Source organism: Chenopodium quinoa, unplaced genomic scaffold (genome assembly GCF_001683475.1).
Source record: "Chenopodium quinoa cultivar QQ74 unplaced genomic scaffold, ASM168347v1, whole genome shotgun sequence".
Taxonomy (NCBI): Eukaryota; Viridiplantae; Streptophyta; class Magnoliopsida; order Caryophyllales; family Amaranthaceae; genus Chenopodium; species Chenopodium quinoa.
In genome coordinates this window covers 635,297-707,385 of record NW_018744072.1, presented here as the reverse complement: position 1 = coordinate 707,385, position 72,089 = coordinate 635,297, and the positions used below count along the sequence as shown (strand labels likewise).

The window sequence follows — 72,089 nt, the reverse complement described above, 5'->3', positions numbered from 1 at the left end:
TTAATTTTGACTACACCAAATAAAAAAAAAACACACGCACACTAATTTTACTAGAAAAACATCAAATGCATCAATTATTCCTTGTTAACATATATGTATGGATAAACTATTTTTGAAACTCTTTCAAGTCAACAAGTCAACGCACACCACAACTCATCAATAGTATGATATTGTCCACTTTGAGCCTAGCCTGCAAGAATTTATTTTTGGGCACCTTCCCAAAAGGTCTCATGCTAATAAGATTGTGCTCTCCACTTATAAGGAAGTCTTCTTTTCCTTATTCTTTCCCTATGGGACTTGGATGGTCTATCCCAACAATCCTCCCATCAAACCAAGGACCACACAACTCATGGCCTCCCCTCCGGTGAAAGAATAAGGACTTGCTGTCTGAACCACAACACTAAGAGGACTTTTAACATAAGGCTATAACACTGTAGCACAAATCTCCCGTTTGGTACCACCGCTACCACCATGGAACACGCCACCTTACCACCACATCAATTGGACTTTCGATACAAGGCACCAACCACAGATCTTCAACTGCGATGTCACACATTTTGAGGGTCTCCCACTCACATAACAAAGACTTGTACCCATGCTATCGAGCCACACTACTCTACACCTATGTGTTATGGACTTACTACACTAAGTCACATTATCCCAGTTGAACCATCGACTCTGATACCACTTTTTGGGTGTTTTAAGGAAAGGAAAAGCCAATGTCTGGTTCCTACACCCAAGGTTCACCAATTTTAAATCTGTAAAAAAAAAAGGTTGCAAGAACATGTTACGGTAATGTTGAAATTCTCTCTCTAAAATCTCAATTTCTCTCTCCAAAAATTTAATTCTAAAAAGTTCCAAAAATCGAAATTTATAGAATTATACTGAAAATGCAAAAATTGAAAGATAGAAATATGGCAACTAATCTTCTTAAATTTAGGAGGGAATATATATATATATTTTTTGAATAAATGATTTTTGTGTTTGATTTTTTTCCCCCCTGTTTTAGACATTAAAACTAAAAAAAAAAACGCTTTACGATGTTCAGCAATACTAAGCAACATACACGTGTATCTTTAAATTTTCAAGAAAAGTAAGAATTTAATAGTAGGTTTTTTTTTGACAAAGGACTACAAAAAAAGAAAAGAAAAAAAGAAACTAAAAGCGAAAGCAAAGAGGCTGACGACGGCGAGCCGAAGTAGCTAGATCATGATCAGCAAATGCCACTGAATGACAACTAACTTTCTGAATTTGGCAAACAGGTTAGGTTGAAAGAATGTCTCAAATCTCCCAACGAATCCATACTGTAGAAATGTTCGTGGCACCACCATCCTGTAAAGTAAAAAGAATAGGCATATAGTTGGTGCGAATACGGAGAATAACAAAACCACGATGGCGCCCAATTCATAACGCAAATAAATAGGGGTAATTCTCTGTTTCTCATTGTGAGAAACAAGTTTTGTTTCTCATGGGGTATGTGTCAAGATTTGGGGCTCCCACTCATGACACATACGCGGTCCCCACCAGTAAAAACATCATATTATTTTCCAAAATGCCATTATGAGAAACAAAAGTGTTTCTCATAATGAGAAACTGGGGCTCCCTCAATAAATAGGCTAACAATTCAGCTCGAAAAGGAGATTGGGCAAAACAAGCCTGGGCACCTCCACCTAAGATATCGTTGGTACCAACGGACGAGAAAATCCAACCTGTACCTTCCCTACAGCTGAATTTCGGGCACCATCAATGGTAAGATCTATAGAAAGGTATGCGAATGAAATCCCCACCTGGAACAAAATACGAATACAGATGAAACCCAAAACTAGGAGGGGTGGAGCTATGATTAGGAATAGGGAATTCCCTAGGTGAATGGCTCCTCGAAATCCAAGCATTTGCAAGTTGGAAAACCGAACTAGGAGAGTAAGTTGAAGCATGAAAACATATGTTATTCCCGAAAATCCAAATTGCCCATGCCATAATCAGAAAAGAGTCTAACCTATAACAATCTTTCAGGGATGCCAAGGAACTGATTAAACTAGTGAGCCAAAACTCGAAGGGGAATGAAGATTCATTAGGAATTCGTAGACCTAAGGGATCACACACCCACAGACGGCGGACAAAGGGGCAGTCCAAGAAAAGATGTTCAACCGTTTCAGGAGCCTGGTTGCAAAAATCACAGTTTGGATATATATATTGGCATACCTTTAGTACATAAAGTGGCAGCCACCCAACTTTTCCACGTAAAAAGCTTCCACTTAGGAAGAATAATAGGCATACCCCACAGTTGTTTCCACCAGTGAGAAGAAGTGTCGATAACTAAAGAAGAGTCCCATGCATTCGTGCATGGATCAAGTAAAGAAGACACCAGATTTGGAAGATCCGATCCAACAAGCGGATCCTTGAACTGCACTGAAACACCAAGCACCCAAGAATCCTGTAAATTATGGACCCGTGAACCATTTCCCATCTTCCAACAAAGACCATGACCAAGAGATCTGAAGCCTTCTACTAAACTCCTTTTGTAAAATCCTCAATTTAATAATAGGTTGGGAAAAACTTCTTTACTTCAATGAATTTATTGGATTACATATGGGACCTTTAAATAGGTTTAAGCAAATGACAAACTCAACTAAAAATAGAAACACTAATAGGAAGTAGACTACCCCACGATTCTTTTACTAAGTGCCTAGACAAGAATATATTTAATTGTTCCTTACACTAAGTAAACAACCTAGTTACTGCTATTAGAAAATAGGAAACAAGCCTAATAACTTTGAATTACTAGTAACAATTCATGCTGAAAGTTACTTTGAAGTACTAACTTCAACACTAACTGCCCTAGCTAGTATTGTAAAGTACGATGATAGACATAATTATGTATTTTTTGTAAACATGCAAGTACAAAATTGAATAAATTAAATCAAAAACACTTCTTGCCAGGTGTATTTTCAACAAATTAATTTTTTTTTGTTTATGCTTGAGTATTATTACCTCTGTTGGTTTATGATCGTATTGGTGTTTTGTGATGTAAAATAATTTTTTTGGACTAATATATATTTTTATTATATCTTTATATACTTCTTACTAATATATAATTACAAATATTGATGGTCAAAGTAGTGCATTGATACATGTACTAGTCAAACTATTACCAGTAATTTGAAATAGAGAAAATAGTAATTTTGGAAAGTTGAAATATTGGGTAAACATGAGGCTAATGTTTTTACTTTTCCTTATTTAATGATACTTTCACTAATTTAATGGGAATGATTTTGAATGATTATTCATGTTTTCCTCACGAGTTACCATTTGAAATTTTCATAAAAAAAAAAAGAAAGAGTTGCCATATGAAAGACATTGTTTGAGGAGTATTGTACAAATTATTACTCCGTATCTTGTTCAAGGCATATCATTCACTTTTCGAATTAGAGTACTTATATATCATGTTATATATTAACCTAAAGAGTTAGAGAGCTGCAATGGTGGAGTTAAGTGTATATTTGGTGATCAAGTTTTCCATTTTTTCACCTTTTGGTGATTGGATGTTTTTATTTCACCTTTAGTGATTGAATCCTATTTTCTGGCCATTTAATCCATCGGAAGTCCATTTAACCCACCTTTAACCACACCAAATTAAAACATTATCACTTGTTAGCATTAATATATACAATAACTTCTTAGATTTTTTTTTTTATTAAATCAAACTAAATAAGTCAAACCACCAGCCCAAAATCAATTTAATCTATTTCAAAAACACTTGTTTTAGCAAATCTTCCAAAACATCCATTAATGTTTATTTTCTGTAGTCACAATTAATTTTAATTGGACCCATTTGCTCCAAGAACATATATTAAACCAAAGAAATAAGTAGTCTGAAACTATTATTAACTAAAAAAGGGAGTCTCTCTCCTCCTTGAATGATGGCATAGGCTAATACTATGCCTTTGGTTGAATTCCAGGTTTTGAAAGTATTTGATGGGTGTTTGAAGTTGTTGTGGTGAGGTTGGCTCTGTTTTTTGCTTCATTGTGTTCTCCAATATGATTCTGATGATGAGGCTATTTCTGACGTTGGTGGCGGTGGTGCTCCATGAATGAGGGTGTAACTCTCTTTTTCACTACTGATAGTATAAGCATCTTAATTACTAAACAATTAGCTACTAATCTTCCATTATTATCATCCCATTTTCTTAATATCTCAAATGATACATAATCAGAAATACATGACACTTTTAATACCCTTAATTATATTTAAATTTCATTCTAATTCAATTGAACTCAAATTTATATTACCCAAAATTAAAAACCCCCACTAAACCGGTAAACCCCAATTCAATTAAATCAACCATTCAACTCAAAACACAGAAATTGACACAATTATCAAGTTTAAAACTAAAAATTGCCACTTGTTCAAAAAAAAAAAAAAAAAAAAAACTAAAAATTGCCAAATATATCCCAATTCAATTGAACAAGTTTAATCAATTAAACATCATATTTGTTCCGGGTGTGGGTAACTTGAGTCTTGGGATCTGTAAAGGTTTATCGGTCAATTAAGTACCTGCACAATCAACGCAATTAGCTAACCTGGCAGATTATCCGGGGATAACCACTCTGATGCTAAAGTCAGCAATTTGATGAGAAGAATGAGAGAAGAGATAAGAAAGTATTTAAGAGAGAGAGAGAGAGAGAAAAAAAGAGAGAGAGAGAGAGAGAGAGAGAGAGAGAGAGAGAGAGAGTTAGAGAGATAAAGATTGTACCTCAACAATGAATTGAGCTTAGGTATTTATAGGAAAATAACCAAGCTGGTGCCACCTATCGACATAGGTGGCAAGTTGACTTCGTAGGCAACAGGTGCCTACGTGGTCGAAAGCAGCTTTCCACGTGGCCATGATGATGGCCGTTATGAAGAGTAAGCCGATATGCGTAATAATGGATGACTAACAGCGTAACCTACTTTAGTGGATAAATCCTAACGATGTTGACACTATCCCGTAACAACTAGCCCCCAAAGCGGAGTGTGCCGATAGTAGATCGAGCAAATTAAGAACATTGATTTGCTCTAAAAAACAGTAAGATTGAAAAATCTCCGATTCCCCCCCCCCCCCAAAGTGAGCAAATTAAAAACATTGATTTGCTCAACTAAACATTAGGCCAAGATTGAAAATTTTCCGATTTGCCCCCAAAGTGAGCAAATTAAGAACATTGATTTGCTCAATTAAACGTTAGGCTAAGATTGAAAAATCTCCGATTTGCCCCCAAAATAAGCAAATTAAGAACATTGATTTACTCAATTAAACGTTAGGTCGAGATTGAAAAATCTTCGATTTGTTCCCAAAGTGAGCAAATTAAAAACATTGATTTGATTACATCTTCAGTTAGAACGACGAAGCCGAGAATAATAATTCGGCCGTAGTGGAGTAGATAGAAAATGAGCGGGAAATCCCTTAAAAATAATGGGGCACATGTCGCGAAGCTAATATGGTTTGCTGAAAAGGCGATTTTTCCCAGCCGTTAGATTTCATGCAAGAAGTGTCAAATCAAACGCCACTTTTCATTTTAGATATAAATACCCAAAAATGAACAGTTTCTTCTCATTGCAAACTCAGAATTTTCAAAAAAATTAACTACTACATTTTTAATTAAATGCAAAGGCTAAAAAAGAGCTAGTGCAACGGCTCATTTTATTGTCGTTGCATTAGATAAGCCTAATACAACGGCATAAACTTTGTACATCAAAAGGTGGAGCTAACGCAACGGCTTTAAGAAGTCGTTGCATTAGGTGTACTAATACAACGACCTGAAAGGCTATTGCCACGACAGTGATATTAAATACTCCGTATGAAAATGCGCTTTAAGTTCACTCTCCTCAGACCTCACCACCTCAGTTCTCTCTCCTCTCTCTTTCTCTCCTTCTCCCTCTTCTCTTCCTCAAAGACGAAGGAAACCATCGCCGCAGTCGCAACCACATCCACAACCACCGTCGCTCACAAATTAAATTCTCTCTCTTTCTTCTCCCTCCTCATTCACTGATGGTCACGGTGGTGATGGTGGTCGTGAGTGATAACAACGATGCGGTTCGTTTTTTAGGGTTTTGGTTGGTGTTCATGGTATAAGCTTCTTCAAACTTTCCACTTTAAATTTCACATTTAGGGTTCCTTTGCATAATTACTAGTTCAAATTTTTGATTTTTTTCGATTTCTAGGGTTTCGATTTGTAACTGTTGGCAGTGGTGGAGAGCAGCGGTGGTGAGTTTCAATTTGTAATTGATGGCGGTGGTGGAGAGTTACTGAACTAACGTCCCTCAAACTCCAGCTTCGTGCCCTGATCTTTGAGTAAGCCTTCTCTCTTTATCTCTCCTTTTTCTTCTTTCTTGCTCCTCTCTAATTCATCTCTTCTGCATTCATCAGGAAACAGAAAAATCTGCCAAAAAACTAGTCTATGTTTAGGATTTGATTTATATGATTTCAGATTTATGTCTAATTTTGAGGAATTTACGAGTCTTATTAAGTATTGTTGCTAGGTTGTCTGATTTTGATTGCTTCATCTTGTGTTCACTGGAAATGTTTTGATGTTTATTTTCTAAATTTTGAGTTATCAAATGTTTTTTATGTATTGTAACAATAAGAATTTGTCTGATTAGGTTAATTAGGGTTTAATTATAAGTATTGATTTATATGTATTGATCATTTGATTGTATAATTAGGGTTTAATTATTTAGGTTCTGAATTGATTACTTAATTAGTGTTATTTTGGGGATTATTTGCTATAAATTCTGTAATTGACTTTGAAATAAGCAGAATTCAGGCAACTTGACTTAGGATGACAGGTTGTTCAAGTCTTAAACATTGAAATGACCTTCTATAAACAAATAAATGCTTTTAATGACTGTTGGACTTGATGTGGTGTAAGCTATAAGCAAATTGACATTTTTGTTCGTTATTTTTCTCTGACTGGTATTTCATTTCAATAAATGAAGTATTCTACTTAACAATGTGATTCTTTGTGATAATGATCTATTTTATTTTGGAACAAGTAAGAAACAGCGTGGTAGGAAGAATAAGAAAAATTAATTTTGCTAGTCTTGCAAAGCTCTTATGGCGGTTGTGTTCGGGGTTATGCTCTTAAATTAGTTGTTGCTACACCTTTTGGTAACTCATCTATTTTCAATTTTCTTTTTATTGAGTATTTTTTTGAGTTTTGAATTTAGTAACAGTGATTATTGCTGTTTTGGGGTTAGCTAGAGTGAATAATTTCGAATTTAGAAATTTGATTAATTGATAATTGCTTACTGATGTGCATTTTTTATATTTGAAGGCGATAATGTGATTATTACATCTTTTATAGGAAAATTTGAGTGTAAAATCTTGATTAGAAAGTAATGATTAATTGGTAAGATAGTTTTGTTTTTCTTGTGTATGTCGTTAAGTTCGTTGTTACTGCACTTCTATTTCATTCTTACCTGTCTTTTAGCTGCAATTGAAATAAGGGCCTCAAGACTATTGAATTTGGGTCAATAATGTTAAATACTATGGATTAGTGGAAGATAGAAATTAAAGATGTATAGTAATTCCTTTTGTTATGTAATGTAAAGTATTTATGGCTGAAATTTCACTGTAACGAACAATGTGTACCTTTGGACTTATTGAATCCAAAATAACACAGTCTATTGATTTGAATGACAGCTTTGCATCGTCACATTCAAGTAATTTAATGGTGACAGGGGAGGGAGGTTTGCATTTTACGATAAATATGAAATTTTGAGAATTACAACATTAAAGAAGGAATTACCGGTAGAGCTTTGGCTTAAGATTTTCTATTTTTTGGGTTCAACTGAATAGTAATTATCACAAGACTTGCTACTCAAGACTTCATGATTATTTATCTCTAATATCTAACCCTTAAAAAGCCACAAGTCCTCATGCTATTCCTCTTTTACCTCTTAAAATCTGTATTTTCTATTTTGCATTCGTGATTTATATTGTAGCTAAAAGAATATTGTTTGATTTACCCATATATATTATTTATAAGAAGACAAAACATCCTTCAAAATTTGATTATGTATCTCATCCGGTGGAGCACATAGTAAGAGAAGAGAATATGATATTGGCAAAAGAGATCATTGAATTATTTTGTGAGCTAATTGCAGCCCATCATCCCATTATTGAGTCTCAAAGGTTTATTCTTTATCCCTTAAAATTGACTGTATAAGAAAGAAAAAGTTTTAGAAATTGTATCGGACTGTCTGGTTAAATTGGAATTGTGACTTGTTTTCATACTCGGTAATCCTTTTGAATTTTCACTTTTATAAATCAGTTTACAATTTACTATAAATCATTCAATTCATCAAAGAAATTCATATTGTGTGACATAATTAGTTTATATTTTTATACTCTATGTTAGTTTAGTCTGTACTAAGTACAGTATGTCAAGGCTTACCTTTGGTTAGATACACAACTTTTTTTTTATCATAAATAAGGAACCAAATGCTACGGTTGTTTTGTCTTTAATTTTATCAGGTTGTTTCTTAAGTCGTTATTTCATCAAGTAGATGGCAAGTGGAGTAGGAGTATAGTTCACAGCCGGTCTCCGGGGATATAATAATGTTCCTGGTCTTATTTGGTGTCGATTGTATAAGTATGTGTCTAATCTGTTGATATCGTTTATATATTGAGTTATTGAAGATGGACTTATTCCTTGTCTATGAGTTTTCTATTATGTCATTAGTATTGAGTGCAATATCTTGTAAATACTATGCATGTTTAACTGTGAACTTTCATTCTTTCCTTTTTATTTAAATTTTACATTCTCTTAGATTCTTTACTCATACTCTGTGATAGTGAAGGATTCTTGTACACGAATAAACTTTCGGAACTTCGAGTTTATTTTCATTAACCTTGATACAACTGCTTACTTGTATGTTATGAGCTTTTGAACACTGTCCCTATGTATTGCACACCTTTCATGCACAGACTGCAGTGTAGTTCTTAGAGAATAGTGAAAATGCTTAAAGTTGCTTGTTATTACATTTGCACATGTAATTTTAGGGTCTAAGGCACATGAAAGGTTTTTTTATCTAGACTTTATTGTTTGTGGTAGCCACTACATCCTCCGGGTACTTTTTACTTCTGCTTGAATTATATATGAGAAAAGAGGAATGATGGATGTTTATCCTCTTTTTTGATTCTGAATTCTTGAAATTGGATTGTGTTTTAATAAGGTTTTTAGGTTTTAATTGATATATGCAGGTTGTAAGGAATTGACTACATTGATTTTTGACTTTGTTTTTTTTACTGGTATAGCTTGCAATTATTATTCATGAGCTAATTAGTTTTCGACGATAAGAACGAACTGACCTATATTTAGGATGTTGTAGGTGTAAACAATTGCTTGAGCACATCAACGATTGCTATGACAGGATTTGGACTCGATTATGGAAACTTTGAACACTGAGTTGCAAAGAGCTCCAACAGCATCCAGCATCATCAAGTACTAGTAAAATAGGTGGATACTGAAGCTGAAGAAGGTGCTTCTCGAATTGCTTTACTTGAGAAATTGGAGAAGCAGGAGAAAGAAATGATAATGCGGTCCAAACAATTGCTGAAAATATGGTTTGGGGGACAAAATGATTTAATTTTAACTTTTTAATTGTTTTTTTCTTAGTTTAACTAGTGATAATTTAATTTTATAATTGTTCTTATAGATAACAATGTACAAACTTTTAATTTATATTAATAAATTCTGATTTTTTTTTTGTTAAATTTTTTTATTATAATTGTATTATTATTAGTATTAGTATTAAGGTATAGGGAACCGTGGCATTAGGTATTATAGCTAATGCCACGGCAATAATGTTGTCGTCGCATTAGGTGTTGATCTAATGCAACGGATCATTGATGTCGTGGCATTAGGTGTCATATGCCGTTGCATTAGACCTACTGCAACGCCATCAGATGCCCGGTACATGGCCGTTGCATTAGGCCTATGCCACGGATTTTGACGGCTAATGCAACAGATTTGAGGGTTGCAATAGGTAAAAAATGTAGTAGTGATATATATTTCTCTTAATCCATTTTTCGCTTAGTGAATCTAATTGCGCAACGAAGAACCAAATTTCACTCTAAAATCAAGAACACGATTGATACTTCCTGTGCGTAGTGTGTCAGTGGCTTTTTTCATTAGCAGAATCAGGAATCGGAACTCTAAGAGGTAAAAAACCCTATCCTTTGCTATTTTTTTTTAGTCGGTGTTTACCGTTTTTGGTGGATTTTGTGATTTATTCCTTTCATTAAGTATTATTATGCCTGAATCTGTAAAAAAAAACTCAACTACGGGCAAAGCCAATGAGGCTGACCCGTTTACACCCTTGTCCTCAGCACAAGAGAAGAAAGTTTCTTATCGGCATAATTTCCTTGCTAATGCTGAAAAGTCTTTATGCCCTGCTAACCTTGATATTTTAGAAGACGTTGAGATTGTTGATGTTGATCCCCTAAGTGCTCGTTATCATTTGCAAAGTTTTTCAGAAATTCATATCGACCAGTATGGTTCCAATTTCGGCAAAATAGGTGTTAAAAGGACAAGAATGCCGAGAACCAAGTGTACCAGCTACGCTTCTGAGCAAACCGAAAGTGTTAGTCGGCGTCCTGGCAAACAGCCAATGACAGAGCCAGATCCGCCGATTTTTGATGTTCATGAAGAAGACGTGGAATCCGTTGAACAAAGCATCGATAGTTCAAGGGAAGAAGAGCATAGTGTCAAGAAAGATCAGGAAGGTGATGTGGGGGTTGAGGAAGAGGGTGATGAGGAAGAGGGAGATAAAATAGAGGGTGAAGAGGTAGAAGGTGAAGAGGAAGAAACGGATGAGGAGATAAACGAAGATATTAATGCCGGTCAGCAGATTCTCCAAGAAGAGAGATTAGATGAGGGCTATAATTTAGAGGATGATGATGCCGAGCACCGACAACCGCTTCTACTGTCTGGGGATTTGAATGTAACGAAAACGGTGGTAGATAAAGCGTGGATCAAAGTAGCAACCAAGAAGAACTACTACAGTGTGGGTAAACAATTCTTCAAGCTTCCTGACGGTTATGAGTTGACATTACCCCAAGAGGGTAATACCGTTTTTGACTGTCCAGAAGGGCATATAGCGGTATATGCGAAACACTTTGAATTTGGGTTGCGTTTCCTCTGCATCATTTCATAGAAAAAATATTTAAGGCATGGAATGTGTGTATTACTTAGTTAACAACGACAACAATTCGACACATTGTGTCGATGGTGTGGGTTATGTTATTCATGGATTTTCCGCTATCCCTTAATTTGGTCCGTAAGCTACATTGGATCAATAAGGACAGTCAACCACCGGGCTGGTGGTCTTTGTATACAGCTTTTGGTATGATCACGGTGTGGCCGAAATCAACCAGTTGCAAAAAATGGCAAAATCAATTTATTTTTTTAAAGTTCCAAACGAATTCGGTCTACGAAGAACTTTCTACCCTCCCCATAGGAGATTTGATTCTATTATAAGTAGGAAGTTAGGATGGCTTGAATTTAAAGCATTTCGTTTTTTTCGATTGCATGTATGTAAATGAAGGTAAAAAAATAAAAGTTGTTCCAAGGGTGTGGCTGCCCAACTGTAATTATATCCTAGGCAATGCTACCCTTACTCATGTTGGTCTCTGCAAGACTGACGATTATAGTATGACTTACCATACATATTTTTATTTTTATTATTTTTATTATTTTTTGTTATTTCTCTTATACCTGTGATAATGTTCATAACTGTATATCTAGATTTACTATTGTGTCTGGCAATTTGAACTTGCCAAATCGCAACTTTGGCCGTTAACATCCTTATAACTTTTGTGTTCTGATTTTGGTTAGGTGTCGACAAGCTTGATTATCCACGCCTGGGTTTAAAATCTGACGGCTTGGTGAAATATCAGTGTCCACCTAACCCCAAATCCGCGTACGATACACTGTTAGTCTTTGCTACCAGAGCATCAAAAGGAAAACAGAGGACTAAGCGTGGTATGACATCAATTGAACAAATAAGAACAAGGCTGAATGTCCTTCCTCTCAGAAGGGGTGGTTGTACCAGCACCGGCTCCAAGAGGTCTAGTGATGCAACTGGTTTGGATTAGTCTAAAAAACAAAAAACCATCCCAGCTCAAGACCAACACACAGGCCAACCAAAGGACGTCCCAACTGAATTAAGGGACATCATGGATTTGGAGGATGATGACGCCAACAAACCAAAGAAAACAGTGAGCATAATTGCCCCAAAGCAGCCAGTCGGCAGCGCCGATAAGGCGACCTCTGTGAACAAGGATGTGCAACCATCTGTTACAGTGCGCTCTGGTTCTAGCAGCTGGAATGCCTTTATACCCATGCTGACGGATGATTTTATCGAGATTCCCCATGTCAAAATTCCCGAGCAGGTGATGGAAGAATTTCTGGTTCCTGCCGGTACTGCAGGTGAGCCATGGCATCCTCGAATTAATGTGAATAGGGGGGAGTCTGTCATTGCAGATGACCCATCAACTAGCGGCAGCATGGGATGGAGGGTGTTAAAATATTTGGCCACTCTTGCCGATAGGCCTGTCAGCCGGCTCGCTGCTCCTTGTGGTCAAATAATAAATGACTTGCTTAGAGTAAGTTACCTGCCTTAATTCTTTGTGTATTGTGATTTATATCTGACAAGCTTATGTTATACTTATGTCCTATTGTATCTCTTGCAATTTTGTGTCCGCGCACAGACTGTTAATTCGGCTGTAGAGGTTGTTCACATGTATAAATATTATCAGTGGTATGCGGACAAAGCCGAGAGAACTGTGAAGAAGGCCGAAGATGAGCGTAAAGCGGCCGCACTCGAGTTTGAGAACTGCAAGGTCAAGATAAAGCTTCTTGAGAACCAGCTAACTAATCAAGAAGAGTTGAAAAAGAAGTTGGTGGATCAAGACAAGCTGAAAACCCAGAAAGCCGATTTGGAAAAAAGCTTGAAGGCTGAGAGGGCAGAAAGAGAAAGCGAAGAAAGATCTAGAGCAAGCTCGTCTTGAGAAGCCTGCTATCAGGCGCTAAGCTGTCAACCGGTTCTTGAGGTCTGACTTATATCGGGACAAGCTTGTTGATCGCTATACCGGTGGATGGGTGGCGGCACATCGTTGCGTGTTGAGGATTAGGAGGAGACGAGATGGCAGTTAATCGAGGATGCTTATGGTAAGGACAAACATCATTCTCCTACCAGCTATGAAGAAGCATATTTTTCGATCCCCCCAGCATTGAAACAATGACGAACGTTGATCCATGTGATGTGGTGGATGAAGAGTTTGATGACGCCATTCTTTCCAGCTTTGTAGGTGAGAAAGGGCCAGAGAAAGAGTCTGAGAAGAAGAAAGATTAAAGGGTTGGGCAGTCATCACCAAACTCATCATGTGGATCCTCCTTTTCCTGCAACTGCTGCTAAGCTGAATGAGTTTTATTTGTGTTTTTGTTGTTCTAAGACTAAGTTTCTGTTTGTATGAACAAAGTATTGTCTGTTTTAGCCGGTCTGATCCTTGTACTTTTTTGGGTGATGTCTGTCGGTTTACTTTGTTTTAAAGTATGTTTGATAACCTTTTAAGTTTTAACTTTTGCTATGTATACATGATGCTTTCAGTTTTGTGATTTATTCCTTTTACTTATCAGTATGTTAGTTGCACAGCGTACTTTTAGACTGTCATTTAGTCTGATACCTATTTCCATTTTCATTCTTTTCACAATAATGTTATGTCGACATTTACCAGATATGATGTACTTTAAGCTAGGTTTTCGGTGTTGGTGGGCGCTTCGGTCCTTCGAATAGTCTTATTTAAAACTTATTTGAATACCTTTCGCAAAAACGGCTATCAGCCACTATAACATGACCAGATTATGGGCCTAGGTTATAGCATGATTTCACCTGTATGATACTTGCAACCTTTTCAGGTCGAGCAAAGATAGTGGATCAGACCATCATTTCAACTCGCCTATAGGTGTCTTTGTTATATAACCTCCCTCCTCACTTGAATGGGTGATACAGCTAGCTCGGCCGTTCGCACGTCCATATCGAAAGCGGGGGGAGGGGGGGTTCACACATTTGATATCGGGCCGCTAATTTCAACTTTATTAACGACGTCAATCAAGCACACAAAGTTTACAAAATGTGATGACCCTTAGTCAGTCCGATAATACATAATTATGAACCCAAAAAAAGATAGCTATTACACATAATATTTCTTAAGGACGCTTACATTCCAGACGTTATTAAGGGGTACACCCTCTAGGGTCATTAGCCGATATGACCCTTGCCTTAGAGTTTCATAAATCTGACAAGGACCTTCCTAATTCGCGGTTAGCTTACCATTTGCATTTTCCTTACTGGTAGCCATTGTTCTTCTTAAAACCAAATCACCGTCTTCAAGAGAACGGTAATTAACACGTTTGTTATAAGCATGACTCATTCTATTTTTATAAGCTTCAGATTTAATGGCCGCTTTCAACCTTACCTATGGCAAAAAATTTAACTGCTGTCTTAACAAATGATCATTTTGTTCTTCATAATAGTGTTAAATGCGAAATGTTGGAAGGCCGACTTCAGCAGGGATAACCGTCTCTGAACCGAAAGCGAGGTTAAACGGTGATTCTCCAGTTGCTCCTCTTATCGTTGACCTATTGGCCCACATTATATCTGGTACCAAATCGGCCCATAACCCTTTTGCGTCTTCTACTTTTTCAACGCATTGAGTATTTTCTTATTAGCGGCTTCAACCTGACCGTTCGACAGTGGATGGAAAATTTCCGCGTAGGTAAACTTTACTTTGTATACACTCAAGAAATTTTTGACAAGGCTGCAATCAAATTGGAAGCCATGATCAAACACCACTACCATCGGCAAACCAAACCGGGTAAATTTGTTTTTCTAGATGAACTTTTTCGCATATGCTAGCATATCTGCGTTCATTGTCGGCCAATAGTAACCTCTCTTCATAGCTTCTAAAGACATAGACCGACCGCCCGCATGATTTCCGCATTCACCTTCATGAATTTCTTCTATCAACCTTGCGGATTTGAAAGCCGTTTTGCACCTTCGCAGTGGTAATGAGAAACCTCTCTTATATAACCCCCCGCAAAACATATCAAACCAGATGCTATCTTTCTTCACGTTGTGGGCTTCAAGCTTATCGGTAGGGAGGGTATAGTATAACTTGTAAGCCAGAATATCGTTGTACCACTCTCGGCCCCCGTTAATGCAGTTAACCTCCACTTGAGTTGTATCAATGCTTTTGTGATCTAGGATTTCTACCACCACTGTTCACTCTAAATCGTTGAAACTTGAACTCGCCAGTTTTGCCAAGGCATCTGCCTGCGCTTTTTAAGCACGTGGGACCAATGTGATTTCAGAGTACTTTAACTTTGCCGCTATTCTTTCATTTTGGCAAGGTAAGCTGTCACTGTTTGCTCCCGGGCCTTATACTCACCGTTAAACTGACTTGCAACCAATTATGAGTCCGTTGACAATTCAATTCGTTTTGCCTCTGCCACTATACATAATTGGACTCCAGTTATTGCCACTTCATATTCAGCTTCGTTATTGGAAGCTTTAAATTTGAACTTTATAGCGTACAGCTCAAACACATCTCCCTGCGAGGAAGTCATTATAATACCGGCCCCTGAACCGGTTGAAGCTGCTAAACCGTCAACTGAGTCCTTCCACGTTCCGATATCTTCCTCTTCATCTGTGTAAGATGTTTCCACAATGAAGTCAGACAAAGCTTATGCCTTTATAGACACTTGCGGTTTGTAAACTAGATGATATTCTGACAGCTCTATGGCCCATTTGAGAAGACAGCCAAAAGTTTCCAATTTCTGAAGGGACTTTTCTAACGGCTAATTTGCTAGAATTTCAATTGTATGTACATCAAAATATGGCCTCAACTTTCGCGCCGCTATCACTACTACGTACGCAATCTTTTCTATCAACGGGTATCGTCGTTTCGCAGGATTCAAAACATGACTCACGAAGTAGATGGGCATTTGCACTTTCTTTCGCTCTACAAGTAACACCGCTGCTACCATTTTAGGAGATGCTGAGATATACAATTGAAGCTTCTCTCCTTTCTTTGACCTAGCTATTGTCGGTAATGATCGGAGGTGATTTTTGACTACCTCGAGTGCTTTTTCCTGCTCTTTACCCCATACAAATGTCTTGTTTTGCCGCAACACGACAAAGAATGGGAGTGCCTTGTTAGCCGATTTGCTTATAAATCTAGTTAATGTCGCCATGCGGCCTGTGAGTTTTTGTATGTCTTATATCGATTTCGGCTGTGGCAAACTGAGAATAGCATCAATCTTATCGGGATTTGCATCAATTCCTCTTTCACTAACCATAAAACCCAGAAATTTCCCCGATTTTACACCAAAAACACATTTTTCCGGATTTAACTTCATTCTGTGTTGTCTAAGAGTATTAAAAGTTTCTTGCAAGTCTGTAATGTGATCTGTAGCTAATCGGCTCTTCACAATGGAATCATCCACATACACTTCTACATTTCTACCCTTCTGATTTACAAACACCTTGTCGACCAATTTCTGATATGTCGCGCCCGTACTTCGTAGCCCAAAGGCATTGCTCTATAACAATAAACTCCAACGTCTATAATGAACGCGGCCTTGGTCCTGTTGGTCTCATATAAACTGACTTGATGGTATCCTGAGAGCGCATCCATAAAACTCAACAAAGCATGGCCTAAGGTTGAGTCTACCAGCATGTTTATCATGGGCAAGGGATAACAATCCTTTGTACAAGCCTTGTTTAGATCAGTAAAATCGACACATTCTCCACTTTCCTGACGGTTTCTTCACCATCACCACATTGGCTAACTACTCAGGGTAAGTACAAGGTTCTATAAATCCTGGCACTAGCAATTTATTCACCTCATCTTGTACAGCTTCGATTTTCTTAGTCAAGAAATTCCTTTTCTTTTGTCTTACCGGTGTTGCTTTTCTATCTACATTCAGTTTGTGTAACATGATGTTGGGATGTATCCTTAAGATCTCATCAGCCAAGAAGGAAAATACATTTGCATTCTCCAGCGGGAGATCAACTAAATGACATTGCAAATCAACATCCATGTCAGATCCAACTCTCACAACTCGACCTAGGACTCCCGGCTGTAACTTAACTTCAATGGTTTCCCCTCCCGGCAGGGGACAGGGTACCGACATTGGCCGTGTATCAAAATTCTCCATAGACAGGTCATGTGCGGATGGGGTTCTTTCCCTTTTCTAACTTACACTATCCATTGACGGCTGTCGGCATGGCTGTTTTAGCGCTGTCATATAACATTCTCTAGCCATTGTTTGGCTTCCCCTAACACGCTCAGGGAAACCGTTATTAGATATGTATATCATTGTTAGGTGGTATGTTGATACGACAGCCTGTACTTCATGTATCATCGTTCTACTGACGATGGCGTTGTACACTAACGGCACATCAACCATTAGAAATTTCGTCATCACATCTCTCACGGCAGCTCCTTCGTCGATACGAACCTGCAACACAAGGCTGCCCTCGGGCCTGATGGTAGATCCATTGAAACCGATGACTGGGTAGGGCACTTGCCTTAAGTACTGCCTTCCAATCATCATAGCATCAAAAGCCTTTGTGAACAATATATTTGCAGAGCTTCCTCCATCAATTAAGACTCGCTTGATCAACCTACCATTTATAGCTAGTATGAGTACTAACAGATCATCATGAGGAAAAACGATGCCCTTGATATCAGCCTCTAAGAAGGATACTGATGGAATGCTGGAGGGCCGAGGACGGTCTTTTACTCCCAAAGCATTCACCACGTGCCTGTGCTGCGACATGCTTTTCTTGGCTCCGCTGACAGATCCCCCAGGCACGGGCCCACTGATAATGACATCTACCACTATATACGCCCTGACGGCACTTGTCCTTGCCGAAAAATTAAGGAAAATATTTAATTAAGGTTTGGGCTAAGAAATGGATACTTGGACTAAAACTGGGTCAACTTATGAAAATGTGTTGGGTTATGAATGTGGTTTTAAGTACTCCAAAGATTCAATAAGCAATCCGACCAATAATGGCGATGAAATGTTGTTCATCATCCGGTTTAGATTTTCAGGTTTGAATTTGGGGAGACAATTTTAGATGTCTATAATTACATTATTGTTACAACATTGTGTTGTTCTTTAGTCTAGTGTGTTATATTTACATGTATCAGGTTTGTCCTTAGCCTCTCCCATTCATAAAGGATTTTTTTTTTATTATTATTTTTTTTTTCCGATATATTCATCATCATATATTTCTAAATTATTTTATGTACGTCGTAGTGCTATTATTCCACGTAGCTAACAGATTACTCTTAAATCACAATCAATCGTAACAATATCAACTAGCTAAGCTCCTCTTTCACCATATTAGTAATTCAACAACAAAGCCATTCTTAATCACCAACAAAACATCAACTATCATTTTCATCATTACCATAAGTCAATAATTAAACCTTAATTATAAAAACCCCTTATTATATTCAAACACCAATCTCTAGACAATTACAAACATCCTTTTCATTAACACATACTCAACTTACATAACTCTATGTGTTAAATTAATGTTAAACAACCATATCATAAAAAAAAAACAAATTAATAAATAAATAAATAAATAGATAAAAGATATGAAATAATAGAGGAAGTACTATATAACATAGAATTAGGCCATAGACCTAGACACACTAGGGTAAGGCCTTGTCACTCTCATTCCCTTCCTAATGGACCCTAACCCGAATGACACTTATTTAAAACACACCCTTTTACTTCTTCCCTTCACTTCCCCTTTTTAAAGTCACGAGACCCACCCTTTATGTCTCACTTGCCATCAATATTAAGTGAGTGATAAAATGAGTATTCAGCTGACTGCCAGAGTGAACTGAAAGAAATTTTACAAAATCTTTCAATTATGTTTTAATTTTTTCTTCTTTACTACCTTCAAACTACAACTAGAAGTTAGTTTCAAACTCGGAGTTTACTAGTCACTCAACTCGCTCTTAGCTTCTTTCTTCGTTTACTACTACTGTTTCCATCCATGTATGCGTACTCTCTTTTTCTCATCTTTATCGTACCTTTTGATTACTTGTATACAACAAGTGTATTGTATATAGTCAATCTCTCGTAGTCATCCTGTTCGAGTTAATTAAATTTTAATTTTGGTTGTCTAATTTGTGTGTGTTTTATGGTGGGGAGTGTAGGAGGCCAGAGGGGAGCCCATTGGACCTAAATTATTTGCCGGAGGATTTCACTAGAGATGGCAAACAATTGTATGAAGACACTTCTACTTCTGGTAATTTCAATTATTTCCCTCCTAACCCTTCCCCACTTTTATGCTATGTTCTTTTTTTTTTTTTTTTATAAAATTCCTTTTCATTTACATATGGATGGCATATTATCTGATTTCACACTAACTGAGTTATCCCAAAGAAAAAAAAAAAAAAAAACTTTAATTAATACACAGGACAATATCTTTAAAATGAAAGAGAAAAACTCATTAGACTATTTTAGTGAATCTATGAGCTTGGGTAAGTAAAAGATGAATTTACTATTCTTAATTAAAAATTTCCACATTTTTTTGTATATATTTTGTTTGCATAGTACAAGAATTAGGGTTTAGGTTTTGCTTTTGTTGTGTGTGTAAATCTTGTGTCATTACTCATTAGTGACGTTTTGTTGATGTAAAACTTTTAATATGTTTATAATGATTTTCCAAAAATGGATTAATTTAATTTGGGTGTTTTGTAATTTATTTCTAATTATTAAAAAAAAATCTTGCAGGACATAAGAAAAAGAAGAACAAAGATGAAAGTGGGAAGGTGTATGAGTGTAGGTTTTGCTCCCTCAAGTTCTGCAAATCTCAAGCCCTTGGTGGTCACATGAACCGCCACCGCCAAGGCATGTTTCTGCTCCCTCTAATATTTCAATTCTTCCACTAAATAATTTTCCTTACTAATTATGTGTTTTAATCCTATTAACTTTTAGTATCAAAGGTTAAAATCTTATCATTATTTTCTTTTTGAAATAATAACCCCTATGTTATTAGCTTTCATCCATTCTATTACAATAATTATTGGCAATTAAATCCTCACTTTGCAATATTAATGGAGAACCATAATTAATTAAAATAAATTTTTTTATTTTATTTTTAAGTTTACGGAGTAGTATTCATAATAACTAAACAGTGAATCGTTTGTTCTTATTTGGACGGTGAAATAGGTAGAGCTTTTAGAAACAGTATTAATAAGAATAAACTATTCGTAGTAGAGAGCGTTGATTAATTGATACACCACCAATCCCTAGAATAAGAGGCATTGATCTGATTGATAATTAATATAATGAATTAAAAAAAAACAATAAGATAGAAAGATACTCCTACATATTGGTAGATAGGGAAGCCGGCGATGAGCAGATTCTAGAGTAGTCCAGAATCAGAAGAAGGCACAGAGAGGCGTAGTCATATCAAAAACTTTCCCTTCTTGTAAACCTCTGAAATTCTAGCACACTTACTAGTAATAACAACTACTGTTTTTCTTACACTTTTTATGCTTGTCTCCTTTGATTTGATTGATGCATCTTTTTCTAACATTTCATTTCTTACTATTATTAATTATACTTGTATATACTAATATATTTAACATTTTTTTATTCAATTATTAGGCTTTTTATGCTAGCTAGTTACTCTACTAATCTAAAGTAGCTGCTAATGTTGTTGTTGGGTGCAGAGAGAGAGACAGAAACGCTAAACAAGGCTCGGCAACTGGTGTATAGCTCTGATAACCCTCCCCTTCCGGTTCCTCACCACCCTCTCACCCACTTAGGGTAATTTTTTCCTTTTTTCTATTTCCAACATCACTTAATATTACTATAATGGTTCATCAAAAAAGATATCCATAGTAAATGCAATGGAAAGTTTGATAAAAATGAGAGGAGTATTTATTTTTGGATACAATGTTATGAAGTACTATCCTTGATAATATATAAAGTCGAAACATTAGAAGATTAATACGAATTGATAATACTTAAAGTCGAAACATTAGAAGATTAATTAGATGATAAGTTTTGTAATAGTTGATGGCTATAATGATAACTAATATCCTTGATCGTCCAATGTAACAAAATTTATTCGTTCCAAGTATGGCGGATTATTTATGTTACATTTATGAAGTAACATATATACTACAAAGTACTTTGTGATAATGTATTTATATACTTGTATTTCTTTACACCACCTACTATACAATTAAGTTATCATATTTTATTTAACATGTTCAATCTTAGTAAAAATATTAATAAGCAATAATTTTCTTTTAGTTCTTTGAAAATAATATAACACTTAGAAGTATTTATTTACTCAATCAAGCTAACTTTAGGAGTTAATTTCAAATATAACATTTTATCTAATAAAATCAAGAGCGACAAAAAATATACACAAAATCTAAGCTAAGTAGTACAGAGTAATATTTTGCATGTCATCTAGTGACACAAATGTAACCTGGCATTTCTTAACAAAATTAAACTTACAATGATTAATTTTAGTTTGATGTTAATTTGTTTGACTAGGTCTTATGTGCCACCAAGTGCAATATATCACCAACCACCACCACCTCCACCACAACAAGTCTACCCAACAAGACCAATTATGTTCTCCGGTGGCGCATCATCAACAGTTCTACAACCACAACAACAATATCATCATCATCATCAACAACCATGCTTGTACACCACGACGCCACCGCCACGTATATTTCCATCAGGGGACTACTACATGGCACATGGCCATGCACTCACCGGATCATCCCCCACAAACTATACTTGCATCGGAGCACCAGTAAGCTTACCAGGGTTCACCGGACCAACAGGCGGGCGCGACGGTCTAGACCAAGAAGATGGACTAACAAGTCCATATTAATTTAATATTAACCATGCATTTTAATATAACCCTCTTAATTAAGATTAGTGAGGGCCATGCAAAAAAAAAAGATATATATATATATATATATATATATATATATATATATAAGGGTTTGATAAATGACAACTTTTTTAATGATAAAAAAAAGAAGAAATATAAGGGTAGGTTCTGGAAGTATTGGAAAAAAGTAGGGTTGAGCTCACAAAGAGTTGCAGTGTCTCTCTTTCAGAAGAGGAGCAGTAAACAGAAGGAGGGCAGAGGAGAGAGAATAAGGGATAGTTTGTTTGGTAGGGAATTGGAGGTTTATGGAAAGGAGGGAATTGAACTCAACTGGAACAAAACATAAAGAAACTAGAGTTTGTGTTATTGCAGGTAAACAACCAGTTGGATATGAACTGAATGGTTCCTATTCTAACTCCTCTTCTTCCTTTCTTGTTAGCTACTGTTTCTCTTATTATACTTTTTTTTTTTTTACTCTCTCTCATTTATTATTATTTTTTTTGTTTTGCATGGCTATTTTAGGAGATACTTATTGCTCTATTTTTTGCTTTATTCACCCAAGTATTGCCAAAGTGTAATTCAATCCCATTTACATCATTATGGATTATCAAATTGATTTCGGTGATTCACATTCGTTTTTAAACCCTAGGTAGGGAGCCAAAATGAATAACAAACAAAACCAAACTTTCACTCTTTTACGATTGTAGCATTTTTGAAACTATTCACACACTCTTATATAAATCACATAGTATATATGATATATATATGACTAAGAAATAATATACTGAAGTAATGTTGGATCTTGTTAAATTCATGTCTATATATATATACTGAAGTAATGTTAGATCTTGATAAAAGTATATTGAAGTTAATAGAATTTGGCCCTTAACATCAAACTTAAACGAATTGTTTTAACAACATAAATACTATGTTTTTTTTTTCTTTAAAAGCAAGAAAAAGGATCTTATTAAATAAAATAGTCAGACAACTCTTATTAATAAGATAGACAATTCTTACAAATAATTCCCAAAAATTTAAAAAATCAAAATCTCACTTATTTACAAGTACAAGATTTGACATCTAAGACTATACTTAAACATTTTTACTTATTAAGTTTGGTTCCCCAATTTGGATTTGTACATACATTAAGCTATTTCTCGAGATAAAACAATTAGAATTACGTGTCATTGACGCGATTATAAATTGTGTCATGCTATTTCTTTAATATAAAGAACGTGTCAAGGTAAGAATTTATTTATCTACTCCATAGCTTCTAAACAAAACTCTTCAAAATATGTAGTGCTACTTGGATCTTACTTTTTTTTTATAGCTTGTTTTTTAACAAAAAATTTAGTACCAAGAATCAAAGAGGTGCACACCAAACAGAAACCCTCATGGTATTGTAAGATCTTGCATTGATTTACAGACTAGACTCTTTAAAAATAGGGAGAACAAGGATATTATCATCTCTACTTCTAAATTAATTATATTAGAGTTTCATCTCTCAACTTAACGCAATGATGAGATACTAAGTATACCTTTATCATTAAAACAAGTACTCATACAAAATCAAACTGTACTATTGTGAGTATTTAAGCGGTCAAGATTTTTGTTGATTAGATTCGTTATCAAAATCAATTGAAACTAATCATCATTTATCAATAATACAAATGTCACATTTGCCATGAGGGTTTGGTATTTTAATTTCTATGTTTTGTAGGAATTAAAAATTTGTATGAATGAATAGAGAATATTCTACTCCTTAATTTTATTAATTTATGATAAATTGATAAAGGCTCATAAAGCTTTATTCTGTATATTAAGAGGACATAAAGTTACATCTTCTAATGGCTACTTGTTTTGCGACCATAACCTGATTTTATGTGAGTTGTAACAGCTGGAGATTTTTTGGAATAAACCAAACCATACCGTTATTGACCTAATTAATTTAAATTCCATTATATCAAAGGCCGTGTGTTTGATTTGGTTTAAAATGTTTCATGGGAAGTGATGTTCTCATTTCTATCATTTTTCTACAAAAGTTTGTAAAGGTGTGGAAAACAATTTTCTCAATTGTAGAAAATCACACTCTTAATAGTGGAAAACAAAGTACTGTAAAAAAGTTGCAAAGGAAAGCCGTATTTTACTCTCTCCTCTTTGTTAAATACATGTTTAGGCCGCACTCGTAACTAAGAGAGAGTCCACTTCACAAGACCAAAGAAGGTTCCATTCTAAAACCATATGGCAATTAGAGGAGTAGCCCCTTAGCCTTATAAAGTATTTAATTCTCTCTTCTTTTCTCATAAAGTGTTTAACTCTCTCTTCTTTTCCAATATGGGACACTTTCATGTGTTTTTTGAGAGTTTATAGTTCAGACTCCCCTCACATGTAATGTCCCTTAAATTTGTCTCATGTGAAATTTTTGGGGTTAAAGAGCATTTTTACCCCCCCCCACTTGAACCTACTCAACTTGGCCTAGTGTACTCATTATACTTAAGCCATTAAAGGTCTCAACCATGAGTCTGGCTCTGATACCATGTTAAATACGGGTTTGGACCGCAACTATAACCAAGAGAGAGAATCCACTTCACAAGACCAAAGAAGATTCCATTCTAAATCATATGGCAATGGGAGGAGTAGGCCCTTAGCCTTATAAAATGTTTAACTCTTTCTTCTTTTCTCGTAAAGTGTTTAACTCTCTCTTCTTTTTTCAATATGGGACACTTACATGTGTCCGCTTAGAGTTTATGCTTCAACACTCTTTACCTCCTTTTTAATTTCCTCTCATTACTCCTTTTTAATTTCCTCTCATCCATCATCACCAGTACACTATTCACTTTATTTTTTTTTTTTGTCAGGAAACTAGTAAAGGAAAACTGATTTGTAATTTATTTTCAATTTCTTTCTAACTTTTCTTATAAGGAAACAAACAAATAAAAACTTATTTGCAATTGTATGTAGTTTTCCTTGAAACTATATTCTCCATGAAAAATCAACTTTCATCGAAAATGTTTTATTCAAAACAAACAGAGCGAGGCTTATTGAAACACAAAATTAAGATCGACTTTCCTGCACGCTATTAGTATCTTCGGACTTTGCATGGTGTGAAGAATTAAGTATGTTTTATTTGTACGGTAAGAGTTGTATAAGGATGACTATGTTTGATTAGTAGAAGTGTAAGGTTTAATAATAATCACAGATAACAAATTCATATAGAAATAATTAAATAGGGCTTTTTAACTTCGTAGGTCAATTTGAACCCGAGAACGAAGTTCCAATTCGAGTACTAAACAAGCATTGTTCAAACCGAACCTGACTAGAACCCGAGTTGAACCGAGCAATGCATCAAACACATCCATTTGAAATAGAGACAATCATATCAATAATGTGTGTGGTTGCTAGGCAACAATAAATGCAGATATCAGGTTACAAATTGTGAACTAAAAGTGATAGAAGTGTTTAGGTAGGCACTGCTAAATATCTCTCAGGCAAATACATTTATAAATATGGACCACCCTATATAGAGGATCCAAATCCGAGAACGAGAAGTGATACCTGATGAGAAAATAAGAGATAATAATGATATCATGGCAATCATGTATCACTCTTTGTGGCATTATGTTGTTTGTATTATATTGTTTATGTACTATATCATTACATTTGAAAACAACAACTAATTTGGTGCAAAATCCTATGCAGATCCCAAATATTATGTCTCACTTATCATCATCATCACTCTTGTAAGTCTTGTTTAGGTCGGTCAAACCAATTATTTTTAGACAAACTTGTACTTAGTACATTTTAAATTTTAGCGACTTTTACTTTCTAATTAATGACAAAATTAGAATAATGAGTGGTTTTCATGATAAATGCTACAATTGAAAACAGCTGTGTTTATGTGGGTTGGTATGTATGTGATACAGTATATAAATCGATCTGAGTTCCAACCAAAAGCTTTTAATTTATATACTCTATTAAAGGTTTGTTTTCTACTTTCATAGATAGGCCCTGTTCTTTTGAGCTTCTGAGTAAAGGTGAGCAGAGCAAAGCAGGTGTCAGCAGAGTAGAGTAGATTATTAATACTCAGTAGAGCAGGGCACGCAAAATAGAATAGAGCAGAGCAGACTACGACAGCTCAAAAAAACAGGGCCTTATTCTTGACCATCAATACAACCACTACAAGTGTTAGTGGTTTTACATTAATTAACCTTTAAAATCAGTAGGAGTTTATTCAATAAATTTGCTACTGATGTTAGCGGTTTTACTTCAACTATAACATGACAAATAACACTAGTAGTGATTTTATTTATGCAAGAACAATTTTGATCAAAGCTGGAGCTCCAGGCCACTGCCTCCACTCCCATCATACGTACCGTAAAAGCTAGGCCACTTAGTGAAATCATCGACAAATTGATGCCGTGAAGGGACTTGAAGAACATGATCAAACTACATACTCCAAACTTTTTCGCGGTCAAAGTGAATATCCATTTCTATTTGTTTGTTGCATTAATAATGAATTGAATGATGCAACGTTAACGATGAAAAGATCAGATTATTTAAGTACTCTATCAAGTATGTATCTAATATAATATAAACCATTATTCAAGATGATTAAAATTTGAAGACGGGCAGCATAGCATAAGTTATAGCAAGTGGATGAGGAGGAGTAAACCCCTGTGAAAACATGCATAATTGAAGATGCATGAAAGCGACTGTTCATCTCAAAAAGACCAATATTGGTTCACAACTGCAGATCACGCGGTCTACTCTACTTGGATGATTGTACATTTGTACTCCTCATTATTATCAAGCTCCATTAAAACACCCGAATTCAATTAACTTCACCCCCCTCTTTAATGTGTTTTTTTCTCCCGACGTGGCTATTTTATATCCTTGACACACCAAAAATATATAATAACAAGCCGCAATTTTGTTATAATAGTTTTCACACTCTTTGTCATTACTAACTTAATACATTCAAAAGAGCTTTATATTAAATTAATTAGTGTATTGAACATTTAGTTTTTTTAGTTATTACATGCATTGAATAGCTAACAATTATTAGTAATTAATCACATATTTTTACACAACTAGCTAATACAACAAGCTAGTCAGATTACTTAATACATTCAGTTATATCAATCAGCTATCAACTAATTAGCAACAAGAGCGACCATAGCCTAATCATTGTATAAATAGTACTAGTGCAAGTTAGACATTGTTGTGTCCAAAAAATTAAAATAATTCCGCAACCCTTTTTTCGCCTCACAATTCTCTTTAATGTTCAATTCGTGTTTCCAAGCTAGCTATTCTAAATGTGTTACTTGACATGCGCTTTTGGTTAACATTCTGTATTAACTGTCAAATGACCAACTCAACCAAAACTTTAATTTAATAGTTAGAGCTCAAGATCAACTTTACATGTTATCATGCATTATCTTCACATTACACTATTTTTGATTACTCAACCAAAATATGAAGTTGAGGGTTATAGAAGTTTAAGACTGACTTCATATTATATCATTATTAACATACAAAATTCTTCTACTATCCGCGCATCTTCCATTATTTCACAGCATAAATTTCCTCCAATCCTTCCCACTCCATTGACACATCTTTTTCTTACATGGAACCCCACTCTCTCAAATGCACAAAAAGTACTTGTTTGAGTGGTATTCAGAGCTTTAAGCTGAAGTTTTTATGTTTTTCATTAACAAGTGTTACATTTCATGAATCAGAAGTGGGTTTGGATAGTTGCATGACAATGATGTTGAAAATAGCGATTTTTATGTAAAAATACTTTAATTTGATGTTAGTCGTAAGTATAGGACGATAGATGAAGGTGAGGGTACACGATCACACCTGCATGTGTGCGTAATAAATTCTGAAAGCATGCGCAACCAACCATATATTATCACAAAAATCACTTACATATAAAATTAAACGGATGAAATGTTTTTTATTTGTAGGGTTGAACAATTCATTGGTTTAAACAATAGTAGCCTGTTTAGGAAAGTAGGATACATGTTATGTTTCTTTGGCACTTTTCCTTTTAGACTTATACTTGTTTCTTCGACTTTTTTTCCCCCTGAAATTATTCATAATACATCATTTTTTGAATGCATGGTTAGTTGATGCTAGCTGCTCTATGTGTTTTTGCTCAATTTTCGAGGTTTATGTATGACTTATGTATTAGGTGGTCCATGAAATTTTATTTGGTAGTATTCCTTAACGATGTTGAAGATCAAATAAAGTTCAAATACAGTCATTGATGATTAGGGTGGTGTGGTTAACTGGTTACTCTTACACGTACATACGCCTTTGAACATCAGAATATTGAATTATGATAGTGAATTGAATATTGAATTATGATAGTGAATTCTAGTACTTCGTATTTCTCAAATATTCTACTCATAGATATAGAATACAATTTATTAATTTGATTAATATGTACCACTATTATCTTATTTTGATAGATGTTCTAACACATTTAAACCTATCCTATAGTGTAATTCGTATAAATAAAATTGATTAATAGAAACATTATAATAAAGGAGCTTTACAAAAAATACATTAAATATAATATCTATGTAGTTTTAAGAATCTATCAGCTAATACTAAAACAAAACGTTGCTGACATTATCAATCCCCGTCTTTATCCTATATGTTGCTTCCTCATTAAAAAATTTCCCACCAATTTAATGTATGATGTCATTATTGTTTATTTTTTTATTTTTCTTTAATCTACAATTTATGCATAATGTCAATCATTATTTAATTGATCTTATGGATAATGCCAATCTTTGATTTCTTCAAAATAGTTATTTGGTTATGGAAAATAAATAAATTAAGAGAAAGAAAAGAACAAGTATAAATTTGTAATCCCGCTAAATGAAAAACATATAGTCATGATTAAAGTTTATAAATTACTTATTTCACATAATATAAATTAGGAAAAATTACTTATCATCAACGTGCAACGCACGTGTACTAATCTAGTATGATAACAGAACAGAGGATCTAGTGACTAAGAAGCCTCGTTTGTGCTCTTTTGGATAAATATAAATACAAATGATGCATAATTAAGAAATTCATAAAATTTAGGGGGATTTTTCTGTGTGGCTGGCCACACAATGTGGCCAGGGTTACTCGAGTTACTCAGTTAAGGGTTACTCGAGCTGCCGGGGTTATTCGAGGTACTCGGTCAAGGGTTACTCGAGTTGCCGGGGTTACTCAAGTTACTCAGTCAGGGGTTACTCGAGTTATTCCTGACCGAGTAACCCCTGACTGAGTAACCCCTCGAGTAATCCCTAACCGAACCCCTGACCGAGTAACCCCTCAAGTAACCCCTAACCGAACCCTCAAGTAACCCATGACCGAGTAACCCATAACTGAACCCCTTAAGTAACCCCTGACCGAGTAACCCTTGAGCGAACCCCTTAACTAACCCCTGACCGAATCCCCTTAAGTAACCCCTTACTGAGTAACTCGAGTAACCCTTGATCGAGAAACTCAAGTAATCCCGACCACACGGTGTGGCCAGCCACATATAAAATATCTTAGTATATAATTCATTATAAATATGAGGGTTTGTAATAATCAATTATTCCTTCCGTGTTTAAATAAATGAAATATTTTCCTTGTGCACGTATGCCAATACAATTCTTTGTTTGATAATATTCTTTAAACAATAAGTAAAAACTATAATAACTGAATATTAATAAACTCTTAATTTGGGATAATTTCAACAAATACCCACAAAACTATATTTATTCATAGCTATAAATCACAAATATTAATCAAAGTGAATTAGATAAATAATACAAAAAGTTAAAACATTTCATTTATTTAAATACGGAGGGAGTACTAAAATTAAGCAAATATCGGATTACATAGAAGCAAAAAAACACAGTATATAAATCCTAAGGCCTAACTTATTGACTTATCGTTAATTGGTTTTGTAACAAAATGTACAATTGTATAGTTTAAGGTTTAGTCACTTTCACAATTATCTGGCCAAAATATATACATTTGTTGACTGATTTAAAAAAAGAACTATTCAAGTGAAGTTTAGTAGGTGTTTTCGTATTCATTTCTATTGATGAAAGATGTTGTGATTACTTTCCCAGGCCACCAAGTCATTGCTTTCGGACCATATCTTACTAATGTAGAGGTTATTTTACCTGAATTTTCCTTATTCTCTTATCCTAATGTAGAGGTTATACGTTTTTTTTTTTTTGAGACACTATTCTATGTTGTATGGACTTATCCTAAACTTATCATATTTGAATTTATCATAATTTCTTAAATCTAAATTAATGAAGATTATCGGGAGAGAATAGAGCCTTGAAATAATATGAATTTATTATTAGCAATAAATAACCTTCCTGAAGAAACTTATTTGAACTTATGCTCCCTAAAATTATCTTTATCAGCTCTACATTTATTTTAGCTAAACTTAGTAGATTTAAACTAACTGATATAGAGCATAAGCATGCTTGTAGGGTACAAAAAGTCCCCTCATAAATAATAAAGAAATTAGTTTAAGTCAATACAAACTCTCCCAGTTGCACTTTCATGGAATTTTGGGCTTTAAATCCAATTCCGCTCCCTAAATTGCTTAATGTCCATACACTTTACTAAGGCTCTATTTAATTCATTTAATTTTATCAAAATTATTTTGTTTAAACTTATTTTTATATTAGCTTAATTATATTTTGTCTAAACATATTTTATTTGAATTTTCCGAACTTATTTTGTTTGTATTAATTTTTTAACTTATTTGTAACTGAAAAATCTTAACGTAGATGGGGAAGGTAAGGGTATTCCCCTACTCCCAAGCAAATGCAGAAAGTGGACCTCATACTAACGACCTCAAAGTTAAAAAGTGAGTTCTCCACCATCTACACCAAGCTTGTTTGTTATGTAAAATTTAAAGATGCTTATCAAAGAATGAAATAAAAATGATCTTTTCTACATTGTCCTGCACTGAAGAAGCAAGCTCGCTGATATCAAACTAATGAGAAAGCTTTCAATTACAAGTACAATTAACTGCACAACAAACTTCTCCTGCAAATCCAAGGATTCAATATTCATGAATTAGAGATTTGCTATAAATACACAAGCCTTGAGCAACCATGCAAAAGAGAATAAATCAAGGGAGAAAGACAGCAACCTTCACACCAGAAAAGACAGATCATTCACATGTGCAGCTCCAGATCGTAAGTAGCTCGCTAGTTGCAACAAGACACAAAAATACAATAGAACTCAATATAATTATATACACACTCGTTCAAGATTTCCCTTCTACCTTCAATGATCCAAAATTAACATTCGCCAATTGTGCAGCTGCTCTGGCTGCAGCTGAAGCACGCTCTGCTGAGGTAATGGCTACTCTGGCTTTCTCTAAGATGTCAGAAGAATTTAATCCTGTATCCATATTACTGTCACTAACAGAACTTTCCCCTGTGCTATTTTGGTTTGATGCTCTTGTCCCATTGGAACTCAATACAACCCGGTTGCCATTATGACTAGACGTTTGGGGAGCTCGTATACTTGGTTTGTCAGTTGAAATTGGAGGCGTAACAGATTGTGCTACATTAGAAGGCGAAGAATTACGATGCAGCACCTGGATAAGAGGTGCAGAAAGTGAATGATCTACAGGTATTGTCCTCCGACCATCCTGTAAAAGTTGAAGAAAACTGTGTAGTTAGATAGAAATAAAAAAGCATAACAGAAGGATTACTTAAAAAGGTAATAAGTGCGTTCAACTTTGGACAACCCATAGAAAATAAGTGTGCAAGATAATACAGGGCAAAAAGATTGTTATATAGTACTTCTTATTAAAGTGTTCACAAAACTAGCAAATCATGTTGGTTGCTGGTTCAGTGATTACATGTGCATAGACAAAGGAGAGAACTTGACAATCCAAACTTGCTCCTTTTTTTTGTTCCCCCATTTTATTTGGGGAAGTGGGGAAGAGGGTGGCCGACAGAAGAAAAGGGTCAGAGGGCAAAGGATACTCCAATGCTGCTCTAATCACCAACTCACCTCCCTAAGCGTATCATTAACAAATGTTATTTGTAAGAAAGTATCAGATCATAAAAGTGACCATACTTTTTCTTTTACAGTAAGAGAAGCATACATTTGATGCATGGGTCTTTCATAGCACCATCAAGGCATCAATGCTTCTGTACCATCAATATCCACAACTTCAAAACAGTTGAGAAAAATAGTACAGGAGGCTGTTCTTTTTCTTGTTTGCATTGACAATGGCCAAAACGAGTTCATCGCCTAAAAAACTCAGAGAGTATAATCCAAAAGTGCTGAATGATATAAGGAGAAGATGAAATATTCAAGTCATTCCATAATAAATTGATTTCCTTGCATTTAAATGCTGAGTATTGTTGATTCATAGTTTCATACAACAAACTGAACAAAGTAACCGAAGCAATAAAGAGCTCATGGATTTGACTCTCTTTTCTTAAGGTCTCACTTTCATGCTCTGAAGCACCTTTAGGGGGGAATAAGGTTTCCTTGGGAGTTTGATGATAGCAAGAAGGGAGCAATTCTCCAGAAGATGAAGTAAGAATGCAAGTAAATGGAGCTTTCTTAAACCATGTTCGTGTTTGCATATTTTCAAGGAGATCCTACATGAAGAATAAGATGCAGGTCATAAGCACCCCGAATAGTGGTTATAGAGCTTGATTTTGTTTTATATTGAAACAGATACATTAATTGTGCGATGGCAGAAGACCAATCTTTAAACATGCAGCCGCACTTAAGAGAATAACAGACAACATTAGGCAGTTAGGAACCGCAGAACCTATACAAGAGGTTCCGGTTCCGGGTAGTAAAATGGAAAGCCTGTTGCAACAGGTTTCGATTCAGGTTCTCAATTTTTTAAAACCGAAACCTGTAGAATACCCTGTAACCTGATAAAAGTATCACTTAAACCTAAATCATTCATCAATTAAGCCTAATTTTTAATACAAAAAATACAGTTATAAACATATTTATTAAATTTGCTAAACAACTATTTTTGGTTTGTTAATTGCAAGTTGTATGAGTTGTAAATTTATGACCAACCAAAAATTTTTGAAATAATTTTGCAAAAAAGTACGAAATATATAAAAAGACAGTGTAACATAAATTGGAACCGAAACGTTCCCATTTTCTAGGTATCTGCTTAAAACGTCCGATTTTGGTTCTCATTTTGTGGAACCTGTTGCAACAGGTTTCAGTTCCCCAAGAAATTTTATCCTGTTATGCTCACCCCTAGTCAATAAGTCAATAAGAGAGCAGCATCTAATTATAGTGCTCTTGCAACTGATTCTAATAGGCATAATGATGGGGAAAACCGCAAAAGTTCATTGTGTCAGGTCATCAGAGGGAAGATAGAGGTTGAATTATTGATCATTGAGTTTAAAGGATGTGTCTCTTGTAGAACGAAAGAGTATGCGGTGTTGGTGGTCATAGGCAAAGAGCACTTCTGTAAAGGCAAAGAGAAATCACGTGAACTGGGGATCATCAAAGCACGAGAGGCGGTTATCAAAGGGTTTATGTAAAGCTGCACTTGGTATGTGAAGTGACACATGCGTGGCACATGCAAGCGATGCAGCAAAATTATGCAGGAGGTAGCATGTAAAAGTAAGATTTGGAGTGTGTAGACATAAGAGAGACCTTGTTAGGGTGGATTGTTTTGTGAAACATTGTACAAGGACAATCAAAAGAATTACAAAAGGTTTTACAAAATGTGAGAAAAGGAGGAAAATGTAAAAATGGTAATTGCCATCTTTCTATTTTGACGGCAGCAAATGTAGGAAACATCAATACTATATATTAAAAAGCGTTCCTAATCAAGGATACATGTCATGTGTCATCCCTCTCTTCCACCAAGAGGATGCCACGTCATCCAATTAGAAATATGAATGGTATACGTCAATTAAAAAATGATTATGTCAAGAATTGAACTCGGGTCCATTAGAAAATGAATGAGAAGTCATACCATCTTTGCTATCTAATAATTTTGCTTATTTATTCTTCTTAAATATAATTAATATAGACCATGAGAGTGCTTTTTTCCATTTCAGCCAATAGGAAGAGTGGTGTACAAGTGTACCCCTATCATCTCCCCCTTTTATATTTGCTATTTTGTTAAGTAGTACATACTTCAAGCTAAATTCTAGAAGACAAATTACTTTATAGACTAAATCTAAAATGAAAGCATTTAAGATTAATATGTACACAAAGAAAAAGGGTCAAATTCATCTACACAAAATATAATACATGAAAATTATAATACAAGAATATTTAACGTATTCGCCCGTGCTAAACACTAGTTTTTGATTGAAACAATGCACATAATTGGTTTTAGATTAGGGGCAAATATTTATTGTAACTTATTTAGCATGTAATTAATTATATAATTGTTGTCCGGTAAAATGTGTAATCAATTTATAAATTCGCATTAAATGGTTGGATATAATTTAAGAAAATTTTGTTTTCTTATAAAATATTTATTTCCTTCAAAGTGGTTGATCGTTTAATCCCAAAATATTATATTATTTGTGAGGTATTAATATAGTCCCTCCGTTTTTTTATTTTTTTACAAGCTATAGTTAGGATTTTCCACTATTCATATGTCATGATTGACTTAATTGTTTAACCAATATATAATATATAAATATGATAATATAATATGTTGTTGGATTTGTCATAAATTCTACTTTTATAAATTAATTTTTTTTATACTTTTTACTAATCTCTAATTAAAGATATTAATGAACAAAGTTGTGTCTTGGCAAATGTGAAAATCCAACTCTAGCTTATAAAAAAACCCAAAGAGAGTATTATCTAGCAGAAGACGCATTTTTGTTGCGCGCTCTAATAATTGGTAACTGTGCTTGTTAGAGCTCTCGCAGCAGAAATACGGCTTCTACTCTCTCCGTTTCGTGATAATCGCAACACTTTTTTTTTTCATCCATTTCATAATAATTACAACACTTCCTTTTTTGGTAAGGACTCACTACTATTATATTAGTTCTCTCTCCTACCAACCCCACTTACACAACTTTTTTTTTTATTTCTCTCCTACTAACAATTACATATATACCCACCAACTATATATATTACTCCCTCTTTCCCTTAATGATAGTCCCTTTTGGCCAAATTTTAGTCCCAAAACGTTCACCCCATTTGCTTTTTCCAACAACCATTAATATTAAATTATTTACCAAAACTCCCTCCAAATCTCAACAATATTTGTTCAAATTTAGCTTTCCCATATAAATTTTACATTTCCATATACTTTTAATACTTTTTCTCTCTACTTTTTTCCATAGCCATGTAAATTTACCTTTCCAATGTACATTTACTACTACTTATTTAAGTTTCTTAATTCCCATGAAATTTCACCAAAAGGGATTATCATTAAGGGACGGAGGGAGTATAAAATTTCTTTTTTGGTCCGCACCCCATAATTTTCCTAAAACTTTGTGCTCTCCCTACTATTGCGATTATTACGAAACAGAGGGAGTACTAAATAATATGAAAACTAAACCTCATAAATAAATAATATTTGGGATAAACAAACAACCATTATGAAGGAAATAATAAGTGTAAGAAAATAAACTTGATTAAGCTAAACCTTTTATGACGTGAATAATGTTTAAAAATTTATCAACATTACAACCTAAGAATTATATAATAACTTAATGCTAAAAAAAGAATGGCTGAAACTATTTAACTAAACAATGTAACATGTCATTTGCAAAATGTACTCCTTCCATTTTGCTATCATACCCACTTTCCTCTCCTAAAAAGTCTCTCTTTCTCTAAATTTTTAAAGAAACAAATTATATGGTTAATTAGAGCCATATACTCCCATAATTCTTCACCTCGTTCATAATTTGAAAAACGTTCAAATTATAGACGAACAAATTTTAGTTATCCGTATCCGGTTGCACCATTTTGACAATGGTTGCCTACGTACCCTTGACCGGGATCAAACAAATCGTAGATCCACTTATTTCTCTATGTTAATGCCTAACATGAGACAATGTTAAGCAATTCCAAACAATGTTGGAACTTGCTTCTAGACACATCTTTTGTTAACATGTATGCAGGGTTCTCATTTTTATGCACTTTCACAAGAGAAATACTTCCTTTCTCTATGACATCCTATACAAAATGATACCTTACATCTTTATGTTCGGTACGAGCATGATGAACCTAGTTCTTGATTAAGTGAATAGCACTTTAGCTGGCACAATTTAGATTCACACTATCCTAACCACAATGCTTCCTTAACTCCTTCAGCCTAGCTAGGCTTCCTTAACTAGAGCACCATTTATTTTAAACATATAACCGGTACTAGATCTTCTATCTATATCACTAGCATAATCTGACATGTATCTCCACCAAAGCACAAACCTGTGGCAATGGTACCTTTTAAATATCGTAAAATCCATTTCACTGCTTCCCAATGTGCATTACCTGGGTTCGCCATGAACGTACTAACAACACTGACTGCTTGTGAATGGCTAGATGTGTACACACCATGGCATAGATTAAACCGAAAAACTGCACTAGCATAAGGTACATTCTCCATGTATGCCTTATCTTCCGCTATAGTGGGAGACTGTTTACCAAGAGAGCCTAAAGTGTGGTGCCAATGGAGTCACCAATGACTTAGCACTTTTCATCCCAAACCTTTCAATAACCCGCTCAATGTAGCCTTTTTGGCTCAAGAACAATTTTCGGTTTGATCTCTCTTCTAATCTCCATACCTAGTATTTTCTTTGCAACACCCAAAGTCTTTAGTTACAAACTCTACACCAAGTTGACTTTTTAACCTGTTTATCTCCACCTTGTTCTTGCAAGCAATAACCATGTTATCCACATACAATAAGAGAAATATATAATCACCTCCACGAAGTTTGCGAATGTATACACAACAATCATAATTACTTCTAGAATATCCTTGTTTTAACATAAAAGAATCAAATTGCTTATACCACGGTTGCTTCAATTCATAAGGTGATTTCCTCGTACAACAAACCTGATTCTCTTTACCTTCAACCGTAAATCCCTCGGGGTGCGAATGTATAAATATAGATTTCCTCATCCAAATCACCGTGTAAGAAGGTTATCTTCACATCGAGGTGTTTCCAGAGACCTCCATGAGCTACACGACTCAACAACACCTGAATAGAAGTATGTTTTACCACTGGAAAAATATCTCGCTGTAATCAGCACCTTCTTTATATGCAAATCCCTTGGCCACTAACCTAGCCTTATACCTTATTTTATCTAACTTGGAAGGATCCTCTTTTCTTTTATACACCCACTTACAACCGATAACAGTCTTTCCCACGGGCAATGGGACTACCTCTTATGTCCTGTATTTATGAATAGATTGCATTTTTTCATCCATAGCAACCAACAATCTCTCGCTATCCTTATCTTTGATAGCTTGTTTGAAGGTGACCAACTTATCATCCTCCACCGAGAGTGCACCCGTAATGCCTCAGAGGTTTGTTTGCCCAAACTTTTGAACTAATTTATAATTCCACTTTAGCTTAGTGGATGCCAAAGAATCCTATTGCTAATGTTGTAGTAAATGTTTACTTTCCCACTAAATCTCCTCATGATCAAGATCATCCTCCTCCTCATCTTGAGTAACACTAGGATCCACCTAGACTAGACTCTTGGTCTCTAGATGAGTATTTGAAGTCATTCCAACATCACCATCATTTGGAACCACAACTTTCGATAAAGTTACCATAGATCTTTCATCAAAGGTCATATCCCTGCTGATTACAAATTTAGAATCCTCTACACTCCAAAGACAATAAATATGAAACCCTTTTGGATGCCCCAAAAAGATTGCTTTCTTTGCTCTTTCATCAAGCCTGTTATCCTTAACATGATAATAAGTCGTGCATCCAAAGACTCTAAGCCTTTCGTAATTTGCATGTTCCCCTACCCACACCCTATAAGGGGTGTCATCATCTAAATAAGAATGTGGGGATCGATTTACTACCTCCGCTTCATATTACTCGCAACATTTGCCAAAAATAGCCACTTGACATTACTCGAAACAAATATTTTTTGCCTTATTTAGTAAGTTTTTGGCTGCGAAATGACAATTTAACCCTTACTTTTTTTTTTAAACATCCTAATAAAACTATAAATCTGTTCTTATTACATTAAACCCTAAGGTTAATTAATTTCACCTTACTACCAAATTCATTCCCCTCCTCCACCTGCATTCAACATCTTCCTTCATAAGTTTTCTCTCTCTTCCTTCATAATTCAACATCTACATTCAACCACCAGCTTCAATGGCAACCACCACCACCATTACCACCGATCACCACCACCACCATCTTCAATGACAACCACCACCTTCATCGCCACCTCTGTTTTCTCTTTCTTCCTTTGTTTTTTGTTTCCTCATTGCCGATGAAACCCAAATTCGAAGGTTTTATAGTCAAATTTAACCGTCAAAACTTTAGAACTAGAGTTTCGATGGTTAAATTCGACTAATTATAGCTTGAATTGATGATAGAGAAGGGTTTGTGGGTTCGTGGTTGGTTTGTTCGTGGTTGTTGGGTTCGTGGGTGCGGTGGCATCATGGGTTCGTTGGTTTGATTGAGGGTTTGGTTTTGGTTTTGATTATGGGTTTGGTTTTGGTTTCTATTGTGGGTTTGATTGGGGTTCTGGGTTCGATTGCTAGTTTTGGGTTTTGATTGTGTAGGGTGGTACGGTGGGTTGCTGCAGCTGGGTTTGGGTTTTGCTGGGTTCGTGGGTGGTGCTATTGGGTTCGTGGGTGGTGGTGGTGGGTGGTGGTGGCGGTGTCGGTGGTGGTAGGTCATTTAATTTAATTAAGGTTGAATTTGTTTTTTTCTTTTTTTTTTTGGTTTGGATTGATAGTTAAGCATATACCCTTATTTTTCAATAATCATGCTTTCAATCTTTTGCCTAAGAGTCCACGCGAACCCCCTTTGTTGCGAGTAATCTGAAGCAGAGGTAGTATTATATAACAAGTTGTAGCAATCAACTCTGCCTACCATTTTTTGCCTAATCTAGAATTAGAGCTCATACACCTTGCTTTCTCAAGTAGTGTACGATTCGGTGTATTCGTGAATCCATTATGTAGTGGTGTGTCTCTGATTGTCCAACGTCTTACAATGTCGTCCTCATGACAAAACTCCTTGAAAGCTCCCTCTGTGTATTCGATATGATTATCAAACCGTACAGTTTTTAGCTTTCGACCTCTTCTGTTCTCAAACCATTGCTCTCCATCACTTGAAAATGAAAATGTCGAATACCTCATTTTTATGGTTAAGAAAATAAATCCAAGCATATCAAGAATGATCATCAACAAATGTAACGAAGTACCTAAAACCACCTTTGGAAGCAACTTTAGCCGAGCCCAAATATCTGTATGCCCAGTCTAATAAACATCTGCTTTTATGCTTGCTTTTATGCTTGCTTGTAGAGAACTTAATCCCAACGTTACACGAAACGTGGGACATTTTGGAACGTGGAACGGGAACGCGGAACATAGGCTAAAGAGTTCCCGAAACGTATGACTGTAGAGTTCCCGATTTTTTTTTTTAATTAGAGTTCTTTTTTTATTTTATTTTTTTATTAGACTTTTAAATTTATTATATGCTTTCTTTGGACTTTACAGCTATCCATGCGTATCCTTTTCTCAATACAGGGAACCAAACTTTTTAAAGTATTAGAAAAAAAATAAAAATATACACACTACTATTCGGTAAATACTAGGAAGCAGGCACTAAAGTATTAAATAAAATAATAATATAGTGAAAAGATAGAAAAGGAAGGGTCCACCATTTAAAAAAGAAAAAAAAGGTTAAGATGTATTATCAGCCGTCAATTTACTTCTTCCTTCTACACACTAGTTTCTTCATTTTCCCCATTAATGGAAACTTGAAGCTTTAAACCTTAAATTAAACCTAAAAAACCCAAGAAAATAGAAGATTCTTTCACTACAAATGGGTACTCCATCATCGCGAACCACCACGAACCGGGACAAGTAAGTTCCGCGTTTCGGGACACGTGTCCTGGTTCGCGAAACGTGTCATCGTCCTGCGTTCCGTGTATCAAGGCTTTATCCTGTGTGCTTTTCCATACACACAATGCTCACATAATTCCATTTGTGGCTTTTTCATGTTCTTCAACAAACCTTGTCCACTAAGTAATGATCGACCCTTTTAAGGCACATGTGCCATATACTCTCGCATACTGTATTACTGTTTGGTCTTTACTTCCACCGATTTCAACTGCTAAATCACAGCTGTCCCCAAGAGAGGATAAAGATTACCATGATGAATCCCCTTCACCACTACCAAGGAACAATGAACAACTTTTAAAACTCTATTCTCCAAGACTATTTTGCAACCATTTTTCTCTAATAACCCAAGAGAAATCAAGTTCTTCCGCAAATCTGGGATGTGTCTCACATCCTTTAAGGTTATGATTGTTCCGTCATGCATTTTAACTCGGATAGTACCTAATCCCACGGTCTTACAAGCATGATCATTTCCCATCAAAACAATACCACCATCTTAACTCTGATAAGTTGTAAACCACTTCCTGTTTGGGCACATATGGTGAGATGCACACGAATTAAGCATCCATTTACTAGATATCTCATTGCATTTGAGTATCAATAATCATCCTCATCATTTAAGACATAACTAGCTTCTTGTTTTTTAGGTTGTTTTCCTTTGGAATTGTCATTGTTCTTGAATATTACCCTCTTATTTGGGCAATTAGGTTTAAAATGACCAAGCTCACCACAATTGAAACATGACCACTCTACAAAAGGTCTAGATTTTGATCTAAACTTTCCTCCCTTGCCTCACCCTCTTTCATTAGTCCTTCCTCTATTTTTGTTTGTTGTATTCTCTTCCATTACGAGAAATCATTCCACCTGTAGCAACCTTTTGAAGGTCATCCGCTAAAAGGGACGTTCTAGTATCATCCATGGTTAGAGTATCACCCACAAGTATCAATGTTTGAACTAGGTTTTCATAGGACTTCGGCAATGAAAGTAATAGCTTCAGTGCTCGGTCTTCCTCATCTACCTTCACAAAGTTTGATAGGTGTCTTCTTCCATCTTGCATATATACAATTTGGATTTAAGTAGATCTTATTTGTTAGAGTTTTCGTCATGAAATTTGTTTCTAACTTTGACCACACGTTGGCGGATGTTGCTTCTTCATTTACCAAGAATGCAACATCCCTATAGCCGCTCGTGATTCAAGGTCTAACTCTTCCCAATCCCCATCCTTCATGTCCTCGGTATTTGTTCTTTTCCCGTTAATGCCTTATGCAACTTTTGTGATATAAGCAAATTTTTAATTTGCATCCTCTAAAAAAAAAAATCATTTTTCCTATTGAATTTTTCACTTTCATATTTTCCAACTTTTACAATTCCATTAATAGATGCCATTATAATTATTTTTAAAATAAAAAAATTTTAGCACTTAAGATTTTGATGTTGGCTCTTATACCAATCAATTATTAGAGCTATGGCAACGGAAATATGGTTTCTACTAGATAATATGAAAACAATAACTTACAAATAAATAATATTTTGAGATAAACAAACGACCACTATGATAGAAATAATAAATGTAAGAAAATAAACTTTCTTAAAATAAACCTTATATGACGTGAATAATGTTTGAATAATTTATCAATATTACAACCTAAGCATAATATAATAACTTTATGCTAAAAAAAAAAAAGAATGGCCGAAACTATTCAACTAAACAAACAACACAACATGTTGTTTGCAAAATGTACTCCTTCCATTTGCTATCATACCCATTTTCATCTCCTAAAAAGTCTCTCTTTCTCTCAATTTTTAGAGAAACAAATTATATGGTTAACTATAGCCATATAGCCATATACTCCCACAGAGCCAACACCAAAATCTCAAGTAGTAAAATCTTTTGATTAAGTAAATATAATGACTTTTACTAGTGGAACAATAACAGTTAAGAAATAAGAATTTGAAGATTTAATAGGAAAAATTATTTTTCAATGTAAATACTACCTCCGTTGCTTTTTATTTACACCAAAGAGGTGGATACGGTTTCCTAGGTAAAAAAATTGTAAGGGGTGCTTAGTAAAATAAAGGGTACATGATTAAGTAGAGAGACTAGAGAGAGAGCGGGGATGATTAATAATACACTATATCACCACCAACACCCATCTCGACACCACCAACACCTCCTGAAACCACACCATCCGACCACCACCAACTGTCCGACATCCCACCAGCCCACCTATACTAACTATCCGACACCCCACCAAAACGCACATCACTAATGCCCTAAACCCCACCAAAACCCACACCACTAACGCTCTAAACCCCACCAAACACCCGACATCTCACCAACTCACCACCATGGCACCACCAACTACCAAACCCCCCCTCTCATTCCACCAGCTCACCACTACGGCACCACCAATTAACCGACCACCCTCCTTATCCCACCAGCTCACCACCACCAAATATTCAAAACCCCACCAACACCAACACCCTCCCAACAACTCAAAATCAAATCAACCCTCCTCGAAATCACCTCACAACCACCTAGAAAAATCCACCATCATGAATTACACCCCCATCCATCAAAAAAACCAACCCTAAAAAATAAACAAAAATTAAAAATGCAAATTATTACCTTTTCTCATCATCAATTAGGGCTTTAGTTGGTCGAATTCAACCCTGAAAATTGTAGATCTACAATTTTCATGTTCCAAGTTGAGCTTTAATGGTAGTGATGAAACAAAAGAGAAGGAAGAGAAAGAAGGGAGCATTGCTCGGCAAGGAGAAGGTGGGCGGCGAAGGTCATCCATGGCAGAAGGAGGAGAGAGAGTGAAATGGAATTTTGTTTGGGGTGGTGAATGGAGTTCCTCTTTCTTTCTTTATCCATGGCAGTGGATGCTTGGCACTGAGATCGAAAAGGTGAGCATGCAAGTTCAAGGAGATTATATGTGGTGGTCAGAGGAGACCAGTGGTGGTGGTCAGAGAAGACTGGTGGTGGTTGGAGGAGATGAAAAAAGAGAGATGAAATCTTGATGAGAAGTAAAATGATGATTATGTTACTGAAATTGTTTGAGGGTAAATCAAGTAGGAATCATTAGTTAATTTAAGTTAGTTAATAATTTAATAACTTTTGATTTAATGCATTAATTGAAGTTAGGAAAGATTAAGTAAGGGTATGTTGTAATTTTATTTAAAAAATTTACCTTTTTTTTTAGGGAAATAAAAAAAAAATTACTTAAAAAGGCTTGTAGCTTCCATATTTAGTATATGTTGCAACTAAAAAGTAATAGAGGAAGTAAAAAAATTAGCTTATTTCACAAAAGTTGCATAAAGCATTAGCTAGAATAGAACAAAAACCCAAGGATATGAAGGAGGAGGATGGGGAAGAATTAGATCTTCAAGAGCATCCACAATCCTATGTCTTAGAGGGAAATTGCTTACTTGTTTAACAAAGAAGCCATGGTGTGAGGCAAAGTTAGAGTACAATTTCTTGACTAAAACTCTAACAAATCGAATCTAAATAAATCTCAGATCGTACACATGCAAAATGGAGGAAGGCATCGCAATCCGGAAACATCACACCATATATGCCCAAATAGGAAATGGTTTATAACTTACCAAAGTTTGGATGGTGGCACTGCTTTAATGGGAAATGATCATGCTAGTAAAACAATAGGATTATTAGGTACTACCTAAAGGAAGATGCATGATGAAATAATAATAATGTTGAAGGATGTAAGAGAAATTGCAAGAAAAATCATATTTATCAACTTATTAGAGAAAAATGGATGCAAAATATTCTTAGCAAACGGTGTTTTAAAAATATCCTTGGTAATGATAATAAAGATTTGTCACAGTAATCTTTATCCTCTTTTGGGGACACTATTACATGTGATTTAGCTGTTGGAATCAGTAGAAATAAAGACCAAACAAAAAAGATATGGCATGTCACCTTTGGGCATAGAAAAGGTTTTATCAATGCTTAGTGGTCATGGTTTATACAGAACATGAAGAAGCCACAATTAGGCATAAATCACAGGGTGAAATTTTCTACAAGTAAGCACAAAAGTAGAGAGATATTAAAGTGTGCATCCGAAAGTTGGGGTTAGGCTAAATTTGCTTCTAAGGGTGGTTCCGGATTATTTTGTTACTTTTGTTGACAATTATTATAGGTATGCTTGGATTTATTTTCTTAAGCATAAGACCAAGGTATTCAATACTTTTAAGCAGTAGAGAGCAATGGTTGAGAACACTACAAGTCGAAAGATAAACTTGTATAATCTGATAATAGTACAAAATACACCAAGGGAGCTTTCAAAGAAATTTGTTATAAGAAATGCATTTGAGACAATGAACAATCAAAAACACATCTCAATAAAATGGAGTGGCAAAAAGACTGAATCATACATTACTTAAGAAGGCAAGGTGTATGTACTCTAATTGAATGGTGGGTACAGTCAATTGCTACAACTTGTAATATAGCGGATCAATACCCACATTCTTATTTAGATGGAGACGCACCTTATCGATGTGGAGATTCACCGTTAAGTCTTTAGGTGCTCAACTTATTATCATGTCAAGGATAACAAGCTTGATAAAAGAGCCAAGAAAGCAATATTTATAGGGTATTAAGAAAGGGTTCAAGGCTATCGTCTTTGAAGTATATAGTATTCTAAATTCTTAATACACAGAGATGTGGCCTTTGATGAAAGATCTATGGTAGCTTTATCTAAACCTATGGTACTTAACAACATTGATGTTGGAAACACTTCAAACATTATTATTTTTAAATTTATTTATTATGAATTTTTAAAGTTTTTTTTACAAAAAATTAACATTCTTAACTGTCTGGAAGATTCATAAGGGGTTGCTGTTGGATAAGCTTAGATTATCCCGAGAATTGGAAACACAAGAAAAGTCTTTACAAGATGTGCGTTAGTTGGATGACGTTGTTCCAGTACTAACCCTAGACCACATGATCCAGACTTGGTCAATGATCATATGAGGAGGCCAGTTGCAATCTAGAGTCAGGAACTTATGTCTAACTGTCCTGCTGAGTATGTAAACAGCTTCAGACAGATGTAGCTATGTCTTCTGCAGTGGTCAGCTGGTCACTCAATCCTTGCAACAGCTTGGCAATGCTGTTCTTGGCAGCAAGGAGGCAAATGAATGTGTGCAAACCTATTAAAAGATGGAGTTGAATATAATTTAACCAACATTCTAACGAAAGATACCTAAACCTGCCATCCCAGGTTTACTATAGGAATAAGAATAAGAATATAGAGCAAAAGATACTGAAGTCTACTGCTAATATATGGAGGGTCCTACGTTTAGAAGGGTTTTCATAAAAATTCTTGATTTATTTTCATACTTGAATGTCAAATGCGCAACTTCCAGTCCTCAGACTTTTCTGTTGATAACTTTTGTGAAAGATGGATCTTCATTGTCACTTTTCTCTAGATAACTTTTGTGAACACTTTTTGTCCTCAGACAGCACTCTCACCTTTCTATTACAATTAGATCTGGTTTGATGCACTAATTTAGCGACAAACAGTAACTCACGTAAGAGGGAGTTCCAAACAGAAACAATAGCAAGTCCACTTTATCCAATGCCTAAGCCCAAGTCCCCCTTTCAAAATACTAGATTTTCTCATAAAATTGCATCATTTAGGCATAGAGCCAATAGATGATAAGCAAGAAGTGCAACAAAACTATAAGTGCAGAAGAAACGACAAGAAAGGAAAGAAAACACACCAGGAGATCGTCATGTTTCTTCTGGAATTCTACTTCAGTTTCTGAAGAGTCCCAGTTGACATTAAACTCTTTTGCAATTTCCTTCAGCAGCTTGAGTTTTAATTGTCCAGATGGAGCGTTAACAGAAAGTTTCTCAATTATCTACAACGGAAAGGCCAAAGAATCCAAAGGTGAAACATAAGTTCTAGAACAGGAACATTGGAACATCTGCCACATAACCATCAAGAAAAATTGTAATGCAGAGACAAGAATTTCTCAACTGTACGGTTAACACTAGTATCAGGCCGGAGTTCAGAGACAGCTGAAATAAATTCCTTTCCATATTTTGAAGTGAACAAGTTTTTAACTTGCAGGAGGTCTGGCAAATCGGAGCACCTGGGAGCTGCAAAAATTATGCTTGCTATAGCCTCCTGCAACTCTGAAGGACATTGTCTACAACCCATATTTGCAATTATAAGTACTTCTAATACTCTAATAGGCAATAGTTAATGCTACACAAATCTTTCTTTCTATAAATGAGATAAGTTAATGTAAGGATCAGAAGCACATAAAAAGAAAATTTAGAGTTTTCTCAATGATGCTCTAAAACATGCACACAGATCTTCAATGGATGTAATGTTAAATACCTCGGAATAGAGGAGAACAAGGAGTCTTTCTCTAAAGAAATGCGTTGAGACTGAGTGATTCAATTGATGACGAAGAAAGAAAATTCTTAATTCGAATTTCCACTTTAACGACAAAAATAAGATTAATCAAATTCAATAGTGATCATTTATCAAAGAATGACTGATTATCGACTAAATGAACAACCGGGAGCAATGTACTTACGATACTTAGTTGACATTCATACATAGAAAGTATCAAATCAAATTCAATAGTGATCATTTATCAAAGAATGACTGATTATCGACTAAATGAACAACCGGGAGCAATGACTTACGATACTTAGTTGACATTCATACATAGAAAGTATCAAAAAAATTATGAGTTTGATACAACTTGTTTAAAAGAAAGACGAGTATTCCTTCTCATTATTGGACAATCATTTATTAACAAACCTCGATTTTCTGGTTGGAACAACTCAACAGATGTTTTCCAACGTCCTAAGGGTAGAAATTTAACTTATTAAAAGAAAGAACGACATAGGTAGGATGAGTGCTCTACTATTTCTACTTCCCTAACGGGTTAGGGCTTAGGGTGAGCGACAAAAGTTAGAAAGAGAAGGTCATGGCAAAAATAGTTGTTTATCATTATCATAGATATTAACTGCAAGTACAGTGATGTATGAAGTATAGTCAAGAATCCTTTGAGAACAGTCAAGAAACAATTGATAAGATAGAGCCTATTTTCATTTGTTAATCCAAAAACTATCCATCAAGCATAAAAAAAAAAAAAAAAAAAAAAAAAATCAAAATAAAAAAAAAAAAAAAAAAATGATGGGATATCTTAGGTGAATTACCTCTGACTTTCAAGAACGGGCACACGTGCAAGAACAAATTCACAGAACATTTCCAAAATCTCATATGCCTCCCTTATGTTTTGTTCTCGTATAACATGCTCCACCTTAGGAAAGAAAGGACATCATTGAGACTATAACATCTCAAATAGTTTGCATTAATCTAGGAAGAATAGGATAATACAAGCAGGAGCAATTACCCGGATTCTGGCAATGGCCTCTTGGCCAGTCAGCAAAAACTGGGCTATCTCCTTGCGCATCTGCTTGAGTTGGGCATCTCTTCTATTTTGCAGCAATTTGATACGGGAGATTGCCAAATTTAAGCATGTTTTGCTACAAAATAGATATCAGCATAGTCATTGATCAACATTGATAATACTAAAAACACACTCAGTTAAAGAAATTGCAATTATACAATTATAAAGTCTATTATATTGACTGGATGCCAGAAAATACTTCCACAAATCCATTCACTTCCAACAGTTTAATGAAGGGTAGAACACTAGAAACCTTAAAAAAAAAATTAAAAAAAAATAAAAAAAATAAAAAATTAAACAAGTTGGATTTTTCATAAAATAAACACAAGTGTCGACAAATACATCACAAGTAAAACCCTTATTCTGGGTGCATTTCAGTAACTTGAAAACATCTCACAAGAGTCACAACTGTTACATCAAATCTGGCATGTCCTTAAATCTATAATCTTTGTAAAAGACCAATCAGGACACAACTTCCCCAGCCTCCCCACCCCCCCTGCCCCAGGCCCCAACTATAGGACTCTGTATCTAAAAATTTGCTACATATGCATCAAAGATAAAATATGTTATTGAATAAGAAAATGACGGCCCATAACGAGTGGCAAAGGAGGTAATAAACTGAGTTTCAAAATCAAAGCTCCTCTAATTACTATCTATTCTTCACCCTCCCTTACTACCCCCTTGGTAGCTAAAAGTATACAAGTAATGCCAATATTAAGTTTGGGCCATGTACTAATGTGCAAATTTCTGAAAGGCCTTTGGCACTAAGTTACAGTACATTTAAATGGAAAGACATATTAATCCCTCCCTTTTTTTTAATCATCTTAGTTCTTACTTTCTGGTTAGGTGTGTTCTAAATTAATCTTCCTACAATTTCAGAATTGCTTTATTCTTTGCATGGCAAAGAAAATTCTCCCTTTTGCCTTTTCTCACCCAACAACCACATGAATACACTTATACTATTTAATAATATTTATGTCTCTAAACAACTTTCTCTTTCCAACCTTGAAAGTAGAAATGAGACCCACTTTTCACTAACTTTCTCCTTTACCTCGTTTCTATTGCTGCAATTTAAGGGACGATTAAAAAAAAAAGAACAAAGGGAATAATAGTTATAATAATTATCAATCGATATATTTTCAGGATATAAATAAAAAGATAGCAAACCCTATGCTCATCGTTACATTTATCAATCTACAGAATGGAGGGAGTACTGTAAAATGAGCAGATAAATATAAAGGTAGCAGAAAGCATTACATTTATCAATCTAAATATTAATAATAAGCCACACATTGTTTAGTTGACACACCTCTAGGATGGAGGGGAAAAAAAAAAAAGCATTATCTAATAATCCACTTTTCAAATGTGTACAAATAGCAAGATTGGATGTGATATATAATTTCTCCATTTTTTTATGTATAACACACCCCTGGGCACGCATTTTAAGGAAGATATTGTAGGGGGTAAACGGACATATTATTTAAAATAACCCTACTACTGATTAGAAAGGATCAGGTCATTAAGGTTTAAATTAGTTCAATTAATATGTCCATTTCCACTCAATTCTCTTCATTAAATTACGAGCCCATGTGGTGAGAAAATTAGCAATCTCGATATCATACTAAATATAAATGAAACCAACAAAAGGAGATAAAAAAAGTAATCTCGATATCATAACTAAATTCTACTTAGATCACTTTAAAGGAATATAATCTTTATCCTAGTTCTTCCTTGCTCTATCCTTCACATAAGCATTTTTCTGATATCTTTTTACCTCTCCTCTTCCATTATTTCTCCCACATCAAAGAAATAAAAAAAAAAAGTCATACAGAAATCAGTCCCTGCATCTCAGAAACTTCTCCCAATGAATGGAAATAACTGTTCTCCGAATAGTGTGATCAGAATTTGAACCAGCAATTTGCTAATCAAAGTGATGGTGGAAACAAAAGTCACTTCAGAAATCAGAGTTACCTTAACTGCACTTTATCCTTCTCCAATCAAGACATACAACATCAATAAATTTCACAAGACATTGTCATCACATCATAGCAAAATATAGTCATTACGGATTCCTTTCGCATAGAAGTACAGAACCAATGTTTCTGAGGTCCCTATCTACGGTACAAAGGAGTAATGAAATCTAGCCTTGTGATGGAAAATATTCATCAATTAATCCCTAATTGAAAGGCATATACCACATTTGTCAAGTGTAACTTCAGTGATCATACCCAAACGACAGGCTTTACGAGTCATCAACGTTGAAAATTTCCTCCTAAAAACAGTATGTCCATTTTCAAAATAATTTTACTTCATCAAAATATGATTACATTATCAAACTGAAATTAGAAAATCGCGATCTTTCATGAATAAGTAATCCAATTTTCTAATTAGTAGCAACAGCAGTAATCACAGCATACAGTCTAAGACAATTATACAGAAAGCAAAGAATAAACACCCGCAACACACCAATTCAAATATCAAATTATTAACTAAAATTCAAATCAATAAGAACTAGTAGGAGCACTCTACATCAAAATCAGGATGAAATTTTATTAGAAAAAAATTACAAAAAAAAAAAAGTTATTGAAAGAATCTAGCAACAATTGAAATACAAAAGCATAATTTGGTGAATAAAAGAAGGGTGAGTAATCAACTTACCATCTCGTGCCGAGAACACCCCGATTGAAGAGCTGATTCAAGACTGACATTGAATCAAAATCAGAAATAGTACAAACCCTTTCGAAATTTAGGAAAGTTTTGTTTTTTGCTAATCTTATTGCAAAATTTGTGGGTGGATTAGTTGAATTTTGATTGAAGAGGTGATTAGCAATAACCACCAATTCAATGCCGAGGGATTGGCCGGAGCCGGAGTACCAACTCAATTTTCCAAGCTAATCTCCTAATTAACAAAAGAATGGGTGTTTATTCCATTTTTGGTTTGGTTTTCAGTTTAATTCATTCCAACCCAAAATATAATCAATAACTATACAATAAAAGACACACCATCAATGACACGTATCATTTTCTGGTGTGTCACACAAAAAACAAAAAATTATTTAGGAAACAAATTTTATATATAAATAGAAGATTAAAAAGATTTAATGTATCCTTCCACTGTATATATTGATACCATAAGCTAAAGTTAAAAAACTGAAAATCTAATTCTTAACATAACTTGTGACATAGATAGTATATATACTACTCTTACCATTTTTACAACAAGGATTATTTTTTTTAAAATATTTTTGTATTTAATTATATTTGAAAAGCTTGCTAGGAAAGATATGAATTTTTTTCTAAGCCAGTTGATTATTGAAAAGAAAAATAAATACCGCGTAAGAGGGAATGGATTAATAGTGTATAAAAAGTAAATCTATTAACGAATTAGATACATAGTTGTAAGATATTCATTTGATTAAAAGAAGAAATGAATTAAATTAGTTAGTGAAATATATATAAATATACATATATGTGTATTTTAAATTTTCTATTTTGCTAATAATAAACTCTTTCATAATTAATTCATTTACAAAGTAGTAACTTAAATAGATTTTTTTTGTATAATTTAATATAGTGTTAATAATTATAGAGTAGTTATTGAAAATTACCGTGCATGGCACGGGACCTAACCTAGTTTGGTTATAAAAAATTAGACAAACTTTTAAATAACCGTTTTTTCACGAAACATCACTGAGTTTTAACAAAATTCACCAAATACCATCAACTTTTTTCAAATTCACCAAATACCAATTTATACACATTATCACACAATGCCTATTTTCTTAACGGACGTTATCTTGCTGTTTGTGTAATTTTACAAATTTGCCCTTACTTCTTTAGTGGCGTCATTTAAAGCATTGACTCTTCCAAAAAAGCACAGTACACTTCGAAAAAACTGACCCTTGCCTTCATCTCCTCCATTAGCGCACTCTCTGTTCTTCAGCAGCACACTTAAACCCTTAAAATGGATCAAAAAGCTTCAATCTTTTGAAGATTTAAGGCATACTTGGAGGAGAAAAGTAGTTTGGCGCTTTAAATTGAACTGGAATCGCAAGATCACGTCGGTAGCCGGAGGTTTTGGTGATTGTGACTAAAATTCCAACCAACTCATGAACTGGGCTATTCGAAGCTTAAACAAGGTAAAATGTTGTAAATCGATCTTCATTTCGAGTGGTGATTTTGTGCTTTTTTTTTTTTTTTTTTTTTTTTTTTTTTGCAAAATTGAGTTAGGGTTAGGGTTTTTTTTTTTTTCAGAAATTGAGTATTTTTATGTGATGTTGGGTTTTTTTTTTTTTTTTTTTTTTTTGCGAAAGTGCTTTAGGGTTAGTTTTGCTTTGCTGTGATTTAATGCGAATTGTTGTGTGTTGATTTTGAAATGTTGTTGTTTGTAATTGATTCGTAGGGAGTGCATTGTGGCTTTTAGTTCATTATAGGAGGGATGCGTTTGATGTTAGGGTGGATGACACTGATAAGACTAATTTGATGGAGTTATTTGAGAACATGTTTGAGGATTCAGTTAAGTAGAATGTGTACCTTCCTAAATCATTCACCATGTTTGTTGCTAAACTTAGAACTAACCGTAAGTTGAAGTTTGTGGATGATGGGGCTATGTTGAAAATGTGGGAATGGAATGAAGGGAATGAAGAAATTGAGGTTTTCATAGAGGAAACAGGTACACCATCTCTTGTATTTAAGTCTGCTGAATCTAGTTGGGCAAAAAGGTTAAAGAACAGGCTGAGAAGATTAGGTTAAGGGAGGAAAAGAATAGGAGAGAGGTAGAGCAAGAAGAAGTTGAGAAACAACTTAGAGAACAGCAGCAATTCACTATAGCTGTACAAGTTCCTGTAGTGATAGCAAAGGACAGTGAGGTTGAATATGTTAGGGTATTTAACACTGCAGCTTCTGATGAGGTCTTTCCTGGCCATCACAACTTGAGCCATCACAAAAAGAATCACCCCCACACAAACAACCTACACATCCACCAGAAACAAACAAGACACCTACTCTAGCTAAAAAAACTCCTAGGAGAAAGAAAATTACACCTAAAAAGAAAAAAAATCAGTCAACCCAACCAATACAACAACCTTATCCACCTAGGCAGCTTACACCACCACCTACAGATCCTGACTAGGGACAATATCAACTAACAACTGTTGTGTTTCGTAGTGTCCGACACTACGCGGAATGAAACCTTCCCAATATCTGTACACAAATTAAAGTAACTAATCATGTATATTAATTAATTAACAATCACATAATTAATTAACAGAGAGAGAGAAAGAAGGAAAGACGATCTTACCCTTGACGCGTGCTTCGCTCTTTCTAAGAGCTCGTACTTGAAAGCGTTAAGCTCCGCAAATGCGCAAGCCTCCGACGACTCTCACCCTCGAGACCCGACCCGAACGGCCGCTACCCCGAAGCTTAATCGGGGCTAGACCAAGAAAACTTAGAGTATTGGAATTAAGGTATTCTCTTCTTGGAGATCCTTTAAAATTCACAACTCAAGTGTCCCTTCCCAATGCCAAATGATTGGTACTTATAGGGAAATGAGCCCTTGAATTCCAATCTCCCATCAATGTGGGAGAGTTGGTAAAATGCACTTTATTCAATTTATTTTAATTCAAAATCAAATTGAAATGCAAGTGAATCAACAAACGCCAAGTGTCAAGAGGTGAGCAAGGGGTTAGGTGAGGACCACAAGGGGGGACCATCCTGTAATCCCCCATGATTTTGTAACTATTATAATTATATTTTATTATTAATTATATGATTATTTTACAATAATTTTATATTATTTATAAGTATTTTGAAAATAATAAATTAATTTTAAGTTATTTAGTCATTACTAGCTATTGCTAATATCATTCTACTGTACAAATTAAGAGCTTAGTCCAAATTACCTCAAGCCCAACTTTACATCTTATTTCTAAACCTCGGCATATATTTGGGCCTAAACAAGTCATCCTAATTATATTTGGATTAGGAAACCCCAAAACCCACTTCTTACTATTTATACCCACCTACAATAATTTCCCCTTTCACTCCAAACCTCATGTAAGTTGCTGCTACTACTGCCTTCCCTTTTGCTTCCCCTTGTTTTCACAACTTCAAAAAAAAAAAAAAAAAAAAATTCTGCTTGCTGCCCGACGACACCACCACTGTTGCTCCGACGACCACCTCCTTAACAGCAGTTCGCCCCTCTCTCCTTTCTCTTCTTTTGTTAATTCAACCCAAGTTTAAATCTTTATCATTTTTGTTATTTAATTGTTATTATTATGGTTTGATTATGTATATGAATTATAGAAGATTATAAATTTTGAGTATTATGTTTTAACTATGAAATAAAATTTCAGATTTATTTAGTTAAGAAAATTAGGGCTTAAAACGGTTAGTTTTCATGTTTTAGGGTTTTAAACGTGTTGTTAAAGTTATTTAATTAAATCATGATTGTATTGTAAGTCTACTATGATAATTGATGACGTTAAATTCAAAAGCAAATTTTCAGTTTTTCGGTAATCAACTTTGATCTCCGTTCTTAATTTTTTTTAATCACGTTTAGATTCTAACCCTCTTGTGGCCAAAATCAGCCTCTAAATATGGTTTTCGGGCAGTTTTTGATTTTTTTAACGAAGGTTTAATATTTAAAATAAATTTTTAGATTTTTATAAAGCTCTAAACTTGCTGTAAATTCATAAATAAGTATGTATTTTAAGGTTTTTATGTAGAAAATTTTAAGAATAATATATAAGCTTTTAATTCTAGCAAAAAAGAAGGTTTTAAAGTGTTGTTTAATTGAATTTTAAAGGTTTGATTGAGTCTTTATGAAGCTAATTGAATTCTAATTATATATTTCAAGTTTAGATTGTTGTATTCATACATTCTACTATTAAATTAAATTTTCAGATTTTTAATCTTGGTTTTAAAGGTTTTAAATCATGGTTTTATGATGGAATTTTAGGTTTTTAACATATTAACCTACTACATAATGATTATTTCAAGAAGAGATGTTTATGAGGTTATTTTATATTCTTAAATTAAATTTCCAGATTATAATCCGTACTTTAAAGTTGCTGGAATTTTATGTTATAAGCTATATTTTCATGATTTTAACATATAGACTTATAATTGCTAATGAATTATTATTAACTTTGACTATTGTGAGTAATTTAAAAGCATTATTTCAATGGTTTAAGGGGTTTTAAAGTAAGGTAGTATTGCTATAAATTATATTGCTTGGGTATTGATTGAATTATTATTGTTTGGTTTAGGAGAGGGCTTTGTAGAAAGCGATTTTTAGTTCCTAAAGTGGTCAACCAACTCGTTTACTCAAGGTACGTACAAGGATACGAAAACCTTGACTCTAGAAGCATGTTTAAGGATTTGGAAGACTTAGAATCATTTTAGGAAACTTGTGGATTGGTTGGAATTGTATGGTAGTAAGTTTGATTGGTGAATAATGTGATGATTGGTTTTGTTTCATGTATGAGAATTGTGTATTAATTTATCTTGTAAGCATTATTTATGCATTAACTTGTAAGATGAGCTTAGAGGCAAAGGTACATGAATATGTGGAATGAATTATTTTATTACTCGTTCATGATTATTGAAGTGGAGTGAGTAAAGGGAGAATTAAAGTCTCATAAGACGAGGTTGAGGATTGAGGTGCCTTATGCACTTAAGGTGTTTATACACCGAGGTAGTTAAAGGATTCATCACTAAATATTGTTTGTCACTAATAAATCAAGAATTGAATTGGAAAATTTGAATTGCTAGAATGATTAATGTTTGATTGGTTGTATTATTTTGCATTAGAGTCATCACCAAGTTTAAACTGGTAAATCACGTAAAGTGCAAGAAGGATGAGCAATAAAACTCTGGATTTGTGCACATCTGGAGTATTGACAATCAGGGGTTGGGGTTCACGGGGTATTGGCTGTGTACTTTCTAGAGGACGTCTGATCTACGAGTCTCTTGTTACAAATGCTTTTTAAAACTATAAGGAGTTAGATGAGATCTCATACTAGCTATGGCCACAGAGTCGCGCCCGTCTGCCATTGGATGTTTATTGATGTTTCCGAAAGGAGGCATGTGGTTTTTCTTTTATTGATGTACCGAAATGGAGCACGGGGAGACAACCTTGTCTATTGCTTAATCCAATCAATAAATGAAATGAAATGAATTATTGTTAGTAATTAGGGAAGTCTTAGTAATGTTAACAGTTGAGGCGTGTGTTTGAGTCAATAATTAGATTGGGTGTGCTGATTGATTTTTAGTAACATGCTAGGGATTCTTTGTTATATTTCGTAGCTTGTATGTACTCAGCGTTGCTGATTGCGTGCTTTTGTATCTTTTTCTTGGTCATGGTCTTCGCCTTTTCAATGACTCTATAATGATCCAATTTTTACACTTGTAATATTGGGGAGCAGATTAATCACAGGTTTATACATAATCAGAACTTGCATCAAGGTGGTGGGATTTTGAGTTGAGTGTTGGATATTTCCACACTTTATTACATTTCATAAGTTTGGATTTAATTAAACTCTGGTTTGATTTATTTACAACTTTTATTGGGTTTTGAATAAGGGCCTTAATGGTTCCAACTTGTAAGACTAAATTTGTTTTTGATTTTTGGTTTTGAAACTTATCGATAACTAAGTTAGTTTTTCCGCTGCTAAATTCTAAACTAGCCTTAACGTTTGAACACGTGGTAGTAGCACGTCAATAATTCTCTTGCAGATTGTTACAGGTATTTACAGGTTTTTAAAGAGAGAATTATTGGGGTGTTACAAAGTGGTATTCGGGAGCTTAGGTTAGATTTAATTACCACTAAAGCCAATTAGTATGTCTTAGGCGCCTAACTAATCGATTAAGGATTTTATATTTATAAGTCAAAAATGATTTTTAATTTAACTGTGTTTGAAATAATTGTTTCAAATGTTTATAAAGTAACTTTGAAGCTTGAATTATTTATTTGGTGAGATTCGGGTAGGATTAGAAAGGGCATGCATGCATACTGAATATCTTGCATTTATTTAATTATTTTGCAAGTTGTTATTAATAATTGCATGATTGTGTTCTAATTGATTTCCTCTATAATATGCTTATGGCAATCCTTTGAATGTTTGTTATGTTGGGATAACGTAGAGAGATGGATAAAAATTTAGTGAAGGTGACTCAGCATAATTAGGAAGTAAAAATCGAGTATAGCACAGACTCTTGGGGTGAGTGGACCTTACATCCAAACCAAAATGATGAAAGGGAGGTAACATACCAGCATTGGTACGAGTACAAAACAACTAAGAAGAAAAACAGAATGAAGGCCATTCGAAGGATCCTTAATGAGATATCATATGACGAGGAGGACTTAGAACCGCCAAAACCACAAGTTGGGAAGAGGGCTACTAGAAATCCAAATCCAATTTACAAAGTTGTTATTGAAGATTCCGAAGATGAGAATGACCCTATTTTTTATGTTAATACTTATGAGGAAGGGAAAGACAATAACTCAAATATCGTCCCTTGAAGTTATACTTACTAGTATAAAAATAATATTAGGAGTTCCTATTTATTATTGGTGATTATTAGGATTTTTATGGAATAAGGTATCTATTTTAATAAGTGGTAGGGAGCTACAAACTATTGTTTGGGATTAGTACTTTCATATAAGTTATATTAAGAGTTGTTATTGTATTTTATGGATTCCATTTTATCCATATTTTTGAGTTAGAAACAAGTTAAATTTTGTGACTATTAATAATTCTGAGGCAAACTTCTTTGTTTATGATTAAGTTGAGTACGAGTGGCGCAAGATTGGAATTATTTTCTTAACCTTATTCGATCCTGCGTGTGGATTATGCTTATATTTGTTTGATTTTTCTTGGGACAAGAGGGTGCAAAGACCAAAGTACCTTTTGAACTAATTTGTGTGATAAAATGTAATATTGTGATTAAATGAATATATGTGCATAATTTTTGAATTCTGTTTAAGCTGGAATGAATGTTTACCTTCTTTCAGGCGTAAAACTAGAATGGCGAATAATGCTGCTTTAGCTGAGGCCATCCGCATGTTGGCTTAGAACTTGAATCAGAACTGGGCTGACCAACCCGATCCCCAAGCTGAGATGTTTAAGAAGTTGGCTTAAGTTAGGCCACTAGTTTTCAAGGGAGGTGCTGATCCTACTTTCTTGGAAAACTGGATTCGAGAGTTCGATAAGTTATTTGTGGCATTGAATTGTCCTGAGGGTATGAAAGTTGACCAAGCTGCTATGTATCTTAAGGATGAGGCTGATATCTGGTGGAGAGATAATGCTGAAGCTGTTAGAGCCAAACCAAATTTTGGGTGGGAAGTGTTTAAGACTGCATTGAGGGATAAGTTTTACCCCCCATTTCTGAAGAAATAGAAGGCTCAGGAGTTTATTAATTTAGAGATTGGCCGAATGTCAATTTCAGAGTACTATAATAAGTTTATGACCCTCGCTAGGTTTGCCCCTGAGGTAGTCCCGACTGAAGAACTGAAGGCTCAAAGGTTTGAACAGGGATTGACCAAACAGTTACAAAAAAACCTAGCTGGGAAAGTTTTTAAGACCCTAGATAAGGTATATGAGAGAGCTGCACACATGTATCATCTGAACTCTAGGGATGTGGGAGAGAGTGCTAAGGTTGGGGAGAAAAGGAAGGACTATGGGAATTCTAAAAACCAAGGTAACTTCAATAGGTTTAGGAATGGGAACTCATCTGAGAGGGGTGACCAGTATGTTAGCAATTTCTAATGATAGTAATGGGGAGAGGAAATTCTTTTGCAAGTGGTGTAGTAAGAACCACCTTGGGAGACACTTTGATGGGAATTTAGTGACTTGCAGGTTCTGTAATAAGAAAGGGCATAGGGAGTATGAGTGTTACACCAAGCTGAATCAACAAGGAAATGGTGGGAATGGTGGGAATAACCAACAAAGGTCTAGCAATTCCTATAACTAGGGAGGAAAGAGTAATGGGTAGAGTGGTCAGAATGGGAAGTCTGGGATTGGTAACAGTAATGGCAACAATAACACTGGTAATGGCAACAATGTCAGGGAAGGAATAACACTCCCGGGTGTTTGTCTGTAATGGGCATTGGAGAGGCTGATAGGTCCTCAGATGTGATTACTGATACTTTCTCTATTCACTTAACTCTTTTCTTAAGGTGAGTTACGGGGGCGTAACTCTTTTCTTTTAAGAGGGGTAGAATGCGATATAACATCGTGTTTTATACGGGTGCGAGGCCTAGTACGCTAGCATGCTAGCACGCATGGCGCGCCAGCTACTAGCATGCGTGCGACTAGGTGCACTAGCCTCGCAAGCATGCTCGGCCAGCAAGCTTAGCACGCACATGCATGCTTCGCTTGCGGCACAGCCATGCGATGCGGTTGGTGCCCTATGTTAGCCTAGCCTTCGCATGGATAGGCCAAAGCAAAGCTACGGCTCAGCTTAGACTTGTCGTTTGCTTGATTTCTTGTCTCGTCAAATTCTAAATTCGACTAGACTTACGACGCTCTAAGCCCGATATCCGATGTCTTTGTTCGTAATACTCTAATTACTCAATTAATCCTTCGGATAAATTCGTCGTTTCGGTTCGGTTACTCAATTGGGTGTGACGCGAAGGGTTCAGTCAAGATTAAGCTGTAATATTAATTATACATTCACTAGTAGAAAAATTGAAAAAGGCACCCCCCTTTTGCCACCGGTTCTTAAAAACCGGTGGGAAAAATAGTGGGTTGATTTTGGATAATCACTTTTGCCACCGGTTCCTGATAAACCGGTGGCAAATCCTAATTGTTTTTGTTAAAAAAAAATGAAGGAAAAGAGATTTGCCACCGGTTCAACACAAACCGGTGGGAAATCTATTGTAAAATAAAAAAAAAATCGTATCTGTTTTTTTCTCTTTCATTTCCTCGATCTTTCCTCCTCTCTCATCTGCCTCTCTCTCTCCTCCATTGAAGCGTACTCGGATTTCTCCATTGAAGGGGCTTCTGAGCTTTCTCTCAGCACTTTCCTCAAACTCCTTTTCCTTCCTTCGATCTCCTTCTCCATAATCGCCACTTTCCCTTTCCTTTCTTCTCTCTTTCGATGTCCTTTTCCTTCTCTCTTTCTACAATATTGGAGGTTAGGGTTTCTGGGTTCGTCTATTTTGAATCAGTTCGATGTGCGTGCGTCTTCAACAACAACAAATTCGAATCAATTTCGAACCCAAAATCAGAAATTCGAGGTTAGGGTTTCTGGGTTATTTAGCTTTGCATTATATTTTGGTCTTTTGGTCCAATTATTCATGTTAAATGCTTTGAAATTTTGGGTTTAATTGATATAACATTGCTCGAAATTTGTTGAAGATGGCTGGAGAAACTGATTCGTGTTGTTTAATATTAATAATTTATGCGATTTTTCTGCTTCAACATTTTCAATTATATGATGGGTTTTTTAAGTTCCGTTTGATTTATTTGATGCTTAGCCTGTAAATTTTCACAAGGAAGTAGTTGCAAAGAACATTGAACTCACCACTGTCAGAAATTGTAGTCAATATAGTTTCACTGGTAGCCCAAAATTAGGACATAGCAGAATTAGATTAATTCTGGGAAATTTGGGGGGCTGGGGGTGAAGGGTGGTGGTTAGTGAGTACCAAGCAGTATTCTTCGAAAGGAATTTGCAATATAAGAATGAAAATCAAAGCCATGAGCATTGTCGAAAGGCGTTGGAGCAGCACCATGGATGATTTATTTGATTTACGCTACAAGAATTGCAAACAATTCAATGAGCTATCTATTTCAGTAATGTTCATTACAAACTAATTACTATTGATGCTGGTTGTGATTCCCGCTTCTGTGGATTTGGTGTATTATGTCTGTGCATTGCTTACTCGTGTCCGGCATTCGCATCTGTTTAGCGATGTTGCTTGTTGACAGTGTAATCTGTTTATATTAGTTGTTGGCAAAAGTTTTATGTTGACTTTATGCAGATCTTGAGTTGCTTCCAAATATCCTACAGAAGAAATATGCATTGCTACGCGATCTTGACAAAAGTTTACAAGGTTTGTTAGTCACTGTGTTTTGATAGTCTTACTTTCAGACTTTGAGTTTATTGCTTCCTTTTCCTTTCTTCATTACCTGCTGCAGTTAGTTGTCTCTGCTCTTATTTTTAGGCATTTCTTCAAAGAAAACAAGCTTCTAGACTTTGAAATTATTACTTTCTCCTCCCTACTATAGCGATTGCTCAAGTTATCTGTCTCTGCTCTTGTTTTCTGCATTCCTTAGAGAAGACAAGAAAAAGTTCCCAACCTGAACTGCATTCTATTTTTTTTGGGTGGGGCATCTTGGCCGTTGGTATTGTCTTGATAGGCATCCTGCGGCAGAATGAACAGCGCTGCGAGCAAGAAATAGAAGATATTAAGTAAAGATTGCTATCTGGTTCTATTACACTAGAGTCATCCGGCATCAGATTCTCAGATGAAGCACATGATGAGCAGAAGCACAGTGTCAGGATTGCTGATGAAAAGGTTGCTTTGGCTGTCCAGGCATATGATTTGGTATGGCTTATATCTACTTTCCCTCTTTTGGTTGCCTGGGTTGTTGCCTGAGTTCCTGCATGAGTTCCTACCTGAGTTGTTGCCGGAGTTGTTTCCTGAGTTGTTTCCTGAGATGATGTCTGAGTTGTTGATTGAGATGATGCCTGATTTGTTGCCTGAGATGATGCCTGAGTTGTTTCCTGAATGTAGTTGTCACTTGAGTTGTTGCCAATGAAGCTAAGAAAATCACTTGTTTCCATTTCTAAATTTGGCATCAGTAAAAAGAGTCCCTTAATTACTCGATGATGATAAAACTAAGAGTAATTCCCCCTTCCGTACCCCTCCCCTATTTAATTTTCTGAGTGTTTTTTTCCTTTAAATTTTACTACACTATTTTTTTTGGTGTTCTCAGGTGGTGGAAAATAAAAGGAGGAAGAGAAACAAGAGTGCTACTGCTCTTTATATTGCCCTGTGTGCTGGGGTGGTGCAGCTGTTTGTTGTTGGCTGTGAGTTGCTGTTCTATTAATGCTGGGTGTGTGTTTGCTAGTATCAAGTCAGTTCCTGGGCTGCTGGTCACTGTGTTGCTGCTCAGTTGCTGCCCTGCTGTGTTTTTGTAGTGAAACGTTGCTGTTTTAGTGTAGAAGCTTGTATTTTTTTCTATTTTTTCTGTTTTTGGTTTGCTGGTAGCTTGTTTTGCTTACTAGGTTTGGGTTTGTTAATTAATATTTATGTATTGTTGTTATTATTCCAATGTAAAAATTATTATATTATTAGTATTTTTAATAATAATAATAATAATACGAGTAATAATTATATTATTATAATATATTTTAATGGCAGAATTAATACAGGATGTGCAGGTTTTTAATTATTTTTAATTATAAAAAAAAAATACAGGTTTTTGCCACCGGTTTTCAAGTGAACCGGTGGCAAAAGTGCACTTTCCCCACCGGTTCACTTGAAAACCGGTGGCAAAAGTGCTCCATCTATAACATAATTCAGCACTTTTGCCACCGGTTCACTTCAAAACCGGTGGGAAAAGTTGTTTTTGCCACCGGTTTTAAACCGGTGGGAAATCTTTGAGGATTTAGCACCCCCCAAATCAAGAACGGTTCAAAACAGGTGGGGATGTGTGGTTTGAACCGGTGGGGATTGGAGTTTTTCGCCTAGTGATTAATATTACCGATCGGAAGCAGCTCCAGCTAGGCATTCTAATCACTTGACCTCATTGAATAATTAGCTTTCTAATATTTTCGAACCCTTTCCTTTCAATGTCCGAAGGACACCATTCCTTTCAATGTCCACCATTCCTTTCTAATAATACACTTGTTCGAAGGACACCATTCCTTTCAATGTCCCACTTGTCCTTCCGGACAAGTGCACTGTTAGTGTATAGCCCATTTCCTATGTCACTTAATGTCTCTTCATGAGCTATAAGTTAAGATTCTTCGTCATCCTTATTACGTCCAGAAGTGTTTCTCGATTTCCGAGTTCGACTGTCAATAAGTAGATGATTTCTAAAATCCATCTGACTACGGCCATGCATTTTCACAGTCTCACTCTTCGAGAGGCCTTTTAAACAACAAAGACATATTCCTTATTGTTAATAGGGGGACATTCCTAGTCTTGTATTGTTAGATACCCTTACTAAGAGGACCTAGCCGCCCGAGTGTTGCCATTTTAATTCCCATTTACGGCAGACGTTTGACTACATCAAAACGGACTAGTACTCAAACAAGAGAAACTTACAATACTCATGGTTGAGGAAAAAGGTTCCGATAGCTATAATGAGAAATATACTTATGACGATTTTAAATATCTTAAAGTATTCTCATAGATCGATCTGGTATAGTTCTAAACAAATACCTGTGAAAATGATTTATGACAATCATGTCCTTGTAGCACAAGAAACGGTGCTATAAATCATACTACACACTAATCTTAAGTGGTCATTAATCGTCCATGATTTAAATGACCTTGATTAGGGATAATTTTCAATTAAAATATTCAATGTTCACTTAACAGGTGTTTCTTTATCCAAGACATTGTCTTGATACCCTATTTTGAATATTCTCAGAAATCGAATGGACTCATTATTTAATTCTAAACCACAATTAAATAGAAATGGAGTGATAATAATTTTGCAGGAAATTTAAATTACTCCAAAAACGAATGGTTTAACATAGTGTTTTACATTAAAATCCTCTAATTTATTTAAAACACATGAACAGGGAAATCAAAGTCAATCTCCAACGTGCCTGACTCCCATTGCCTCAACATGCTTGTTGTGTTTCACTTGAGGCAAAGGTTTAGTGAGTGGATCGGCTACATTGTCGTCCATTCCAATCTTACAAATTCTAATTTCACCCTCGGACTTCCATTCCCTTATCACGTGAAATCGCCTCTTAACATGTTTGACCTTCTAATGTTCCCTTGTCTCCCTTGCCTAAGCAATAGCTCCATTGTTATCACAATAGAGGTCTATCGGACCCTTGTTGAGGGTACAACATCAAGTTCACCAATGAACTTACAAATCCAAACTGCCTCCTTAACTGCTTCTGAAGTTGCCAAGTATTCGGCCTCAGTTGTAGAATCTGCAGTTGTGCTTTGCTTAACACTCTTCCAACTAAACGCTCCTCTATTTAGACAGAATATGTACCCTGACTGCGACTTGGAGTCATCTCTGTCAGTTTGGAAGCTTGCGTCGGTATAACCTTCAACAACCAAATCATTACTTCCACCATAGACCAGAAATTTATCCTTGTTCCTTTTTAGGTACTTTAGGATATTCTTGGTCGCAGTCCAATGCGCCTCTCTTGGGTCTGATTGGTAACGGCTCGTAGCACTCCAAACATACAATACATCCAGCCTAGTACATATCATAGCATGCATGATCGATCCAATAAGCGAAGCATATGGGATTTGGTTCATCCTCTTTCGCTCATCAGGCGTCTGTGGACACTACTTCTTGCTCAGAGTTATACCATGTGACATGGGTAGGTGCCCTCTCTTGGCCCCTTCCATGTGGAATCATGCTTATGCCTTATCAATATAAGTACCTTGGCTCAATCCAATCATCCTTTTAGATCTATCCGATAAATCTTGATGCCCAATATGTACTGTGCCTCTCCCAAGTCCTTCATTGAGAAACACTTTCCAAGCTAAGTCTTTACAGACTCCAACATTAGAATGTTGTTTCCAATGAGCAATATGTCATTGACATATAAGACGAGGAATGCGATGTCACTCCCACTGACCTTCTTGTAAACACAAGATTCATCTAGATTTTTGATAAAACCAAACTTACTAATGGCTTCATCAAATCCCAGATTCTAACTTATGCTTGCCTGCTTTAATCCATAAATGGACTTCTTAAGCTTGCATACCTTCCCAGCATTGCTTGGATCAACAAAACCTTCCGGCTGTGTCATATACACAATTTCTTCCAAAATCCAATTAACAAAGGCGGTTATGACATCCATTTGCCATATTTCATAATCATAATATGCGGCAATTGCTAGGATAATCCGGACGGACTTAAGCATGGAGACTGGCGAAAAGGTTTTATCATAATCAACGCTGTGAATTTGCATGTAACATTTTTCCACCAATCTAGCTTTGTATATAGATACATTTCCATATTTGTCAATTTTAAACTTGAAAATCCATTTGCAACTGATAGGTGTGTAACCTTCGGGAAAATCAACCAAGTCCCAGACTTGATTTTCAAACATGGAGTCCATCCCGGATTTCATAACCTCTTGCCATTTTGCAGAGTCGGGGCTCGTCATAGCTTGTTTGTACGTCACCGGTTCATCTCCATCCATAATTAAGATGTCTTGATCTTCGGTTAAGACAACACCGAGGTGTCTGTCTGCTTGAGATCTTGGCCGTTGCGACCTAAGCAGGGTAATAGGTTGAGCATTTGCATTGTCGGTGTGGCTCTGACTAATGTCAACAACTGCTTCTAAAGCACTGATTGTCAGTTTTGTCAAGTTGACTTTGTTGCTCGTCCTCTCGAACTTCATCGAGTTCGATTTTCCTCCCACTTGTCATTTTGGAAAGGTGCTCCTTCTCCAAAAAGACACCATCACGAGCAACAAACACTTTGTTCTCGATTTGTTGTAGAAGTAATACCCCTAAGTTTCTTTTGGGTATCCCACAAAGAAACACTTGTCTGATTTAGGGTGAAGTTTGCCAGAAATTAATTTCTTGACATATGCTTCGCAACCCAAAATCTTAAGAAAAGACAACCGTGGAGGTTTCTTCGTCCATAATTCATATGGAGTCTTTTCAACAGCTTTTGACGGAGCTCAGTTCAGAGTTATTGCCGCGATTAGAAGTGCGTGTCCCTAGAAAAAGATAGGAAGATCGCTAAGACCCATCATCAATCGGAATATGTTTAACAAGATTCGATTCCTCCTTTCGGACACTCCATTCCATTGTGGAGTTCTGGGAGGTGTTAAATATGAGAGAATATCATGTTCTTTCAGATGGTTGTCGAATTCATGGCTTAAATACTCGTCACCTCGATCCGATCGAAGTGCTTTGATTTTCTTTCCAAGTTGATTTTCCACTTCACTCTGGAACTCTTTGAATTTCTCAAAAGATTCAGATTTGTACGACATAAGGTAGACATATCTATGTCTACTATAGTCGTCCGTGAAAGTGATAAAATAGCGATGACCATTCCTTGCGGGTGTACTCATTGGTCCACATACATCCGTGTGTATAAGACCTAATAAGTCATTAGTCCTTTCTCCCAACTTGGAGAATGGTTGCTTTATCATCTTGCCTAATAAACATCCTTCGCAATTTCAAACGACTCTAAGTCAAATGAGTCAAGAATACCTTCATGAAGAAGTTTCTTGATGCGTTTGATGTTAATGTGGCTAAGACGACAATGCCACAAGTAGGTTTGATTCGACTCAATGGTCTTAGCTCTTTTGGTGGTATAATTAATATTTGTCTAATCACATATAAAATGTGTAATCTAATAGAACATATAAGCAAGACCTTCAAAAAACAACCATTGTTATAGTCTTGTGATCAAATAACCGGTGTCCAACGCCATAGATCAAAATATGTTCAAAACATAATAAACAAGAATTATTTCATTACAAGCCAAAGACAAATGATATTCCTACAAGCACGACAAAAAGACCATCTTCATCGTCCGCTAGTAGTTGCACATCCACTTGTGAAGCCCTCTCACTTGGTCCCTGAAAATGGGAGCATAAAGTGAGTTAAGCATGGTTATCCAATACCTATGAATAGCTTTATACACAAGTGTTAATGAATATGCTTGAGGTAGATGAAATATTCCTCTCTTCCTCATCCCTTTGGAAGATCTTGCATTCCTTCTTATAGTGGCCTTGCCCACCACAACAAAAGCATCGCATCTTTGCTTTGTTCTTGAACTCCTTCTTCTTGGCTCTCAAGGGCCTTTTGGTTGCTCCATAGGAGCTGGCTTGGCGAAGTAGCTGCACCACATCTCTTAAAGAATGTGACTCCTTTCCTCATCTATATGCATCCTAAGTGCATCATAGCCCGAGTGGAGTGAGGCAAGCAAGATATGACCCGCTGTCTCCTTCCTCCAATGGGATTCTAAGAAGCTCCATGTGCTTGAAGAGCCTAGTCATTCTAAGCACATGAGGTTGGAGGGACATACCGAGTCTCAATTTGGTATTGTAGACCCTTGACCAAAGCCGGTACCTCTCCTTAGCAAGGTGACCCTTTTCCGGTGGCTTTATCTTCATGTTTGAGAGTGACCTAGTCATATCAAACACGAGTCCATCATAGTTGCCATTGAGACTTTTGGTGAATCTCACATTGACAATGTCCTCAAGTGCTTTGAGGAACATGTCCCGAAAATAGGAGGAGAACTTTTCCTTCCATTCTTCTAGGATGGAATTGGCCATTAGTCGTGAGACTTTCTTGCAATCGGAAGACCATTCATCATGAGCTTCATCACCCATGATTCCCTTAGAGAAGAAGCTTGCAATGGGAGTATCAAGAATGTACTCCATGGAATAATTCCGAAGAGTTTTCCGGAGTTCCTCTTCCCATTCCTTGAAGTTGACCAAGTTTAGGCTAAAAGCCAACTTGTCGGGGAGTTCCGGGCACATAAAGTTCTTGTTGTTGTTAGTTGCAGGCATGATTCTACAAAATGAAAAATCATTCATAAAACCAATAAGTTTGAAATTTAAAGCATGCATGCAAATTTTCAATCTTATTCAGTATTTTATCCACGCATTAAAATTTGTCCCTTTTAGGCGAGAATACAACGATTCTAAGATCCCAAAAATGAAAAAGTGATTAAGCATGCTTTGGCTTGTCTTAACACTTAATATTTTAAGGTAAAAAATCCAATTGCTAATAGCTCTAAGCTACTCTTGGTTCGATAAAAGGTCGCATCTAATGCTTTCTTGACGTTTCATCTCCATTGCCATGAAATCTAAGGACTCCTTACTGATATCGTTGAGCTTAACCAAGATCAACTTGTATACCTAGTATATCTTACATTCTACGTTCCTAGGGAGATAGTGATGCCTTGCTTTGGCATAGCCCATCACTATGCGCATTAGTTCGGTAAGTGTTGTCTTGGAATGGCAAATTTAGCTCAATTTTACGGGGACCTAGGGTTTCTATGTTGATTGATTTAAGTGAACTTAATTAATCATCGCAACATTCGAAATCCTAAACATTCATCTAACATATCATTCATATATATAGGCATAATTATGAATAGAAAACATAAGTAAAAGATGCATTTGGCAACTAGCATGACCCCTTGAGTCTTAAGTCTTCAAGGGTCTTCGTTGCATCTTCTTGGCTTGTCTTCTTAGGAACGCCGTCTTCAAGACATCTCCACCAACTACTAGTAATTATGACTAGGACTAATCTAAATATTAAGGTACAAAAATACGCAACAGTACATAGACCGTATTTAGATTTACAAAAATACATAACGGATCGCAGTCCGTATTTACTATCCTAATCGGGACCCACTAGTTGCAATTTTCATAAAACCTGTGATAGAATATACATTCCATTCATCCATTCACTATATGTGAATGGCCCATGCTCAAACTAGTAACTAACTTAGGTGGTTAATCCAATTAACTCGCCTAATTAAAACTAGTCAAAGTTGTTAACCGATTATGTGATTAAAACGCAATAAAACTAGCTTAAGTAATTAACGAAGCTCCTAGTAAATTCCGCATCCAACTTCATTAATCCAATTAATTAAGTCCGTTTAATAAAATTTTGCCAAATTATTTTGCAAGTGCCGGCAATAATCGAGGCCTAGCCTCGTTAAAATAATCAAATAAAATAATTAAATGGCAAAAATCGCAAAATTGTAGCCCACCAACCGGCCGAGGGCCTAGCATCCAAGCCATGGGGCTAGGCTTGCTAGGCACCAAAGCCAAGGCTTGCGTGCCGGTGCTGGCATGCCTAGCTAGCAGCGTATGCCACGCCTACTGGCACCAATAGCCTCGCAGCATGCTACGCATGCTCGCACGTTGCTGGCGCTGGCAACGTGTGGCTGGCCTGCTAGTGTTCGCAACCCTCACTGCTCAGCAGCAGTTGCGGGTAGACTCTAGCATCCACGCAACAACCCGCGTCACCGCACCAAGCTCGACAGCCACATATGAGCTGCTCAAGCAGCCCGACTGGCTGAGGGAGTGCTCGGGGTTTGTATGCCTCGATTTGCGTGCTCGTGCCCTCGAGATTTTATCCCGATTTTGTGTGACATTAAGATTAGTTCTAAATTAATTTTAGAATTAATATTGAGCAAAAATTAAAATAAAATAAGTCCAACTTAAATAATTTCAATTTTTTAGTGCACAAACCAAAATTAATTCAAGAACCATTCTTTAAAATATTTTTGGCTCAACTAGATGCTACAAAATTAAGGGCTATTATCACAATTAATTCAATTAAACATAAATTAATAATGAGATTTGACAAAATTAAAGGGGTTGGAAAAATAAACACAATCATCCAATGAAAAATTTCCAACACTAACTTGTGTAAACTTGAAAAATTACATCTTCCAATATGAAGATTAATTAAATTTCAATTACAAGTTTTGAACTTTTAAGACTTTAATCAACTTAAAATGATTAAATCCAAAAATTAGTTCAACATGGAATTTAGAAAGTTAAGTTCCAACCAAATAAACAATTAAAGATTGGATCTTTACATTTTTAGGGACTTCGAAATTACAAATTCACCATAAACATTCACACTTGAATCAATTATTTTGCAAAATATGAAATTTCAAGTTAATGTGAAAAATGAACTCACCAAATTAAGCACCAAATATGACTTCATAAACATGCTTAATAAGGGTTATTATTGCAGTAGATTAATGATGTAACCATACACATAATCTAACATTAACATGCCATAATTAGTCAAGGTTTAAAGATTTAAAGTTTTTTGTCAGAAACGAAAAACATGTTTCTGGGTGGATTTTGGCTTCCGGACATGTTTCAAAGAGGAACAAAATTGATTTAGAACATCGATTCCACCCAAAATTCACTACTTTTGGTCGAAATCTGGGTTCTTAGCCAAAATTAGTATAAATACGAGGTTAGAACTAATTAAAACGAGCTTCTATATCTAATTAGAAAGAAAAAACCAGAAACTTAAATCCATTTAAATCACCTTAATTAATTATTAGTTACAATAATTAAATGAGCGCGGCTTCGACACCGCTGTTGGGTTTCGTAGTGTTTGACACTACGCAGAATGAAACCCTCCTAATATCTGCACACAAATTAAAGTAACTAATCATGCATATAAATAATTAACAATCACATAATTAATTAACAAAGAGAGAGAAAGAAGGAAAGACGATCTTACCCTTGAGGCCTGCTTTGCTTTTTCTATAAGCTCGTACTTGAAAGCGTTAAGCTCCGCAAATGCGCAAGCTTTTGACGACTCTCACCCTCGAGACCCGACCTGAACGGCCCCTACCCCGAAGCTTAGTCGGGGCTAGACCAAGAAAACTTAGCTTAGAGTATTAGAATTAAGGTATTCTCTTCTTGGAGATCCCTTAAAATTCACAACTCAAGTGTCCCTTCCCAATGCCAAATGATTGGTATTTATAGGGAAGGGATCCCTCGAACTCCAATCTCCCATCAATGTGGGAAAGTTGGTAAAATGTACTTTATTTAATTTATTTTAATTCAAAATCAAATTGAAATGCAAGTGAATCAACAAATGCTAAGTGTTAAGAGGTGAGCAAGGGGTTAGGTGAGGACCACAAGGGGGGATCATCCACCCCTTGCTCCCCAAGAAACCCTCAACCAAGCTCCAAACGCACGCACATGCTGGCACACGCACATGCTAGCTGGCAGCCTGCCTTGACTGCCAAGGCATCCAAGGCAGCCTCACTGGCGCCTAGCACCATGGCTGAGCCTGCCAGCCAGCCCGCATATGCCTACGCACAACCAGCAGGCCACGCACGCCATGCGGGTTGCTGCTACTGCTTATGCTTGTGCTAGGCTCTACCCAGCACGCATAGCCCAAAGCACACGCACGCATAGTGTGTTGCTGCTACTGATGTGATGCTCGTGCTAGGCACAACCTGGCTGCTGCTATGCTTGCGGTTGGGTGCCCAGCACCCTAGCATGCTAGCACGCATGGCGCGCTAGTTACTAGCATGCGTGCGACTAGGTGCACCAGCCCCGCAAGCATGCTCGGCCAGCAAGCCTAGCACGCACATACATGCTTGGCTTGCGGCACAGCCATGCGATGCGGTTGGTGCCCTATGCTAGCCTAGCTTTCGCATGGCTAGGCCAAAGCAAAGCTACGACTTAGCTTAGACTTGTCGTTTGCTTGATTTCTCGTTTCGATTTCTAAATTTGACTCGACTTACGACGCTCGATTTCAACACTCTAAGCCCGATATCCGACGTCTTTGTTCGCAATACTCTAATGACTTATTTAATCCTTCGGATTAATTTGTTGTTACGGTTCGGTTACTCGATTGGGTGTGACCCGAATGGTTCAGTCAAGATTAAGTTGTAATATTAATTGTACATTAATATTACCGATCGGAAGCGGCCTCCAGCTAGGCATTCCGATCACTTGACCTCACTGAATAAATAGCTTTCTAATAATTCTGAACCCTCTATCGGATTAATACACTTGTTTAAAGGACACCATTCCTTTCAATCTACACCACCACCAACTGAAACAAACAAGACACCTACTCCAGCTAAAAAAACTCCTAGGAGAAAGAAAATTACACCTAAAAAGAAAAAGAGTCAGTCAACCTAACTAATACAACAACCTTCTCCACCTAGGCAGCTTACACCACCACCTACAGATCTTGACCAGGGACAATATCAACTAACAACACCAACACATGTTCCTTCACCAAATAACTCTAACATGCAGCCTATACCAACTCTACCAAAGACTCCAGTTAGACACCCTACACCACCAGTATCTCCTCTAACCAGGGAACCTACCCCATCTCATCAACCTTCACATCCACTTAGGAAGGATGGGTGTGGGTCAAGCTCAAGTGTTAAGGGCAAAGGGCAGACAAGAAATAAACCAAGTGAGTGGAGGGTGCCTAGGAGTATAGCCTTGAAGTATGGTACTATTGTAGGGAAGAGGAAAGGGGAGAATAGTGCTGGATCAAGGAGTCAAGTTAGTACTAGGAAGAAGAAACAAGTGTCTGTTTGTGAGAGTGATGAATCTTCTGATATTCTGGGTTTTGAAGATGGTGAAAATGAGGACTATGTGGCATGAGACATAGAAGATGAATTGGATATGCAATTTGAACAGTGAAGATGAATTCATTGTGGAAGAGGAAGACCTTGGTGATGATATTCCTGCCAAAACATTTGAGGATTACCTTGATGGTAGCCATGTGTTAGAAAAAATGTACAAGAATGGCAGAATATGGTCTCATTTACCATTTGGGTCCATTCAACTTGAGCCATGGTTAATTTTTGAGAGCAA

The 72,089-nt window shown here is 35.7% G+C and overlaps 2 protein-coding genes and 1 pseudogene across 2 annotated transcripts; 2 read left to right on the top strand and 1 right to left on the bottom strand.

Annotated features, from left to right (window-relative positions):
- Positions 1-18,051: 18,051 nt before the first annotated feature.
- Positions 18,052-22,033, top strand: LOC110691312 (zinc finger protein JAGGED-like). Its single transcript, XM_021868234.1, has 5 exons — positions 18,052-19,128; positions 19,290-19,381; positions 19,870-19,986; positions 20,814-20,910; positions 21,652-22,033. Coding segments are annotated over exons 1-5 (657 nt in total). The 5' UTR covers positions 18,052-19,126; the 3' UTR covers positions 22,001-22,033.
- An 8,923-nt stretch (positions 22,034-30,956) lies between these two features.
- On the bottom strand, positions 30,957-50,533 carry LOC110691198 (IST1 homolog). Its single transcript, XM_021868112.1, has 6 exons — positions 50,229-50,533; positions 47,514-47,646; positions 47,317-47,420; positions 46,118-46,289; positions 45,858-45,998; positions 30,957-31,685 (listed from the first exon to the last, which is right to left on the bottom strand). The coding sequence occupies exons 1-6, from the start codon at positions 50,276-50,278 to the stop codon at positions 31,296-31,298; spliced, it is 990 nt and encodes a 329-aa protein (XP_021723804.1). The 5' UTR covers positions 50,279-50,533; the 3' UTR covers positions 30,957-31,295.
- Positions 50,534-52,121: 1,588 nt separating this feature from the next.
- On the top strand, positions 52,122-61,877 carry LOC110691283 (annotated as a pseudogene).
- The last annotated feature ends 10,212 nt before the right edge of the window (positions 61,878-72,089 follow it).

What these genes read in the sequence shown, in the direction of transcription:
- LOC110691198 (XM_021868112.1), bottom strand. Translation starts at nt 50,278, where the DNA reads ATGTCAGTCTTGAATCAGCTCTTCAATCGGGGTGTTCTCGGCACGAGA. An exon ending in GGTGTTCTCGGCACGAGATG is followed by an intron (nt 47,647 to 50,228) that starts GTAAGTTGATTA and finishes TCTATTTTGTAG; the next exon opens with CAAAACATGCTTAAATTTGG. An exon ending in AGGCCATTGCCAGAATCCGG is followed by an intron (nt 47,421 to 47,513) that starts GTAATTGCTCCT and finishes TTCTTTCCTAAG; the next exon opens with GTGGAGCATGTTATACGAGA.
- LOC110691312 (XM_021868234.1), top strand. An exon ending in TGAAGACACTTCTACTTCTG is followed by an intron (nt 19,382 to 19,869) that starts GTAATTTCAATT and finishes AAAATCTTGCAG; the next exon opens with GACATAAGAAAAAGAAGAAC. An exon ending in CATGAACCGCCACCGCCAAG is followed by an intron (nt 19,987 to 20,813) that starts GCATGTTTCTGC and finishes TGTTGGGTGCAG; the next exon opens with AGAGAGAGACAGAAACGCTA.